Source organism: Trichosurus vulpecula, chromosome 8, assembly GCF_011100635.1.
Source record: "Trichosurus vulpecula isolate mTriVul1 chromosome 8, mTriVul1.pri, whole genome shotgun sequence".
Classification (NCBI taxonomy): Eukaryota; Metazoa; Chordata; class Mammalia; order Diprotodontia; family Phalangeridae; genus Trichosurus; species Trichosurus vulpecula.
Genome location: NC_050580.1, coordinates 212,823,242 through 212,895,330, shown reverse-complemented (window position 1 = coordinate 212,895,330; position 72,089 = coordinate 212,823,242). Strand labels below are relative to the sequence as shown.

The 72,089-nt window shown below is 37.6% G+C and overlaps 1 protein-coding gene across 1 annotated transcript; it reads left to right on the top strand.

The window, feature by feature from the left end:
• Nucleotides 1-14,805: 14,805 nt before the first annotated feature.
• ARMH4 (armadillo like helical domain containing 4) lies at nucleotides 14,806-69,435 on the top strand. Its single transcript, XM_036736704.1, has 6 exons — nucleotides 14,806-14,935; nucleotides 34,984-36,373; nucleotides 40,189-40,428; nucleotides 42,909-43,106; nucleotides 65,906-65,944; nucleotides 69,341-69,435. Exons 2-6 carry the CDS (start codon nucleotides 35,041-35,043, stop codon nucleotides 69,433-69,435), a joined length of 1,905 nt encoding a protein of 634 aa, XP_036592599.1. The 5' UTR covers nucleotides 14,806-14,935; nucleotides 34,984-35,040.
• Nucleotides 69,436-72,089: the final 2,654 nt, after the last annotated feature.

Below are 72,089 nucleotides of genomic sequence, written 5' to 3'. Positions count from 1 at the left end.
ATGAAAAATTAAGTGAGATGTTTGCTGACTAAGATATTTTCCAGGTCTCCTTTTGGTGGTAAGAAATTTATGTTGGTTAAACTTCTGGATAAAATTATTATAATCTATTTCAATGTCATTTTTATGGTCTCATTCCCATTTTTGATTTTCAGTTGCTTGTTCAAATCAGGGTTAAGTCATTTCAATTGTATGTCATATATTTTTCCATTATAATCATTGTTTCTTCTTGTTTTCTTTTAATACTAAATTTGGCCTTGACTTTGGTAAGCTATGATCTGATTACCCACAGATAGCTTGCTCTACATCAACAGCATTTTCCTCTAGCTGTTAAAAATGATTTTTTTGTTCTTTGTGTTATTTGGTGCTCTCCATGTGAAATACATATCAACCTTTTTCTTGAAAAAGGTGTTCATGATATAGAAATATGAGGATTCTGTGTAATCTATGAGTTGTTGGACTCTCATTCCTTTTTTCCTTACATATTCTCTCCATATATTTCTCTCTACCCTCAACTTTTCCTACTTTTGCATGGAAGCTGCTAAATGTAATGAGGACCTCTTCAAAATGGGTTAGCAGCAGGCAGAGCACAATGTGCATTTTTTGAGGATGGAGCGCCATTGGTCAGGTCCTCATTACACAAAAATCAGAATGTTTGTTGATTTAATTTTAGGAGGTTTTATCAAGCTCCTAGTACAATTTCTCTACAAGGTCATCCTCAGCAATTGATGTTAGTTTATAAGTTAAAATTATTTTCATGGTGGATTAAAAATATTTATCATTAGTACCATATCATTGTGACCAAAATCCCATGAAATAATGTTTCTTGTTGCCCTTAGGAATATAATAAGACCCACTTTGTCAGCTCTTTCTTTGGCTCTCCAGGGAATACCTGTGACCTATCCTTCCATTTAGTTTCAATTTCCTTCTTTCTTCTAGTTTTATTTATATAATCACAGAGTTACAGAATTTGAGATTTGAAAGACCTTAACAACCATCTAGAGCAATGTATACTCAAAAGGAATCTCTATTATAATATAGAGTATAAGTGATTGTCTATCCTCATACTACCTCTCAAGGCATCCTATTCCACTTTTAGATACCTCTAATTGTCTTTTTGTCCTAACATGAGGTCTAAATTAGCCTCCTTTGAGCTTCCTCCCAATACCTTTAGTTTTGCCCTTTGGCAAAACTACATTGCCAAACAATAACTCTAATAACTTCATATGACAGCCTTTCAAGTGCTGGAAGACAGCTATCATGACCCCCCTGAGTCTTTTCTTCTTCAGGCTAAATATTCTCAGGTTCTTCAACTGGGCCCTTCACTATCCTCGTTGCCCTCCTCTGGACACTCTCCATTTCAATGATATCCTTCTTAAACCATAATGTCCAGAATTGAAAACAACATTCCAAATCAGAGTCCCATGAGGGCTGATCTCAGTAGCATTACCACTTGTCTATCCCTGGAGGCTCTAACCCTCTTAGTACATCCCAAGATGGCTTAAATCTAAGCATGGTTGGTAAAGCAATAGGCCTGAAGTCAGGTAGAGCTGAGTTCAAATTCAGCTTCAGATACCTAGCTGTGCCACCCTGGGCCGGTCGCTTAACCTCGATTTGTGTCAGTTTCCTCAGTTGTAAAATGGGGATATTAATAGCACCTATTTCACAAGTTTGTTGTGAGGGTCAAATGGGATATTTATAAAATGCTCATCATAGTTCCTGATACACAGTAGTTGCTTAATAAATAATCCCCTTCTGCTTCCTTCTCCTGTTGTTTGTTTTTTTTTGGATATCTCATTACACTGCTGACTCATATGAAGCTTGCAGTCCAACAAAATCTACAAATTTTTTTTCAGAATAACTGCTGCCTAGTCAGACCTCTCCAATTTTATACCCGTTAAATTGATTTTTTGTACATAAATGTAAGACTTTACATTTATCCCTGTTGAATTTCATATTATTGATTCAGCCCAATGCTTTAGCCCATCAAGACTTTTTTGCAGCCTGACACTGTCATCCACTGTGTTATCTATCACTCTCAGCTTTGTATCAGAACACCAGAGATTTAGAATTAGAAGGGAGCTTAATGGACATCTAATTCAACCTCATAACATGCAAATTTAATGAGCATATCATATGTGCCTTTATCCAAATCATTGGTAAACATAGTAAACAGCACAGGGCCAAGCACAGATCCCTATTATTTCTGGTATCAAGATCATTTTCCTTGTGGAGAAAACTGAGGCAAAATAGGAGTTGAGAAGTTCTGCCTTCATCATCCCAACCACCTCAAAGACCTTTGGGTTCGGTCCCTTTTTTGATTTTTCTTTTCTTCTTGAGATAGCCACACATCTGCTTTTGTTGTCTTAGCTCCCCTCGCCAACCTAATTTCGTTCTGAGCCTTAGCTTCCCTTTCTTGCACATTTCTTTTTGAAATCCAGGTTAGTTCATGAGTGTCCTGTGCATTGGCATCAAGCCCTTCAGACGAATCATATTTTTATTCCTTATTGAATTGTTTCCTTTTGTATCTATTTTTAGTAGAAAATAAATACCAACTTAAGAATCTTAGAGAAAGAAAAGGCTATGTAATGATTATAATTTAATAGGCATATTTTGACACAAAATCTCCCACTATTATCATATTTTCCCGCCCCAATAGAAATACTGCATTAATGGAGACCCTGAATGGAATTTCTTCCAACATCATATTACTTACTATGGTAGTGTTAGTGGATTGAGTTTTGTAGAAAACTAAAATGGACTAAAATAAGAAATAGTCAGTCAACAAGGATTTATGGGGTTTATTATGTATCAGGTACTGTGTTAGGTGCTGTGGATACAAACAAAGGCAAACAGAAGTCAGTGGTACAGAAATTACACTCTAGAGTAGAGACCACACCCTTGTTCCTTATACTTAAGGGAAGATGCCAAGAGCCCATTTCTTAATTTTTATTCTTTAAAAATAATATTTTATTTTTTCCTAATTACATGTAAAAACAATTTTTAGCATTTGTTTTAAAAAATTTTTGACTTCCAAATTCTCTCCTTTCTCCTCCTCTCTCCCTGAGACATCAAGCAATGTATGTAGGTTATACATGTGCAATCATGCAAAACATTTCCATGTTAGTCATGTTGTGAGAGAAGACACAGAAAAAAACATGAAAAAATAAGGAAAGTGAAGAATAGTATGCTTTAATCTGCATTCAGACTCCATCAGTTCTTTATTGGAAGTGGATAGCATTTTTCATAATGAATTGTATTGTCTTGGATCATTGTACCACTGAGATTTTCCAACAATTTGAATGCTTTAATTTGTTTTCCATTGGTGTCCAATTTGCTTAAGTCAGGATGTTTTGATCTGAAATGGTGACAGAGATTGTATTCCTTCAGAATGGCCATTATTTCTTGGCAAACAAGACACAGTATTTTGTCTCTCATGTGAGTAAACAAGTATCTCTTTATTCACTCTGGATTAAATACTCTATGTTCTGGTTCAATCTTCCATTTCTTTTTATCATTCATTTAACAAAGTCACCCCAAAAATTTAATGTTAGAACCAAAGAATCTCCACAGCCACTGCTCACATACAAAGAAATGCTAAACTGAGTGTCTGACCTTGGAGAGAGCACCAGACACTCATGTGACTTGGAGAACGGCTGCGCAGTGAGGGAGGGGAAGAAGCCCTTGTGTTGTTGCTGCTCATTGCATACCAGGCATCAGCTGTGTTGGTGTGTGGCTGCACTAACTTTGTTCCTGTTCAACACTAGTAACCACTGAAAACACGGCAAAAAGATGACTCTCTCTCTCCTCAGACTAGATACAGACTGACAATGGTTGGTTGACTTGGGTCATGTGACAAACAGGAGAGCACGTGCAATGGCAACCCACCCACCAAGTTACATGGCGGGCACAATAGTGACTAGCAGAAGGTGGGTTAAGTGGAGCATAGACAAAGCACTTGCTGTGTCTTTACTTTCTTTTACAGCCTTGGCATTTTTCGAGGGCTACCCAAAATACTTTGGTGGGCCATATGTTGTGCAGGCCTGATTTAAGCCTTTCTTGGGTTTTCAGAAAGCATCCTGCTCATCATTTCTTATAGCACAATAGTATTCCATTACAATCATACCACACCTTGTTCAGCCATTCTCCAATTGAGGGGCATCCTCTCAATTTCCAGTTCTTTGGCATCATAAAAAGAGCTATTAGAAATGTCTTTGTATAAATAGGTCCCTTTCCTTTTTTTTTGTTGATCTTTTTGGGATACAGACCTAGTAGTGGTATCACAAATTTGGTGATATTTGGTTTGCCATGATGGTTGGGGCAGGAAGACTGAAGCTAATCACTTCCTGTTAAAGTCATACTTTTTTCATTCACAGAAGAGGCCTGTTTTAGGACTTTTCAAATTGATCTTTGGGCAACCATTGGGGTCTTTCTCTTAGATGGTGTACTCTTTTATAGTAAAAAGTATCAGAAAGATGGAGGGCCCAAAAGCGCTAGTCCTAAGTATGAGCCCTAAGTACACTTGCCATACAACTAGACCAGCATAAAATGATGGACATAAGAGTCATATAGATCACACATTTTTTCCTCCACAGTCACGTTTTTCACATAGCCTCCTGATGGTGGCTCTTTCTTGCTTGTGACAGAAGAACAAATTGGAATGATATTTAGACATCACCTTCCCTCCCTCATATGTCATCAAAACATCATTTTTCAGCATCTCCCATCACAGTCTCAGATGTAGTCATAGAGGAAATAGAAAAACCACTAAGGAAAACAAAGATGTGGAAAATAGCTAGATTGGACCAAGTACATAGGGAAGAGATCTATGGCATCAAAGGATGAATATGCAAAGTATCTAAGGGAGAGGAAGGTACCAAGAGAGTGAAAAAAAATCTCAGGCTTTATTAGTACTAAAACGGATGAATAGGAAACATCAGTTGCCACCTGAATATGTCTACCTCCCTACCTATATAAAATATTTATAAGAAATGGATACATAAATGGAGGGTATCTTCTATACGGTATTCCTGGAAAACAAGTGGGTTTTTAATGGACCACATATTCATGATTTTGTAATTTACCTTAAGGTTTAGAGAATGTAATATTTCATTTTGCTTATTTTTTATTGATTATGAAAAAAGTTTTGACTTGATAGATTAAAGGCTCACATCCAACAAAATGGCTTTCATATGTAAATCAAAATAATTTAATATTTCTAAAAAATAACAGAAATAACACTGTCCAATGGCCCTCTGTTCACAAGCATGTGATAAGGCATATAATGAGGAGCTATATGCTCACCAAGTGTATTTGTGACTGGGATGGAAGAGGTCCAGAAGAAAGTCTAAGTTAAAAATGGATTTTTTGTGTATGGAGATATCCTCCAGGGGTTTCTTTTTGTGAGTAACATTGTGCTTAGTGCATCGAGTCCCAAAACTTTTCAGGGACTCCTGGAAGAGCTTTGTAACCACTCAAAAGAATTTGACCTACCATCAACAGGAAAGACAATTAAAACACATCTGAGATTCCTCCTTAACCCTCAGATTGGCAAAGATAATAAGAGATGGGAATAGTCAATGTTGAAAGTGTTGTGGAAAGACAGGCACACAAAACACTTTTGGTAGAGTTGTGAAGTGGTTTAACCATTCTGGAAGGCAGTTCAGAATCAACCATCAATAAATATAAAGTGATTAAAATATCCAGACTCTTTGGCCAAGATAGTATGTTAATAGATATATACTCCAAGTAAGACAAAAAGAAAAAAATGAAACAATATATATATAAAAATATTTTAGCAGCTCTCTTTGTAGTTGCAAAGAATTGGAAACAAAGTAGATATCCATTAATGGGGGGAAAGGCTGAATAAGTTGCTGTATGTTAAGTTATAGGAATATTATTATGTTATAAGAAACAATGAACTTAATGAATATGGAGGAATATGGAAAGACACGTGAATGGATACAGAGTGAAGGAAGCAGAAGCAGGAAAATATATAAATATGAATATAATAAAATATAAATAATGACTACAAGAATATAAATGGAAAGAACAAAAACAGAACAATCTAACTAAATACTATGAAATTATGACCAGACATGGCCTAAAAGAATAGCTATGAAAATAGCTATCCCTTCTGCCTTCTCTACAGAGTTTGGAAACTATGCATTTAAAACACTGCTTTTAGTATCACAAATTTTCAAGGTATTGCTTAGTTTTGCTGAATTTTGTTTTTCTTTTGTTTTAAGATTAACTTTCTGGGCTTGGTGGAAGGAAGGGTACATTGGGAAATGTAAGTGACATAGAAACTAAATCAATAAAGTTTTATTAAAAAAATAGGACTTTGTTTCAATGTGAAGCTTAGGGTCATCGAAGGAGCTTTGCAGTTTCCCAAAGGCAATCAAACCTGATCTCCTCTTGTGCAATTTTAGGCCCAGTTCATTATCCATCTATATTGCTTGTCCTAGATAAACATACTAATGGACAAGCTATATAGGTCGCCAATCTGATGGTTGTAAAGTGGAGTTTCAAACTTGTTCTAATTTGCATTTCTCTTATTAGCGATTTAGAGCAGTGTTTCATATAGTTTATAATAGTATAAAATTATTACTTTGCGAATTATTTGTTCACATCCCTTGACTTAATTATCTATTTATGAATGGCTTTTGGTTCTATATATGTCTGTTAGTTACCTATATGACTTGGATATTAGATCCTCACTGGGAATATTTGACACAGCTTTCCCCACAATTGACTGCTTCTATTCTTATCCTGGTTATGTTAATTTTGCTCATGGCAAAAGCTTTTCAACTTCATGTTTAATAGGTCATCCCCTGAAGTACTGAGCTGTGCTTTGTGTGTTATCTTATTTGATCATCACCACTATGTGAGATAGGTGCAATTATTGTCTTCATTTTACATAAAACAGCATGGAGGTTAAGTGACTTGCCCAGGGTCACCTATTAAGTATCTGAAGGCTGATTTGAACTCAGATATTTTTGACTCCAAGTCCAGCGTTCTCTTAGCTGTTATAGCCTCTTTGCAATATTTGTACATTGATATTCATTATGGACATTATTCTATAGTTTTATTTCTCTACTTTGTCTGTCTCTGTTTTAGGTTTCAAGACAACATTTGTTTCCTAGATGGTTTTTGGTTAGATACCTTTTTTTCTGGTCCATGTTATAATGGAATTAATTGTTCATAAATAGTGGATAGAATTCACATGTAAATACACCTAGTTCTAGGGATTTTTTTCCTTTTGGGAGTTTCTAGGTTTGTGTTATTTAACATCCCTATCTCTTGTTCTGCTAATTTGGTATTTTATATTTTTGTAGATATTCATTCATTTCATTTATCAGTTTTGTTGGCATATAATTGGGCAAAGTATTTTCTAACAATTCACTTTTCTAACAATTTTCTCTTCCCTTGTTGTGAATTTTCCTTTTTAATTGCTGATATTGAAAATTTCATTTGCATTTCTCATTTGGATTAGATTAACTAGTGGTTTAACTAGTTTACTAATCCCCTTCTGACTCCCCCCCGCCCCCCCAAAAAAGATCTCAGGGCCTAGTTTTATTTGTCAATTCAATGTTTTTTCTTTCAAGTTTGCTTATCTTTTTGATTTTCAGAATTTCTATTTTTGTATTTGGTTTGGTTTTTTGATTGGTTGATTTTCTAGTTCTTTTTAGTTGTATGCCTATTTTGTGGATGAAAGAGTTAAGAGATATAAATTTTCCCTGTGACCTGCTTTGAATATATCTCAAAAATTTTGTTATGTTGACTCATTGTTGTAATTTTCTTTGGAGAAATTATTAATTATTTCTGTGTTTTATGCCTTGACCCAATACTGTAGGGTTCAATTTTTTAGTCTCCATTGAAGTTGGAATCAATTTTTCAAATAAACTTTATTGATTATAATATTTATTATATTGTGGTCAGCAAAGGATGCTTTGAATAATTTTGCTTTCATGCTTTTGTACATGAGGTTTTTATGTCCTATCACATGATCAATTTTTGTAAATATGCCATGTACCTTTGAGAATTGTGCATAGTCTAAGTTCAAATTGCTCCATTTAGTAATTGACAGAGAGCTATTATATGTAATTTTTAAAAAATTCTATTCAGCACCTTAACTTCTTTATTATTTATCTTTTTGTTAGACTTGTCTATATCTTAAGGAGACATAATGAGATCTATTTCTTCCTATCTTCATTAAATTCTCCTTACTTAAAATACTTAAATATTATGCCATTTGATATATATATGTATATATATACACATATACATACATGCATATGCATGGATATATATATATACAAGCAAGTATGTGTGTGTGTATGTACACACACACATCCACATACATATGTATGTATATATAAGCATGTAAGAAATTAAAAACATGGGCCTTGCCCCTACGGACTTATGAAATACTTAAGGAAGCTATGATATGCTGTGTATATAATATTGCTTAGCCTCTCTGTGTCTCAATTTCTGCATCTATATAATGAGGGAATTAAAAAAGATGATCTTTCAAATCTTTTCCTTTTCTAAATTGATGATCACCTATGTATATGTAGCAGAAGGAATAGGCCCTATATGTAGGAGGCCCACCAGTGTGAAAAGGGGTTTGTCATTTTGCAACTTGAAGAGAAGAAAAATAGACCTCTCTAGACTCTTATCCCCCCGACCCCCTTCTCCAAGGGAGATTTTATTCCTTCCAGGAGGGGAAGCAGGAAATTGGGGCCAGAGGCCATTCCACTTTCCTCAGAGAGGGGGTACTGGAATAGAAGTATATCTGTTTGCTCCTTTAAATATTATTAATCTAGAGAATATGATTGGGTTCCATCTAATTTTTGATCACTTTGTCATGTTTGGGGGAAGGAGGACCCCAAGTGCCATGTCCAAGGCTTGGCCCCTTTCCCCGCTAAGTGCCAGTTCCACAATGAACACACATAGCAAATGGCAAAGAAGGCCTTTTATCCAAACTGTAGCAAAACAGAAATCAGAGAAGGTATACAAAAGATAATATATATATATATATGTATATATATATGTATTAGACAATACTGACTGAGGGAACTCTCCCATTGGTAGTAAGATAACTTAGCTCAACTAAGAGGCAGTACCCTGTAACTCACCTAAGGGAAAACTCTCTGAGGTCTCTAGAGTAAAAACATGGGACTAGGAACATGATGGAGATTTCTGGCCCCTCTTGTGTCTTCCCAGAGTCTTTTCTTTCAGCAATCTGGAGTAGGGTTGATGTTTTCTTTCTTTTCCCTTGAAGCTCGAAGCCAGGAGTACTTGGGGTGGCTCATTTGAAGACTCTTGCTTCTCCTGTTTGAAAAGTCCCCCAAAGGGGACTAGAAGGGGACTGATGAAAACTTCAGCTTTCCTCAGCTCTCCCTGGCCCTCATGCAGGACAGGGTATTCATCTCCACCAGTAAGAAGAGAGTCCTATACAAATGGGTTTTGGGACCTGGGTTTTATGCACACACACATATAAATATAAATATACATATATGAAAAAATTAACTAGCAATACAAAGCTTGTTCCTTCCATGGATGTTTTAATCTAGCATTAAAAAAACACTGGCTTTTGAAAACCAAATATTTCTTCTATGTGGTATTATTGTGAGATATATTACCAAGGTAACAAAATGTTTTCATAATTTTTGGTGAAAATTCATTTAGTGAGATGACAGGTACTGTGCTATATGTCTTTATCTTCTTGGTACCTTCAGAACAAAGCAAAGTATGGCAATGATAAAGCAATCTAACATTTACCGTGATTACAATGGCAACAGCTAAAATTTCATATGCAGTTTCTCATTTGGGCTTTATAGATCTCTGCTAAGTAGCTAGCACAAATATAATTTTCTTTTTTTATAGGTAAGGAAATTGAGGCTTGGAGATATGAGTGACTTGTCTAAAAGTCACATTATGAGTTGAGTTTGCAGAGATGGAGTTTAAACCTTAGTCTTCTTGCTCTAAGTTCAGTGATCTTTCCCTTATGTATATGTCATTGGTGTGTAAAAAGTCTTTGGCTTTGACACTTAGCTTTTGCTGTCAAAGAATTGCAGAATAAATATATTCCTCTCTGGCCTAAATTTAGTTTTAACAGTTAGATCACAGTATTTGAAGACATTTGTTAAGAAGCAGATAAACAAAAACTGTGCGAATATATAGCCTTGTCTTGTGCAAATAATCACAGCAAACACGTTTTATATCTTCAACTATGACTCTATTATCATTACCTTGAATGATCAAATGCCATTCCTAGCGTATTCTTAATTCTAGCCAAATTAAATACATCCTGTTTTTAAAGACCCACAGGCAGTTGTATAACCTCTCTGAGTATCCTATTACCATGTTTAACAACCTTTTCAGTAAGAATGGAGTTTCTTTTTTGAGCACTAACCTACATCTTATACTACATCATAAGGTCATTTCTTTTCATTATATCCTTAAAAGAGATAAACAATGGCAAAACCTTGTCTTACATAAGGTAAAATGTAACAGACACATGTTAGCAAAAAATGGTATAAGGAACCATTGCTATATTTGCATAAGTATTAAGATATGTAAATATAGTGGAACCTTTTATGTGAGCAAACAAGCTAATATCCATGTTAATTTTTTTAATTGGATCTGGGATTTCATTGCAACAGGGAGCTCCCAATGGGGACACTCAATCTATCAGTGCAAATCTTTACCTGCTCTGCAAGCCATAGTCTTTTTTTTTGTTATTGTTACAAAGCAATGGGCTTAAGTGACTTGCCCAGGGTCACAGAGCAAGGAAGTGTCAAGTGGCTGAGGCTGGATTTGGACTCAGGTGCCCCTGACTCCAAAGCCAGTGCTCTGTTCATGGAGCCACCTAGCTGCCCCTACAACCTATATTCTTAGAGTTTCCTAGAGCAATGAAAAGTTAAATGACTTGTTCAGTATTACGCAGCCAATTTGTGTCAGAGGTGGAGCTTGACCCTAGATCTTCTTGACTCTAAGGTCGGTTCTCTATTAGACCACACTGAAATGGTGTTAATAATTTCTTACATTTATATAATGATCTATTTCTCTGTATATGTATATGTGTATATATACATACAGACATACCTACATATATTTTACACACATACACACACACACACACAGTGAGAAGCAGCACGATGTGGTGGATAGAATAACAAGCCCGAAGTCAGGAGTTGGGTTAAAATTCCATCTCTGCACTGCTTTCTAGTTGCGTGAGGATGGGCAAGGCACTTCATCTCTGCATTTCAGGCATCTCCCTAAGACCGGTCTACTCAGTTATAGGTGATTGGGACCTTTGTTCCAAACAAAATCACCTATCCTTGATGTACTGGTGTTTATAAGCATTATTCTCATTTGTTCTCATGACAACTCTGTGAATTAGATAGCACAAGTATTATTATCCCCCTTTATAGGTGAAGAAATAGAAGCTCAAAGAGATGAAATGAAGTCACACAATTAGTGATGGTAGGAACTGGAACTTGCCTGAATTCTGGTCTTCTGAATCAAAGTCTAGTGTTGAGTTTGTCATTTTTTTTTTACAGGGATGAGAATAGAAATTGTAAATTATAGGCATCTCATGATTCCAATGATTTCATTGGCTGTCCCCCATGCACGGAACTCTTTCCCTCCTCTCTACCTCCTGGCTTCCCTGGCTTCCTTCAAGTTACTTAATCTCACCCTTTATAAGAAGCCTTTTCCCAGTCCTCCTTAATATTGCCTTTGCTCTGAGATTGTTTTGTTTGTTTTCAGTTGTTTCAGCCATGTCTGACTGAAAACCCCTATTTGGGGTTTTCTTGGCAAAGATACTGGAATGGTTTGCTATTTCCTTCTCAGCTCGTTTTACAGATGAGGAAACTGAGGTGAATGGGATAAGTGACTAGCTCAGGGACACACAGCTTAAGTGTCTGAAGCTAGATGTGAACTCGTGTCTTCCTGACTCCTGGACTAGTACTCTATCCACTGTACCATCTAGCTGCCCTTACTCTGAGATTATCCCCGATTTATCATATACATATATGTATATAGACATATATGTATTTATCTACCTATCATCTGTCTATCTATCTATTTATCTTTTTTTGTGCATAAATGTTTGCATGTTTTCTCCCCCTTAGATTGTGGGCTCCTTGAGAGAAGGGACCTTTTTTTGTACCTTTTTTATACCCTACACTTAGCAAAGTGCTTGGCATATAGTAGGCACTCAATAAATATTAATTTAATGATTGGTGATCACAAAGAGCTAGCATAATTTCATCAGCAGGTCACCAAAGACTATATTCGTTTCCTTTTTTTTTGTCAGCGTTACTAAGCTAGTAGAGGAGAGGGATGCTTTAGGTATAGTTTAATATAGATTTTAGCAAAGCTTTTGAGAAGGCATTCCATACTATTTTTGTGGAGAAAATAGAGCAATGTTGACCAGATGCTAATATAATTAGATGATATCAGAACTGGGTGGATGGCTGGACTCAAAGAATAGTTGTTTATGGTTCACTGTTAACATGACAAGAGGTTTTCAGTGGAGTAGCCCAGGGATCTGTGCTTTGCTCTGCACTATTTCACATTTTTATCAATGTTTTGGATAGACAAATATAGTGTGTACATAAAATTTTCAGATAACATAAAGCTGAAGGGTAACAGCTAGCAAAATGAGCAATAATCAGGATGCAAAAAGTTCTGGATAGGATGCAGAATTGGACTAAATCTAATAAGATGAAATATATGGGGATGTATGTCAAGTGTTACACTTGGATGAAAAAAAAATCAGCCTCACAAGCACAAGAGGGGAGAGGCTTGGTTAGACAATAGTTGTCCTGAAAATGGTCTGGGGGTCTTAGTGAATGTCAAGTTCAGTATAAGTCAGTAGTATGATGTGGCAGTCAAAAAAACCTGAAGTGGTCCTGGGTTGCATTAAGAGCTTCTAGGAATAGAGAGGTGGTAGTCCCAACTGTATTCTGTCCACTGCCACAATTTAAGAAGGACATGAAGCTGGAGAGCGTCTAGACAAAGGCAGTTAGGATGGAGAAAGGCCTCTAGTTTATGTCAAAGGAGGATTTGTTGAAGGAACTGGGGATGTTTAACCTGGAGAAGAGTTAATGGGGACCTGATAGCTGTCTTCAAGTATTTGAAGGATTTTCATTAGGAGGAGTGAGCAGACATGTTCTCTTTGACACCAGAAGGCAGAATCAGGAACAATGGTTGGAAGTTGCCAGAAGACCAATTTAGGATTTTTGTTAGGAAAAACTTCCTAAAATTAGAGCTGCCTAAAAGTGGAATATTCTGCTGCTGGAGGTAATGAGTTTCCCTTCTTGGAAAATTTTCAAGCAGAGGCTGGACAGCCACTTGTTAGGTATATTATAATTGGGGATTCTTTTTGGGTCTGGGTTGGCATAGAAGGATGTTGGGGTCCCTTCTGACTCTTAGATTCTGTAATTCTTTTCTTTTTAGCACCATGCTGTCTTCCTTCTAGTTGGTGATAATTAACACAGTAATTACAATTAAGGCATTATTTAAAGTTTTGAACAATACAGCTAATTTGACTTATTTTGTAACCAACCTATATAATAAAAGACTCTGTGATAATAGGTTCTACTACATCTACTTTTACATCTAAATAAATGGTCTTATAAAGAATCCAGAAATGATATGATTTGGTATCCAGTAATATTTTAGTGATGGTACTTTAAAAAACATACCCTGAAGCTCTGGTGTGCGTTAATACCAACTGAACGGTGTCCATCATCCTCAACCATCATAATTTACCAACATATTTATTGATTATGAAGAGTTTAGAGTTATGCTATTTTAATTTGGAGTCCACTACTGACGATCCCAATATAAAAGAGTGAGCTTCCTATAAAGAGCCATACAGTTAGAAGAGTCTTAGGGGGAGAATGCTGGAGATGCTTCTACAATCCATTTGTTCATGAACTTTCAGGAGAGAGAGGAAAGAAAATGTTTGGGCGTTTATATAAATAAATGCATTACAGTTCATGTTTTCCCATCCAGAAAATGGGGCCAGAAGACTATTGTGTTAATCATTTTTATACGAAGAAACAGGTCTTAGCGTTCATACTGATTCCTGACGCACGTTTCTAGGTTTGAATTCCCCTATCCCATAATCAGCTTGAATGGCCAGAGTTATACTACACCTACTGAGGCTGGATTCTTGGGAGGTCCAAGTTCTATCACCCCCCCTCAACCCTCTTCTGCCTTTGGAGGAAAGTGAGAGCATTTGGGAACAAATATACCCAGGATCCCCTTAGAGTTGGCAGAGTGTTTGGGAGAACAGCGCACACTTAATGCCCGCAAGTAAAAGACTATTGACCTGAAGACCTCGCTCTAGGGAGGGGAACGACCGGAGAAATTGCGGACTTTCAAACTAGTACTGTGTTTTTCTTTACATCGGGTAGTAGGACGTAGCGCGGGTGTGCATAGAGGCGCTGCAGAAGTCTGAGGGTAGTAGGAGGATCTGCGAGGTACCTGAAGCTAGCGGACCTTGAAAGGAGGAGATAGAGGCGATAAGGCTGTACAGGAACCGCCTAGCCAGCGCTCTTTTCTTGGAGTTAGGGTGGGGTGGGAGGAGAAAGTGGTGGTGGGGCGAGGGAGCTGGGGGAGCTTGGAACAGTCTTGTTTGCCAGTCTGCGTCTGTAGGCACAGCGGAGCTGGGGCGGGTCCATCGTCCCCCCAGCCCAATCCCCAGCCTAGAATGAGGCCTTATGAATAGGCAACCAAGCGAGGCGCCCTCCTCCCAATGTCCTAGCGGTGGAGGCAGCCGAGTAAGCAGCAGCAGAAGCAGAAAGCAGCAGCAGCCGCCGCCGCCGCAGGCGCCGAGATAGAATGCATCGCCTTGGCAGCCTTGGCACTGCTTCCTTCCTCAGCGCGCTGCCCCCCTAAAGGGCGCAGCGCTCAGGTAAGGAAGGGGCCAGGGGCACCGCCCCCTCGGGCGCACCGGTCCCTGCATGCAGTCGAGCCCGCCCCATTTAATACTTAGGGTGCGGGGTGGTGGCTGAGGGAATTGGGAGGGGGGTGCAGTGGCTGAGTAGCCATTCAGCCTTTGGCGGCTAGAGGCTTGCCAAGTGATTCTTTGGGAGAAGTGCTGTTCTTCAGGGGATTGAGGGCGGTTGGCTTGGGGGGTGGGGGTGGTACGCCCTCATCCCCTTGGCTTGTATGACTCGGAGTGGTTTAGCTAACCAGGTAGACAGCAGGCCTCAGAGGATTCCCGGGCGTTCCCCAGTTAAAGGCCAGACTCGTTGCTTTCACTCTGGAGAATCCTTTGTGCTAGGGGAACTGGCGAGCCTGGCTTTTGTTTGCCTTTTTCTCTTCGCGTTTAGCTCCTAGTATTATAACAAAGAACAAGTTCAAGAAGACAAGTGCTTGCTTCTGTCAGATGATCACTCACTATTCACCCAGTAGCAATCCCCGCAGATCGGCAAGAACAAATAGGGATATTAGGTGGTGGAAGTCTTTTCTTGTACTTTGGTGAAAAGATGCAGTTGAAATCAGGAATGCCACGATATTTTTTTTTTGACACAGCTTGATGGTTGTACCCAAAAAGGTCACTAAAATTTCTTTAAATTGCCCAAGGTTAGAATTGGGCAAAGTAAGAAAAGCTGAATGTCTTAGTTCTTAGGGAGTGTGTTAGAGGGACAGCATCTCAATGTGTACATAAGCTACATACGCTTCCTTACTCTGGCCAATGATGCTTATAGTCTTCCAGGTGTCAGGCAGGAAAACTAGGCTGACAAGGAGGATACCAGAGTTGAAAATGTGGGATTGGTGTCAAGAGTTTGTGTGCTTTGCTATGTTTGCCTACCTGAAAGTTGATGTCATCCATACTGGGTGATGTACCCTGCTCCTGGTAACTAATTTCAGTGCAGAACTGAAGGGAGTGAGGAGGGAGAGAGAGTAGTTATTTAAAGGGAACTCTCCTCTTTGGAAGTTTCAGCTTGTAACTCAAATAAACAACACCATTGGACTTAGATGAAAAACTTTTCCAAGAAGAAATATTAGTTGTAAGTATTTTCTATTGTCCTCTCTACATTTTATTTTAACAGATGATGCAGTAAGAGGTTTCACTTAGCCTATAGTCAGTAATTCTTGCACACTAAAACTAATAACAGAACCTCATTTAGTTATGTACTTGAACTGAAGATAAAAATGCGGAATTTTATGTTAAAAGACTTTCCTTCTCCCCTTCAGTTATAGGTGCATTTTGCCTTATGCAATAGATGTATTCCTGAGAAGTTGTGTGCAAATTGACAGTTTTTGCATCAGATTTTATGTAAAATAAAGAGTACTGGGATGAATTTCTTTTTAAAATGAAAAAAAATTTCCTAATTTATATTACCTATATTGGGTTTGCTTAAAGTGAAGTATACTTGTATAAAGATTAAAAAAAGGTTTGGTAATCATTCAACTTGCCAAGTGAGGTTAGAAAACTATAGAGTAGTGGCAGGTTAGGTTAGTGAGAATACCTGTGCCATTGATGAATAAGGGCTCATTAATCAAGATTGGTGAATACAAGGTTATGTGAGACCTGAAATTTCATAGATGAGCTTCCTTGCATGGAAAATGCACTGAATCATTGAAGGAGACAGGGGGAAATGGTACTGCATCTCTGACTAATGCAAACTCCTTTATTTAGGTGTAAGAATGTTACATCACTAAATTAGGGATGAGATGATAAATCATAGCCATGGGAAGATTCTTTCACTGTCCTACATTGCTAAGTTACAAGAAGAGAGCTGGAAGTGTGGCATGTCGAATTTAGATATAATTCTTAAAAGTGGAAAGACATTTCACTAATGGCAAATAAAGCAACCAACCTTGATCTTAAACTTCTTTCTCACTCAGTGTCATTTTTACAGTAGATTTTTGTAGTTAATTTTCCTTATTCTCCCCTCCCCCAATTTTCAGAGACCTGCTCTTTGAAAAGTTCATACATCTTTCCAGCTTATTTAAATTGCATAGAGGATGACTGGAGCATGAATCTGGAAGGATGTAGCAGGACAATGACAATTGTCAATTTGCCCAGTAATGCAGGTGTTAAAGGGTGCCAGCAGAAACACTGAAGATAAAACTATGTTGATAGGGCCAGGTTTATGGTGATAAGCTTAGGTGAGTCATTGAGAAGTTATATTGGAAATGGTAGACTTAATGGTTAAAAAAAGTTGAGTTAGATAAGAATGAAGTTGATTGATAGAAAGAGATATGTTGACATGTATTAAAGAAGAGTCATGCACTGGAAGAAAGGATGTGAGATAAAAGCAAACATGGGAAATATTCTCCTTTCTTCTTTTATAAATAATTTGTATTATCTATATACAGACATACATGTATATGAACTATGAGGAGAAATTGAGAAAGAAGCTTGGGAGCAATGATAAGTTGATGAACCTATGATAGAATTGAAACTTTGGGAAGGTCCTGACCAAAAAAAGCCACATTGACAAGACTGATGTATTACTTACTTTCTTTTTAAAACATATATATTTTTATTGATATCTTTTGTTTTAGCATGGTGCACATTCCCCAGAGTATCCTTCCCTTTCAGAGAGCAGTCCCTCATAACAGAGTAAAAAAAGTTCAGCAAAACTAACCAACACATTGAAAAATCCTAACATTATATGCAGTGTTTTTGATCTATTTCTAAAGAAGGAAAGACTAACCAAAACCAAACACACATGGGAAAGTTATTATTATTAGCAGTATTATTTCTTTTGAAAAAAATATTGACCTTTTGTTTTTACATAGCCTTTATTTCTAAGTATATTCCTTCTCTCCCCCCTCTGAAGAGAAGTATCCTATGTATCAAAGATTTTTTTAAAAAGAGAGAAGAGAAAAAGGCAGTTAAATAAAATTATACATCAGGTCAAGTAAATTAGACAATATAGGCAATATTCCACACCTATAGTGGATAGAACTCAGGATTTGGAATCAGGATGACCTGGGTTTGAATCTCGCTTCAGACACTTCTTTGCTGTGTGATCCATTGTAAACCATTTAACCTTGCAACCTCAGTTTTCTCATCTATGACTCTAAGAAAATAATAGAACCTAACTCATAGTGTTGCCTTCCAAATCTCTGCAAACAAGGGCAAGAAGTACATTCTTTCCTCTTTAGGGCCAAGTCAAACATTATAATTACCCAGCATTCAGTTTCTTTCTTTTTTTTGTTACTTACATTTAAATTCTAATAGTAATAATCTTGCTTACTTCATTTTGCATTAGTTCATATCTTCCCATTCTTTTTTTTTACAATACAAAATATTCCATTATCTCCATGTAGTACACTGTTTAGCCATTCCCTGTGTTATGATAAGACTTTGGAGTGGGATTTGAGTAGAGTACTAGTATCAATAATTCATTCATCTATCAGTAAGTGTTTCTTAAGTCTTTGCTATGGGCCAAGTGTTATGTTAAGTGTTAGGAATACAACAAAAGCAAAAACAGTCCTTGGCCTCAAAGAACTTGTATTCTAATGGGGGAGATAGCATGTAAATAACTGTATATATACACATATATACATACATATACATGCATGTATGTATATACATACATACACACACATATATACATATACATACATACACACATATATACATATACACACATATATACATATACATACATACACACATATATACATATACATATACACACACATATATACATATACATACATACATATACATACACACACATATATATACATATATACATATATATATATATATAGAGAGAGAGAGAGAGAGAGAGAAAGAGAGTGAGGGAGAGAGAGGAGATGTAAGGAAACCTTTGAGGGGAAGGCTCTAAGTTGGAAGGATTGGAGAAGGCTTTCTGTAAAAGGTAGCATTCGAGCTGAGTCTTGAAGGAAACCAGGAAGTCTAAAAGGCAGAGAGGAAGAAGGACATTTCCAGATACGTGGCACAGCCAGTGCAAAGGCAAAGATGGAGATGGAGTGTTATGTGTGAGGAATAGCAAACAGGCCAGTATAGCCAGAACCTCATTATGTGAAGGAGAATAAAGTATTAGAAATCTAGAAAGGTAGGAAGGAGCCAGGTTTTTAAGATCTTTAAATTCCAAACTAAAGATTTTATATTCTATCCTGGAGGTAATAGTGCACCACTGGAGTATATTGAGAAGAGATGTGACATGATAAGACCTGTACTTTGGGGAAATTACTTTGACAGCTGTGTGGAGAATGGATTGGAGGAGGGGAGAGATGGGGGAGAGCTAAGCAGAAGACTATTGCCATAGTCTAGACAAGGGATAGTAAGGTCCTGAACTATAGTGGTGGCTGTGTGAGTAGAGGGAAGAGGACCTTTATGAGCCTCATTATTAAGATGGAAGTGTTAAGATTTGGCAACAGATTGGATATGTGGGTGTGTGAGAAGGAAGAGTAAAGGATGATACTGACATGAACCTGAGTGACAAGTAAGATGGTGATACCTTTGAGAGTAATAGGGAAGTTTGGAAGAGGGTAGGGTTTTGGGGAGAAAGATAAAAACATCATGTTTTAGAACATGTTGATTTTGAGATTCCTATGGGATATCCGGTTCAAAATATTTAATTGGCAGTTTGTGAAGTGGGCCTGGAGCTCTAAGAGTTATTTGCGTAGAGATGACAACTGAACTCTTGGGAGCTGATGAGATCACCAAGGAGAGAGAAGGAAAGAGGATTAGGAACAGAGCTTTGGTAAACATCAGGGTTAATGGGAGTGATGTGGCAGAAGATTCCACAAAGGAGATTAAAACTCAGTCAGATAGGTAGAAAGAGAACCAGGAAAGGCAAATGTAATGAAAACTCAGGGAAGAGAGAGCATGCAGGAGGAGGAGGTGATCAATAATGGCAAATGCTGCAGAAAGGTAAAAAAAGGGTAAAGATTGATGAAAGACCAATTTAGAGATTATTGTTAACTTGGATAAAGTAGTTTCGGTCGAATGATAAATTCAGAAGACATTTTGTCATCATAGTGATCTAGATGTTGTGCGTATAATTAGACTTAGAGGAATCCATGAAACAATTATTGTTAGAAATATTATCTTAAATATATGAATCCATAAATGCCTTCTTTCTTCTGCATTCTGCAAATATTATTTATATTTGGGCCAACCTCAAATAATTATTTCATCACTGCTGTACATCTAGAGCTCTATTGGGTATGGTGGTGGGATATAGAAGTGTAAGGTAGTACCTATTTTCTTAGAACCTGTAGTTTTGTTGGGGCAATGAGATATGTAAACGTGAAATAGAATTCATGATCAAAAGTGGTATAGATAGAGGTTAGAATATGTTGGAAAAGGGAGAAATAACTGTGTGCCCAGGTTATTTGGAGAAGGATTTAAGGAAATGGTGCTTTGATTGAACTTTGAAAGATGGGTAGGATATCGAAACGTGAGGGTTAAGGGAAGAAAAAGAAGACATTTCCGTCAACCAATCCATAAACATTTATAAAGTGCCTGCTCTATGCCAGGCATTGTGCTAAGCACTGATACAAAAACAGGTAAAACATAGTCCCTACCCTTAAGGAGACCACAATCTACCGGGAGAGAAAACATGTAAACAAATATATACAAGCAACTCACATACAGGATAAATAGGAACTAATTAACAGAGGGAAGGCATTAGAATTAAGAAGGATTGGGAATGACTCACAGTAATGAGATTTTTAGTTTGTAGGGAACAAAAAGAGCAAAAGTTTGGATGTTGGAATGAGCATGAGAGAGGAATGCTAGCTTTGTTGGGTTGTGTAATTTAGATTAGGGAGTGGTAGACATAAAGTTGGAAATGGTATGAAGAGTTTAGAGCAAGGAAACAGTGTAACAAAAACTGTGCCTCAGGAAGATTTAAAGTGACATGAACATATGGTATGATAGAAGCAAGGAGAAATTATGGGCAGAGGGATAATTTAATTGAAAAGGAGCTTTAATAATTCATTGAAGTGATCTGGGGCTGGACTATGATGGTAGCGATGGGAATAAAGATGAAGGGAAAATACTAAGTCATATTATGAAGGCATAATCAATAGGACTTGATGAATGTCTAGATATAGGGATAAAAGAGGAGGAGGAGAATCCAGCAGGATTCTAATGTTATAAAACTGGGTCGCTGAGAATAGGTAGTGTATTGACACTGACATTGACAGAAATGGAAGATTTAGGAGAGAGATTAGCTAGTGGGAAAATTTGAAGAGCTCAATTTTGGACCTATTGTATTTGAGGTGTTAGGATATCCAAGTAGAAATATTTTTTAGGTAGTAAAAACATGAGATTAGATTAACTTATTTTTTTCCCCCACAGGTTTTTGTTTTTGGAAGGGTGCAACCGTTCCATTAATTTAGGCAGCTAAGTGGTGTAGTAGTAAGAGGGTTGGACTTGAAGTCAGAAAGATCTGAGTTTGAATACTACTTTAAATACTTATAAGCAAGTAAGAACCTCTCTCAGCCTCAGTTTCCTCATGCATAAAAGAGCGCTAAAAGTGGCATCTACTTTGCAGGGTTTTGTGAAGGACCAAATAAATGTAAAACCCTTTGCAAGCTTTAAAACCATGGGTGTGTTGGAGACAGCTAGAAGTAGCTTGTGAGGCAATTGTAAAATTTTCAGTATGAGCATTTACTCCTCAGAAACTGGTGAATGCTACAAATCAGGGTTTGATTTATTGTTTTGTTGATTGTCTAGAATTAAGAAATTTATGGAGAAAATGTTAACAGTACAGATTAAACTTAAAAGTGTGTTGTGGGTACACTTTCTTCCTGGACAGTCAGGAAATGTTTAATGTTTAATAGTAAACGCTATCAGCACACCCCTGCTTAAAGTGGTATATGAATGCTACCTATTGTTATTATTATTGTTAAAAAACTACACAGAATAAAATATGACATATTTTTACTTACTAGTCTCTGAGTTCAGAGAACTCCCACTGCAAATACACCCATGACTTACCCTTATTTGTGTTTGTCTAGAATTCATAGAAGCTGTATCCATAAAACAGTAATGTAATATGTTGGTTTGCCGTCAGATACTTTATTTTAATTAAAAAAACCAAAATAATTTTGAAAAATACAACTGAGATAAAAAAGTGGACTAGCCTTTTATTTAGTAGGGCTGTCTAGCTTAGTTATTCATTTGTAGGTTAGATATTAATGTTTCTTTTGTAATTCATTTGACTTTGAGCTATTTCTATACCTACATCTGTCTTTCCAGAAAAATCTTACCCTAGTGCCTCATCATAACATAGAAGTGACCAAGGGTGGTGGAAGAATATGTTGGGAGAGTGCAGATTTTGGGAGTTTTTGCCATACGGGGAAGACTGAGTGTTGTCTCAGCAACAGACCGAGTCTGCTTTCCAAGATTCGTTACCAGTGGGCTAACTATTTGGGAATGAATTCTTTGGCTATGGTAAGCCAAGGGAAAAAACAAAATGGCCCTTAATTGTGTGCAGGCCCCCTTCTACTTCTGTAGTGACAAGAAAATGGGGCAAAGGTGGCTTCGCAACTTTTAGATTATATATAAACTTAGACCTTCGTACTGTTAACATGAAATCCTTATCCATTGGCCAATAAGTGGACATACTACTTACTGGTGGAACTAAAACCATGTTAGTCTTGACATTGCTGCTATACGTGTGCACACACACACACACACGCACACACACACATATATCTATATATGTACAGGAAGTTGCTACTTAATAGAAGGATGGTTCACAGATTCCCCCTGGAGAAGAAAATTAAGAAATTAATAGAGCTGGCTTCATTTTGAGCCCTAAGGGAACCAGAAACATCATTTCATGTAACATTTGGTCATCTTCTGTTTCGTTGCTCATGCTAAATATTTTTGAAAAGACCATAATGAAAATAATTGCAGCTTATGACTCAATGTCTGTTACAGAGAATGAAGAGGTAGAATATTTTTATAAAGCATGCACTAAGATCATCCAAATCAAGTCAACATATACTTTCATATTTGGAAAACATAGATCAGGATAAGGAAATGAAAAAGGCCAAAGTCTGATAGACTGTATAGAAGCCTTATGCTCCTATATCATGAGACTTTTATCAAGAAAAGAATTGCTGAACATGGTGAACACTGAATAACATCACAAAATATAAAATTGATTATAATTTAACACGCAGAAAAGGACTCATTACCAATGTGGTGGAGGTATACCCAAGTCAGCTGTCTGTGTATAGGCAGAGCACTGACTTGTTAGAACAATGATAAAAATAAATAGAAATCTAGAAGAAAAAAAATGAAAATGAGAAAAATATGGAGAATGCAACTGAAAACTCAATCTTAACTAATTAAACAAGTTATTGATAATTAAACATGGGTTTCCATTTATTATGGAAGAAACAATAGCCATAGACTATAATAATTTCATGCAGAATTTTAATTGATGTTAATAAGTTCCTATAAAAGAGACAAAAAGTGTTCCAAAAGTACCTTTGTCAGCAAACATATGGCTTATTTATGAGGTGGAGAGAGATGACAGCCAAAAGCAATATTAGTTTACAAAATAAACTCTTTTGTAAAATTTTACAGAGAAAGATAATGATATTCTAAGGAATATTTCCTCTTTAAACAGTGGAGGTTAAAATTAGTATAAAGAAAGATTAGTAAGATAAACAATTGGCCATCCCAACGGCTTGGAAGGATGAAAATGGAGGGAGGTCAACAGAAATGCAAAAGATCTGAAAAGATATACAGAACAAAGTTGTGTGTGTGTGTGTGTGTGTGTGTGTGTGTGTGTGTGTGTGTTTGCTACTGGGGCAGTAAAGCAAATGCATGAATTGTCAACATCATGGTTCTGCATACGCTTATAGAGGAAGCTGAAATAGTAGTATAGGGAATAAAAATGGGAAAAGAGGTTGTGTTAGACCAAGTATACACAAAAGAAATATGTGCTAGAAGTGACATAATTTTGATGTCATCAAGGGGTTGATTCATAAGACATTTGAAGGAGAAGATACCAAAAGGTTGGAAAAAATCTTGGACCTAATTAAATACACCCCAAATGATAACAAAGGCTGACAATTATTGACCTACATTCCTACTTTCCCATAACTATAAAAGTTTAATGAAAATAGTCTATGGGCATTCTTGACAAGAGTATTAGTAGCGAATAAATAAACTTAGCTGTTGATATTCCACAGTAGACCATACCTTTACTATCACATAGTTGACTGAAAGATGTAAAGAATACAAGATCCCACTGTGCTTACTGTTGGTAGAATAAGCATTCAATTCAATAGAACAAAACACTCCCTTAAAAGTTCTCTTCTAACAAGGTGCCTCCTATACATAATCAAAACTATTTAAGATTCCTTGAAAGCTGTAACAGAAATAATCATGGTCAAACTTGTGATCATAAACATCAGATGAGGCCATAAAATCAGGAAATGGTCTCAGGAAAGGTCTTTGTAAGTTTGTTGCAGTGATGGAAGAGATCCAGCAAATTTCAAGTTAAAGAGAGATTCCCTGTGGATGATGAAGTCCTCCAGATGCTCCTGATTGTATATGACATCATTCTGATCTAATCAAGCCTGATTTTTACTTGTTCTCTTCATGGAAATGCTTCTGCCTTCTGCAGGCTTTGCCACTATGACTCAGTTTTCTTCCTACCCTGAAATTTCCCTCAGTGCCTAGGACATTCTCATCCTGAAATATCCCTCTGCCATTAAAGTCCTCTTCTCCCAGTGGTGAGTTCCTTCTCTAGGTTTCCATTTTGGAGATGGATCCATACCAGTCACACTTCATTCCCTTATTGGATCTAGCTACCATGTCTTGTGTGGGTACCTCTCTCCTCCCTCACTTTTCAGCTCTCTTGCTTTCTTCCATTATAAATTAAACTCCTCGAGGACAAGGAATATTTTTATTTTGCTTTCATTTGTATTCTGAGCCCATGGCATAGTGCCTGGCACGTGGTAAACACTTAATACAGTGGTTCTAAAAGTATGGTTCAAGGGACCTGGGGGTCCCTGATACCATTTTAAGGAGTATGGGGAGTCAAAACTATTTTCATAATAATACTAAGACATAATTTATCTATTAGAATATAATTCCCTTTTCCTACAACATGTCTGTGTGAGGCCAAATTTCCTTCATATACTTCAACAAAAAAATATATTGAAACAGATTGAAATCAGAAACAATATGAGAATACAATAATCTTTTATTAGGATAGATATTAAAGAGGTTTACAAAAACATGTAAAGCAATGCCACTCTTCTCATTACTTTTTTCTGTTTTGGGAAATATAGTTATTTTTCATGAAATGTAGTTATGTTAACATGCAATGGGTTTTTATTGCTTTTTAAATGAATAAACACATATTTTAAAAATTACCAGTTTAAATTTCTGATATGGTAAATTTTTATTGCTATCATTCAAGTAAGCAAAGGCATTTGGGGGTCCTCAACTATTTTTTAGAGCATAAAGGAGGCCTGAGACAAAAAATCTGAGAACCTCTGGCTTGTTATCTTCCTGCTTGCCATCAAGCCCTAGAACATTATAGAGGCATCCAGGAGATATTTGTAGCCACTCTAAAAATTTGGCCTAATCATCTGCACTAGAAAAACTAAGTGGATAAAGATTACCTGTTGCCCAGATTATAAAGTTAAATGGGCAATCTATAGTGTTTGTCTGTCAATCTATTTATCTATCTGGTAGTTCAAAAAGATGTTAAATTGTGTGCAGAATTAAGCAGGAGTAGACTAGATGATTTTCAGGAAATTGCAAATGACCTTAAGCTCCTCCCAAAAACAAGAACTATCTTTTCAACACCAATATTCTATCAGTATTTTTTGTAACGAAACATGGAACACTACAGTCTCCAATAAATTAAAAATTGATTGTCCCACAAAAAGCAATGAAGAGGCACACGTGGGTGTAAGGTGGCTGCAACATACAGCATTAAGGACCCTTGAAGAAAAACTGGAATAAAGAGTGTCATTGGGGAAAATATAGGAGCAAAAAGAAGATGAGGTGGTTATATATTGAGAAGGTGAGATAGAATAATAGACTGAGTGTTTCACTGATATTTTAAAAATTTATTTATTTTTAGTTTTTAACATTTACTTCCATAAGATTTTGAGTTTCAAATTTTCTCTCAATATCTCACCTCCCCCACCTCAAGACAGCATGTAATTTGATATAGGCTCTATGTATAAATTCATACTGAACCTATTTTCACATTAGTCATGTTACGAGGAAGAATTAGAAGCAGTGGGAAAAACCATGAGAAAGAAGAAACAGTGGAAAGCAGGGACTTGCGTGAGCTCCCTGCCAGGTCCCTCCAAAAACCTATAAAAATGGCTCTGAACAAATTCTAGAACTGCAGAACCCACAAAATGGCAGAGGGAAGCAGGGATCCAGCCCAGGACAGCCTGGATGGTCGCTTTATGAGGTCTATCACGCATGGAGCTGGGAACAGAGTGGAGCAGAGCCCAGCATGGGCTGTGGCAGGACCAACCAGACCAGGAGCCAGTGGAACAGTCCCTAGTGCCCTGAATCAGTGAGCTGTGGCAGTTACCAGACTTCTCAACCCACAAACACCAAAGACAACAGAGAAGGTTAGTGGGAAAAGCTGCAGGGGACAGAGTGAAAAGAGTTCGCGGTTTGGCCACCACCCTGGGGACAGTGGGGGTGGTGCAGCTACAGAACTATAGCTGCAGTTGCTTCTGGCCACCTGGTGGGAGGAATTAAGTGGTGGATCAGAGCAGGAGTGCAGAGCCTGCTTAAGATCTGAGTCAGGTCCAGGCTGGTGGTTCTTGGGGAAGGAGGGGTGCTTGTGTGGCAGAGCTGGCTGTATAGAAATAGCTCTGAAATCAACGGCACATCCCCTCATGCTTGGAACAAAGTGCTCTTTACTCTACAAGCAGTCATACCCCAACAAAAAACTCAAGGGTCAAGTAAGTTGGCTGGAAACATGGCCAGGCAACGAAAATGGACTCAGATTCAGACGCAGACTTTGGAATCTTTCTTTGGTGACAAAGAAGACCAAAACATACAGCCAGAAGAAGTCAACAAAGTCAAAGAGCCTACATCAAATGCCCAGAAAAACATGAACTGGTCTCAGGCCATGGAAGAGCTCAAAAAGGATTTGGAAAAGCAAGTTAGAAAAGTAGAGGAAAAATTGGGAAAAGAAATGAGAATGATGCAAGAAAACCATGAAAAACAAGTCAATGACTTGCTAAAGGAGACTCAAAAAAATACTGAAAAAATATTGAAGAAAACAACACCTTAAAAAATAGACTAACTCAAATGGCAAAAGAGCTCCAAAAAGCCAATGAGGAGAAGAATGCCTTGAAAGGCAGAATTAGACACATGGAAAAGGAGGCCCAAAAGACCACTGAAGAAAATACTACCTTAAAAATGAGATTGGAGCAAGTGGAAGCTAGTGACTTTATGAGAAATCAAGACATTATAAAACAGAACCAAAGGAATGAAAAAGTGGAAGACTATGTGAAATATCTCATTGGAAAACCACTGACCTGGAAAATAGATCCAGGAGAGATAATTTAAAAATTATTGGACTACCTGAAAGCCATGGTCAAAAAAAGAGCCTAGATATCATCTTTCAAGAAATCATCAAGGAGAATTGCCCTGATATCCTAGAGCCACAGGGCAAAATAGAAATTGAAAGAATCCACCAATTGCCTCCTGAAAAAAATCCCAAAAAGAAAGCTCCTAGGAGTATTGTTGCCAAATTCCAGAGGTCCCAGATCAAGGAGGAAGTACTGCAAGCAGCCAGAAAGAAACAATTTGAGCATTGTGGAAAAACAATCAGGATAACACAGGATCTAGCAGCTTCCACATTAAGGGATCTAAGGGCTTGGAATATGATATTCTGGTGGTCAATGGAGCTAGGATTAAAACCAAGAATCACCTACCCAGAAAAACTGAGTATCATGCTCCAAGGCAAAATATGGATTTTCAATAAAATAGAGGACTTTCAAGCTTTCTCAGTGAAAAGACCAGAGCTGAATAGAAAATTTGACTTTCAAACACAAGAATGAAGAGAAGCATGAAAAGGTAATCAAGAAAGAGAAATGACAAGGGACTTAGTAAAGTTGAACTGTTTTGTTTACATTCCTACATGGAAGTATGATGTGTGTGATTCATGAGACCTCACTATTAGGGTAGCTGAAGGGAATACACATACATACATACATATATATACCTATGTATGTGTATATATATATGTACATACACACACACACACACACACACACACACACACACACACACATATATATACACACACACACATATAGACAGAGGGCGCAGGGTGAGTTGAATATGAAGGGATGATATCTAAAAAATAAAATCAAATTAAGGGATGAGAGAGGAATATATTGAGAGAGGGAGAAAGGGAGAGATAGAATGGGGTAAATTATCTCACATAAAAGTCGCAAGAAAAAGCAGTTCTGTTGGAAGGGGAGAGGGGGCAGGTGAGGGGGAATGAATGACTCTTGCTCTCGTCAGATGTGACCTGAGAAGGGAATAACATACACACTCAATTGGGTATTGTTGCAACGATTTGGCTAGCAGCTGCTGTGGGGGTGAAAACCAACACAAGCCCAACAACAAGAACGCTGGAAGCCCAGGTTCTTTTGATCTGCTTTACTAAGGAAAGCAGTATTAAGGGGTTAACAATCTTACTTTAATCCAACATACAAATATCATTCACTCAGCTCAGGGGGAAAAGCCAGCACCCTGAGCTTCAGAGCAAATACAAGCAGAGAAAATAAACACGAATCAACAGACAGATTTCTGTCTGACAAAATCACAATATACAGTTACCAGAGAAGCATCAACATAAAGCCGGGGAGTTAATAACAACGGCTGGCCTAGAGTCACGCACCACTCCTGATGAGGCTGAGAGCTCTGAAAGGGAAAGCCAACCTCTGCATTTATATATCTTGTTCAGGGTCAAAGGTGAGTCACACATGCAACTCACCCACTTGACCTAAAATCGTTACAAAAATGCGACTTAAACCCACGTGGTCTAAAAGCCTCTGATGTCACAAACATGTCACTCAAACCCATGTAAACTAGGCTTTCCCTTGAGGCAAGGAGGTCATCAAGGACTCCTAATTTAATCAAGGAAAGAAAGGCCAAACTCTTCAAGGTCACTTGGTTGAATAAGTGCTAAAAGTCCATGTTGATTCCCAATACAGGTATCTTACCCCACAGGAAAGAAGGAGGGAGGGGATAAAAAAAGGGGGGACGATAGAAGGGAGGGTAGATAGGGGGCGGAGGTAATCAAAAGCAAACACTTTTGAAAAGGGACGGGGTCAAGGGAGAAAACTGAATAAAGGGGGAGAGGATAGGAGGGAGAAAATATAGTTGGTCTTTCACAACATGAGTATTGTGGAAGGGTTTTGCATAATGATACATGTGTGACCTATGTTGAATTGCTTGCCTTTTTAGGGAGGGCTAATGGGGAGGGAATGGGGAGAGAATTTGGAACTCAAAGTTTTAAAAGCAGATGTTCAAAAAAAAAGTTTTTTTGCATGCAACTGGGAAATAAGATATACAGGCAATGGGGCGTAGAAATCTATCTTTCCCTACAAGAAAGTAAGGGAAAAGAGGATGGAGGGGGAGTGGGGTGACAGAAGAGAGGGCTGACTGGGGAACACAGCATCAGAATATATGCCATCTTGGAATGGGGGGAGGGTAGAAATGGGGAGAAAATTTGTAACTCAAACTCTTGTAGAAATCAATGCTGAAAAGTAAAAATATTAAATAAATAATAAAATATAAAATATAAAAAAAGAAAATTTTACTTATTTTCTGGATAACATAGCTAGTGAAACTTTATTTTTCTGAAATTGAGGGATATTCTGAAGGGAGATTTTACAAGAAAACCGAACATCAAAAATATGGTGTGGGAAATATTCCATTTTCTCATGAAATATTGTGACACAGACCAACTTTACAATAACTGTTATGGCATAGATCTCTAATTGATCAACCTTTTCTCCAAACGAGAGAAAAAGGACTTTGAGAAGCTTACCATTATAAAGCTTGATTATGCATGGTTCTATAGGTTTGCATATGTTTTCAGTGAGTTAAACATTTCTCTTTCTTTTATTCTCAAATTTCATGTCCTTCAAAAAGTGGTACATATTTCTTATCTAATTGGGGCTTCCAGATAAATTTGTGCTATGCTCATAAAGATGGAGAAATACACGAAGTCTGAAGGTCATGCAGTGATTTATCTGAAGCTACAGATTTGTCAACCTCAGATATGTTTATAGGTAGTCTTTTTTTGTGTGTGTCTTTAGAGGAGGGGTCTGATACTACTTAGGGGAAAAGGAGCATATGGCAACAATACACAGATAGATAGCTGTCTGCAGCTTATCACTTATTTGTATTTTAAAATTGGATTTCAAAACCAGTGGTCAGCATTTATGAAACCACCAAAGGACAGATAGTATTTAGAGAAATGATAGAGTACCATTTACTCAACGACTATATAGCACAAGGTCTAGAAGAAACATTAGAAAGCTTGCAGGAAAATTTCATTTTAGCAAAAGAGTTTGCATTCATTTAAATCTTTATCTTCATGATCTATTTCTTTCACAACATTTTTTCACACTGAAGTGAATGTACATCTTCATGATGTAAAAACATATGGATGAAAGGTGAAAAAATCATTCCATTTGTCTAAAGTTTGACTCAAGAATGCTAAAAATATGGAAGTGTGGACGCATCTGAGTGTTTTTATGCTATGCAAACTAGAATATTCAGACGGTTGAAATTTTAAGGTTTTATTTTTATGCCTTGGACTTTTGTAAATATAGTTACAAACTGAATAGCTCACTGTCTTCTGAGGTAATCAGCAAGTGATTTAACTGAATAGGCAAAGTATGCATTTGTATAAGGTGGACAACTTTCTGAATGGGCGGAGAATGAAACAGACAGAGACAGACAGGTATCTGATGACTTGTTGCACCCCAGGTTCTTTGGCTCTGAATAGATAACGGCTTTCCATTTTAGCTTTCCTGTATGGAGATCTAAAGAGGCAGCTTATTCCAATCTTCTCCCACAGAGAAAAGTATATGTGATAGTTTCACTGAGCAAAGCACAGTTCACTATGATACAGCTTCTTTACGGTTGTGACATTTGATTTAGTTAAAATTAAAGGCAAATGTCATATAGCTGGCAAACCATATTAACACTCTTATTTGGCTATCTGTTCAGCAGAGTGCTTTTTCAACAGGCACGTGGGTATTTACTAGAATCCTGCTTCAGTGTTTCATTATGCTGTCAAGGTGACCCTTGGGTCTAGAAGGCAATGTTAGGAGAAGAGAGTGTAAGCTCTGGCAAGGTCAGTCAAGGTTAGAAAGATGTGAGGGGTTAGAAGGGACCTTAGTGTCCTTAGTCCAACCCCTTCATTTTTGCAGATGAGGAAACTGAGTCCCAAAGAAGTAAAGTTAACCTGTCAGAGGTGACATTTGAATCCAGGTCCTTTTACTCAAAATCCATTGCTTTTTACATTGTATCAGCTGGATAGCCTTCAATTTTAGGTCTGGGGATAGACTGTTTGTCCATCCGAGAACCAACTTGGGTAAGTTCAAAGAAACTCAATACCAAAAGGTTGATCAATGGATAATGAATTTTTATTTTGGTCACAGAAGCTTATTAAACTTTCTACTAAGACATGAAAAAGCTAAAAACTGTATCATGTAAGGGAGTATATGCATATATGGAAATCATGGATCCTTGGGGTTTTGAAATTGAAGTAGTGATGTGCCTAGAGGTAGCTGTGTGGCAGAGTGAATGGAGTGCTGGTCCTGGAGTCAGGAAGACCTGAGTTCAAATTTAGCCTCAGATACTTACTAATTGTGTGACCCTAGACAAGCCTCTACCTGCCTTCGTTTCCTCATCTGTAAAATAGTAATAATAATAATAGCACCTACCTTCCATGGTTGCTGTGAGGATAAGAGATATTTGTATTGATGAGACAATATTTGTGAAGCACTTTGCAAACCTTGAAGTGCTATATAAAATAAAGCTGAATTATCTTTTATTTTTTCATTCTTTTGAATTTGATTGATTCTTGATATCTCACAGAGTCATTAACTTCCACTTGCCCAATTCTAACTTTTAAGGAATTGTTTTCCTCAATTAGCTTTTGTACTTCCTTTTCTGTTTGGCCAATTGTGCTTTTTAAAAGTTGCTGTCTTTTCCCAAGCTGTTGACTCTTTTTTCCTAACTCTCTTGCTTCATTCTGATTTCTTTTCCCAATTTTTCTTCTGCAGCTCTTATATGATTTTTAAACTCTTTTTCAAGCTCTTCCATGAGCTCTTTCTGGGCTTGAGACCACTTCCCATTTTTCTTTGGGGTTTTGCCCATGGGTGTTTTGACGTTGTTGTCTTCTTCTGAGTTTGTGTTTTGGTCTTCCCTATCACCATAATAACTTTCTATGGTTGGTTCTGTTTTTTTTCTTTTTTGATCACCTTTTTTGCCCTTTTCCCTTTCTTTTAGATTTGAGCTCTGCTCTGGAGTGGAAGGGACACTATCTTAGGCTTTTTGTGCCAGGTGCTGCAGGCCCTGGCTGTTTACCTGGTGCTGCACTGATGTTGCCCTGAAGTCCACAAGGGATCGTTATATCTGGTGCTGTGCTGAGGGGCTAGTGTGGGGGGGGTGGCTGCAGCTGCTGGAGGCTATAGGGGTGGGGAAGCTTATCTGGTGCTGAGCTGGGGTCCTAGTGCTGGTATCTGGCCTGTGCTGGGGCCAGTGTGGTGTTTCTGCATGTCACTGGGGCTACACTGAAGCTTGTGGCCATTTTGTGGCTGGAGGTTGCCTCTTTGTCCCCAGCTAAGCTGATGCAAGTGGCAGCTGCCTGTTTGCTTAGGCAGTGGTAGAGTTGGTGTCTACCTGTTTGCCTGGGGCTACGCTGAAGCACAAGGTGGTTCTCAGAGCTGGAGTCTGCCCATTCCCCTGGTTATACTAAGGCACGCGGGGGATCCTGGTTTGGCATTTGCCTGCTTCACCACACTGAGGCTCAGAATCTACTACTGGTTTGCTGAGGTGGGACTTGGTGGCTTGCTGGGATACTTCCTGTCTATCTCAGTGAGACAGACCTTTCCTGCAGATCTTCCAAGTTTCTTGGGCTCAAAGATTGTTTCACCTTGTTTTTTACTGGTTCTGCTATTCTGGAATTTGTTTTGGAGTACTGTTTTATGGTTGTTTGAAGATGAACATGGGAGAGTTAAGGAGATTTACTGCTCATTCTGCCATCTTGGCTACTGGAAGTCAAGGCCCCTGGATTATCTTTTAAAACAGCCAAAGTTTTTTGTATAATTGTTTTTATGTTTATGTTTGACAGTTGACAATTATGTCAAATAACAATTATGACAACAAATGACAATTATGTTTAAGTGGTAACACTTTAACTATTTAGAATTATATTTAAATATTTACATTTATTATATTATATTTAGAATTTAATTAACTAGAAGACCATATTTTTTAACGAGACCTTTTGCCCCTATCCCGCTTCTTCTCATCCTCCATGCAGGTGCCAGAATTATATTCCTAAAAATCAAATATTTGTAAAGTACTTAGCACAGTTTCTGGCACCTAGTTGGCACTTAATAAATGCTTGTTCCCTTTCTCTCTTGCCCCTTAAAATATAGGGTCTGACCAGGTCACTTCCTTGATGATTTAGCTTCTTCTAGGTTAAAATACAAATGCTTCAGTTTAGAATTTAAGACCCTTGGTAATTAATCTCTAGCCTATCTTTTCATATTGATTTCACACTACCTCACCTTACAATCTTTATGTTCCAGCTAAACTGCCTACTTTCTGTTCTCCATAGAGGAAGTCTGTCTTCTACCTCCGTGACTAGAATGACATCTTGCACTCTCTTTCCTCATTCCTCTTCTTGGGATCCCTAACTTCCTTCAAGAATCATCTCAAGGGTAGATGAGACCTTTTCTGAGCCTCCCCAGTAGTTCTCTCTCTAGCTCCCTGAAACTACTTCGAGTATATTTTATGCTTTTCTGTATATATATTGTTCCCCTAGGAGAGTGTAAGCTCCATGAAGGCAGGGATGTTAATCTTTCTTTATCTCCAAATATGAAAAAGAGAATCAATATATAAAGGTAAAAGTAATGTAACAACTATCAGAGTTATTCTGTGATATATGAAGTGATTGTGGGTCTGTCTGAAATGATGATGGTTGTGAGGTGCAGTTGGATTAGCATTGGTCCCTTGAAGACAGAAGACTGGGGTTCAAATTTTACCTCCACTGCTTATAAGCCATCCGACTTTGGGCAAGTCACTTAACTTCTCTGAATCTCAGTTTGCTTATATGTAAAATAGGGATAATGATACTTATATTGTCTACCTCAAAAGGTAGTTATGAGATCTAATGAGATAACATGTGTAAAACCCTTTGAAACTTTAAGTTGGTATGTTGGTTTAGGCTAGAAGATACTCTTAAAATGGGTACTCTTGATATTTTCTTTTTTTTGTTTTCTAGTTAAAATCATTTTTGTTTTTAGTAATGATAGAAAACAAGCTTAATTTTGATTGGTCTTAAAAAGAAATCAAATCAAAAATTAAGAAGTCCAGAAATGGGATGAATAAATAAGGATATGGTTACACCCAAGGACTTGGTATCATTATGCAGGCCTAATTTTTGGGCAACATTAATCTTGGGCATATCATTTTTACAGAACACACACATATCTGATTTGACCTTTTTAACTGATCTGGCCAACTTTGCTTCCTGGTCTCTTCCTAAGGAGAATCAAATTAAATCAGCTTAGAAATTCAACAGGGAAAAATGAACTGGGTCATCTCTATCTCAGAAGTGAGGAGATTGACTCTGTCTTGTACACTGTCCCCTGAGCATGCTATAGATTTCTTCACTTATGGTTTAATTTAAAGGATCCATCATAAAAAATGACAGTTTGAAATGTTTTGTTTTCCTACAGCATTCAATACCCGGAATCACCAACTTTGCTAATTTATGTACACATTTCTCTTCCACGATGAGCAGACGAATAGAACTTCACATTTTCATGGTTCTTGTTAACATCCTGCTTCTCTCCGTCTCACAATGTCTGGCTTTCCCCAAAATGGGAAGGAGGGAGATAGCACATATTGAAGGTCAAACTGAGAGATGGAATATAGATGACCTTGAAAAACCCGGACCTTCAAAGCAAACAGCTCAAATGGCACTAATAGAAGATTCAAATATAGTTTTAACAGAACTATCTGGAACATCATTGAATAAGGGGTTCACTGTTGGGGGAGAAACACAGCTTACTGAAGTCAGCAGTGTGTTCACACATAGTCAGAGCACTGATGTGTACACCCCTACCAAGTCAATGGCTTCTTCAGATGAAGGAGGGTTTAGTCCTAGTGAACACAATAAAGACTTAGCTGAAAGTAGGTTAACCACAGCTGTTACTACAGTAGTCTCCCTGAATAGTAATGTGAAGGCTGATTTTTTTAGTAGTTCCAGTAGTATGCCCACTGTTGAAAAAGCCACAGAAGCAGGAGGAGGTTTTCCAAGGCCTCTGGGAGATCAATTCTTAGAGACAGAAGGTAAGGCAGATGACAGTCTGGAACATTCAATGACAACCCAGTTGAACACTGAAGAAATGTTAACTACTAACCCAAGAACTGGAAACTTGGAAATAACCATTGAACATACAACGATGTCTTCTTCTGTGACAAATCCCACAGCAGAGATTGGGACTGGTATCCTCACTTCAAGTAGAGAGAGTCCTTCACAGCTGACAGCTCATCAGTCTCAGGCCACTGTCACTGAACACCTACTTGACTCCTCAGAGTACTTCCCAAGCATTGAGTCAGAAACAGACAGTATGCTAGGAGGCACGGGGATGGCAGCCAGTGCTCCAACAGCAGCTTCAGGTATTCCAGCTGTCTCAGCCCTGAATGAGGATTGGGATGATACCAAATTAGCAAGTGCAAGCCAAATAGGAATCTCAGAGCCCAGAGTCAATGCAGGGACTCTTTATGTGGGAGCCAAAGCTCCTCAGACACCACAATCAGACCATGATGATGTGAAAGGAGGGGAACCCTTGACAGATTTTGCAGATGTTTTGGGACAAGTTGGAGAGGGGACACATATTGAGGCATCTCCAGTGACGGTGCATGTGGAAGAAAAATCTGTTGCCTTCACTGACCTGTTTATGAATCCTAAAGAAGACACCAAAGTGACAACTATAAGCTTATTCCAGAATACAAGACAACTAGATGGTAGGGAATATGATGCCTTATTTTTTCCTGTGACTACAGTTCCCATCACAGATTCTCAGTCTGAAGCATTCTATCCTCTGGGAAATACACTAACAGGTAAAGAACACATTTTTGACTACAATTTTGCCTCTGAATTTATATTAAAAAAGAGAGTTAAAAGGCATTATCTATACAATTTATTAAATGAAAAGAAAAATTATACCAATGAAATAAACATGTGACGCAAAATATTATTAAATTGAGGGGCGATGTGACATAGTGGATAGTGGTCTGGCCTTGGGTCAAGTTGTACCTCTGACACAAGTCTCCTTTCTTCTCAATGTCCCAGGGAATTTTCTAACACCATAAATGGTGGATGAGCAACTGACCTGCATCATCAGCTTGGGGATTTTCTGTACCCAGAAGCATGAAATCACAAGTTTGGACTTACCGTCCCTCCCTCTCCAAAATTATTAAAATATTCTTAAATACAGCTCCACACTGTATAACTTGTTTACAATGTCAAGACAAGGTTACAGTAGTGTTATCCAAAGTAACATTTCATTTTATACAAAGTTAAAAGCATTGAATTCCCTGGCATTGCTTATAAAGGAGTTTTAGGTGTGAATATTTATTTATATGAATTTCACAAGTATTCTGAATTTGCTTTCCCCCGAGGACTGTTAGATGGGGATGAAAAAAAAATTAGGGCAGCCATCTGCTGCTGTCTTGTCTCTTTTGTCGATCAGTCAGTCAATAAGCATTTATGAAGGACTCAGTAAGTGCCAGGCCTTGTGTTATGGGCTGGGGAGACAAATACTACTGACTTTGACATGTGTGAACAGAGGGAGCCTCTCCACCTGGCGTTTGCTGCCATAGAAGCAAACACAAAGGAGATTCTAACTTAATAACCAAGTCAATTTTCCTTTTATCATGAGCAGTGTGTCGCATTACTATTTGGAGAAAGAGGGAAAGTGAAGTGTTCTACATGGATGCTTATTCCGTATTGGGCTGTGAAAAAGGACCCTAGAGTTCAAAGATGTCAAGCATTTCCCCCCATTTAAATGGGGAATTTTTAATTTAGATTTTCAGTTCAGTTTCAATTCAATTCAAATATTCAATCTTAATGGAAAACTTCAAGTTTGAAATGACTTTTTAAAAAGTGTGATGAAAATCTGATTTAGATAATGAAGGAAGAATATAACTTTCCTTTTCCTAGTCTGTATTTGGTGACTACAAGGTTTAGGATACTAGCAATTTCTCTAATTGACTCCAGAAATAGCATAATTGTCTTTTAAAGGTTGTTCCTCTAAACGAGATTATTTTTAATACCTGGTTTTAGCTGAAGATCAGGCCTTTCAATTGTTCTGCAGTTACTAAAATTATTCCTGTAGTTATCTGCAGTAGGAAGAGTGGAATATATAGCTTTAACTCCTTTTTCTATAACCGTAAGTCTTCCCAGTTCTCTCTCATGGTCCCTTATTTCTCTTTATTACTAACCATCTGTGTAGTAACCTGCCATTTTAAAGACTTGAAACCCAAATCTGTACTTCTGCTCTGTCCTGGAACCCCAGGCAAAGGCTATTTTATTTTATTTTTCTTTTATTTGTTCACAAAAGTATATGTTATGCTTTGGAAAAATGAGAAAAATTCAAAATTAAATAAGACCTTAGAGGGCTTGTAATAAAATAAGTTTATCTCAATCTGATAACAATAAATGTCCAATGAATTCTTAAAGCATGGAGGGCAGTGTATTAGGTGCTAGTAATTCTGAGAGGTATAACCATAGTTCCTGGTCTCAAGTCCTTTGGTACCGTTGAGGGTGTACTCCTATACATGTAAGGACATATAAAAAGAAAATAATGATGCAAATTTTCATTGTTTCATAGATTTAGACAAGGAAGGTACATCAAAGGTTATTTAGTTCTTCTCCCCCCACCCAGTTTTGTAGATGAGGAAACTGTCCTATAGTAACTTACCCCAAATCATCCAGGTAGTAAGTAGCAGAGCTGAGATTTGAAACTAAACTTCTCCAAATTTAGCTCTCTTTTGTACCATGGTAATAACAATGATATATGGCTTTAGAGTTAGAAAAGTGCTTTATATATGTGATGTGAGCTAGGTGGTGCAGTGGATAGAGTGCTGCACTTGGAGTCAGAGGGACCCGGGTTCACATTTAGCCTTAGACATGATCTGGCTGTGTGACCCTGAACAAGTCATTTAACCTCAGTTTTGTCGTCCGTTGGTAGCTAGGTAGACGCAATGGATAGAGTGCTGGGCCTGAAGTCAGGAAGACTCACCTTCCTGAGTTCAAATCTGGTTTCAGACACTTACTCTCTGGATGACCCTGGGCAAGTCACTTAACCCTGTTTGCCTCAGTTTCCTCATATGTTAAATGAGCTGGAGAAGGAAAGAGCAAGCCCATTCCGGCATCTTTGCCAAGAAAACCCCAAACAGGGTCATGAAGAGTTGGATGTGTCTGGATGTGACAACAATCCTCATTCACAAGGGGGGGAGGGGTAATAATAACACCTGCCTACCAGAGTTGCTATAAAGGTATAATAATATAATACTTGTAAAGTGCTTTGCAATCCTTAAAACATTATATAAGTGCTAGGTATTTTTATTATGGTTTTTATCATTATTATTATTTTCACAGCAACTTTGTGAGTTAGGCACTATTATTATCTGCACTTGACAGATAAGGAAGCTGAGACCAAGGGAAGTCAGATGATTTGACCAGAGTCACAGAACTAGCAAGCACCTGGAGTGAAATTCAAACTCAGGTCTTTCTGACTCTTCGTTCAACACTTGTTCATTACACCACGCTGGAGAACTACATACATATACATGTATGTTTAAGAAATGTATACACATATTATAGAAATAGGAATGATCTTTAAAACCTTTATTCTTATTTACATGAGATATTTTAGCTCCTCAGAAATAAAAAAAAACAGAAAAAGTGGGCATTCCAGTGGACTGATAAGAAAAGGAATTAATTACTATATATTGAAAAATCAAAGCACTCAACACCAGAAAGTAGATGGATTACTTAGACAGTAGACATAGCAATAAAGTTTGAATAAAGCTATTATGCTTTAAAACATGTTTAAATTGATTGATCAACTCTCTAAGGTTTCTATTTTTGTTTTAATTAGTTTTAGAGTTAACCAATATCTCTAATATGTTTTGTAATTGGAAGTAGGATTGAGAAAAAAAAGTTTATAAGCTGTCCTGAAAATTGAGTTTTAGAATGTGAGTCAATCAACATTTATTGAGGACCCCTTTTGTCAGCAAGCACAAAAGAATATACCTTAATCACCACCCTTAATAATAATTTATTTGAGAAGCTTATGGACTATTTATGATCTGTGCAACAAAAACTAAAATGGGTTAGTGGTATCCATATGGCCATTTTCCCTTAGTGAACATATGGGGATATTGAATGGTCACCCATTGGTGAGGTAGTAAATGTTTTTTTTAAAAACTGGCTCTCTTTTCCCTGTCATAGTTGAATTATACATGAAAAATATTGCCTGTGAAAATTTTTGGATGTCACAGAGTTGCATGAAATTTGTTTCCTCTTAGCTGATCATTTTGACATTTTAATATGTCTAAAATGAAACTTTGGGTTAGCTAAAATTGGATTTTTGTTTTGGTCTTTCTTTTTTGTTTTCAGAATTTGTTTCCACACATAAAATCATATCTTTGACTTGGTTTTATAGATTTCTTTTCTCTCTGGGGGGAAAAGACAAAACTTATTTGATGGTTCTTTTCCTCAAAAAAAAATCCTCTATAGCTATTATGACAGCCCGTTTTGCTGAAAGATCTCTTTGTTTTTTCATGCTTTATTGATTATACACTGACTTGGAGAGACAGGGATTTTGTGGAATATTTGAAATAAAAATTTAAAACCTTCTCTTTTTTAGATAATATAGCTCAAGAGATGATACCTAGTCAAGATGGAGAAGCCACTTTATCGTCTGTCACACAAGAGCAGGATTCTTCCCTGGACATCCCCAGAAAATCTGGTGAGACTGAAGAAAGAAACAAGAGCCCATCTCCCATCACAGTGGTTTCTAGTGTGACTCAGCTACCAAGAAAGTCAGAATACTTGGCAACTACTGTCTCAGCTACTGCCATGCCTTTGTCTCTGTCAGTTACTCCAGGTATGGAAATTAAGGTTACAGAGTCTGGATCAATGTTATGGACTGAGTACATTCTGTGAGATGGCATGGAATTTAGAGTGGTGATGCATATACCCATATAAATGAGCTGCAGAAGGAAATGGCAAAACCGCTCCAGTGTCTTTGCCAAGGAAACCCCAAATGGGGTCGTGAGGAGTTGGTCATGACTGAAATGACTCAACAACAACAACAACCTATACACAGATTATCTAGAAGCCAAACTAGGTAGGGGCAAAAGAGATTTGTCATTCTCTGGAATACCTGGAATGGTCCGGCATATCCAGAGGTCAGCATAAGATGTCATTTGTGGGATTTTAAGAGAATATTTGGATTTAACGGCATCTCAAAAAGCCTGGATCAATCACTGAGCTAAACCTAGGTTATGGTTTATCTCATGCTCATTCAAATCAAGTCAAGTTGATAAGTATTTTTAAAGTACTATGTTCCAGGCATTAGGCTAAGCACTGAAGATACAAAAAAAATCAAAAACATTCCCTGCCCTTAAGGAGCTCTTGGTCTAATGTGGGAGATGGCGTGTAAAAACCTATGTGCAAATAAGCTGTATGTAGAATAAATCCAGCCCAGTATAATAACTCTTCAGTCTACCCAGGTCTATCTTAATTTGCAAGATTTAGCTTTGTTTACTGACACGTTTTTTCAGAGATCTTAAGCTTGGAAATGACCTAGGGTCAGGTTTTACCTACTGGGGCTGTTTTGAGCTGGAGAAAAGTCCTGAATGTTTTTTTTGTTTCATTCTTTTTGGTGATGAACTATTGGTTGAGCTTTCTTATATGGCACTTTTATATGGAAGGTAAGATAGGAAAGGACTGGACCTTTGATTTTAATGGCAGAGGGAGCTTCTGTGTCAGGAAACTCTTTTTATCAATGCAGGCCAGCAACTCCTTGTATTAGGCTGTGCTCTAGAGCATGAGGGGTTAAATATTTTTGCCCAGGGTCACACAGCCAAAATGTGTCAGAAGTGAGACTTGAACTCAGGTTTTCCTTGCTTTGAGGACAGCTCTTTAAATGCCATACCTCACTGCCTCTCCATAGTAGATGCTCAATCAGTGTTTGTCGGCTTTTGGAATGTAGCCACCAAAGTTGTAGTGAGTTCATAATCTGGCATGTTGTTTAGCCATTTTTCAGGAGTGTCTGACTCTTCATGACTCTATTGGGTTTTCTTGGCAAAGATACTGGAGTGGTTTGCCATTTTCTTCTTCAGCTCATTTTACAGATGAGGAAACTGAGGCAGACAAGGTTAATTGACTTGCCCAGGGTCACATAGCTATTAAGTGTCTGAGGCCAGATTTGAATTTAGAAAGATGAGTCTTCAGCTTTTCTCGGTAACACAATGATCTAAGACAAGTACAAAAGACTCATGAAAGAAAATGCTATCCATATCTAGATAAAGAACTTTATGGACTCTGAATACAGTGTATCAGTAATTAAGGTGGGACTTTTTTTACTGTCAAGTGTCCTTGATGAGTCTGGCCTTTGTTTCTTTGATTAAATCAGGAGTCTTTGATGACGTGCTTACCTCCAGGGAAAGCTCAGTTTACATGGGTTTGAGTCGTATGTTTGTGATGCCGGAAGCTTTTAGGTCATGTGGGTCTGAGTTGCATGTTGTGACACCCTTTGAACCTGTTTTGCCTTTGGGGGCTCACTCATGGAAGAAGTGTTGAGACTCTGAGCAAGCCATTGTAACTGCCCCCTTTTCCCCTGAACTTTGCTAACCCAGACCCATTGTTTCTTCTCTGGAAGCTATGAATTGTGATTTGGTCTGTTTATATTGTCTCTGTTTGTAATTTGTATTTGCTCTGAAGTTCAGGGTGCTGGCTTTTCCCCCTGAACTAAGTGAATGATATATGTATGTTTGATTAAACTGGGATTGTTAACCTCTTAAAGTTGCTTTCCTTAAAAAAGCAGATCCAAGAACCTGTGCTGGCAGCTCTTGTTGCTTGTCTTGTGTTGGTCTTTTACCCCCACAACAGTTGCTAGCCACATTGTTGCTACATACAGATCGAAGCATATTTTTCCTTTTATTCTTTTTCGTGCTTTTTTTTTCCCAGAAAGATGAGTCTTCCTGACTCTAGGCCTAGCACTCTATCCACTGTGCCACCTAGTTGCCCATAATGGGGCAAACAGACTAATTGAGTGGTGAAAAGAAAAACAATCTTGGTGACTTGTGACAGGTTCTTTTCAGCTCTAATCTATGATCCTATGATAATTCTATGACTTCCTTTCCCAGAAGAGAAACCTCTAATTAAAAATGAATGAATTGACTTAGTTCAGGGAAGCCCCTCCTTATTGCCAAGAATAGTTTATTTTGTGTTTTAGGATATTGGTATTTGACTCTTGCTTGAGAAATTGGGGTTCATATTAATGTTTCTCATTTTCTGTGATAATTTGCTTGTTGTCCTGTCCTAAAAAACATTAAAAACAATTCTTTTTAAAATTGATAGCCTTAACAGTCACTGACTCAAAAGAAGAGACATTACCTCCAGCCTTTGACCCTTCAGTGACCTTTCCAGGAATGATGGAAGAGACAATGGATATTTCCCTGACATCTGCTTCTGTAACTTCCACCATAAGAACTGTTCCATCTATAAGACACATTAGTACTTCTGTGACATATGACCTGGAACAGATGGAATCACAAGGTATCTGTATACTGGAAGGGAGCATTTTTGGGAGGGTGCTGGTGAAGGGTGTTTGAGTGCAAAGTAATTTCTTTTCAGAAGTCTTGATGGGGGTTTCTTCTTTGACTAGATTGGACTAGGTCAGGGGTTGGGAACCTGTGGCCTCGAGGCCACATGTGGCCCTCTAGGTCCTCTCCTCAAGTGTGGTCCTTTGACTGAATCCAAACTTCACGGAACAAATCTCCTTACTAAAAGGATTTATTCTATGAAACTTGGTCTCAGTCAAAAGGCCACACCCGAGGACCTAGAAGGCCACATTTGGCCTTGAGGCTGCAGGTTCCCCACCCCTGGTCTGGGTTGGAAGTTTGAGCTAAGTGTGGTGGGACATGCCTGTAATCACTGCTGCTGGGCTGAGGCTGATCTCTTCAGCTTAGGATTTCTGAGCTGCAGTTTATCTGATCTAAGCAATCTGGTGTCCTCATTAAGTTTAGCACCAATATGGTGTGCTCCTAGAAAGAGGGCAGTGGCTACCAGGCCACAAGGATGGGAGAACTGGCCCACATAAGAGACTGAGCAGGTTAAAATTCCTGTGTCAATCAGGAGTGTGATTTGGCTCGAGAGGGGCCTCTGCACTTCCAACCTGGAAGAGATAATGCAACCTAATCCAAAAAAAGAAAGAAAAAAGGTTTGTGTTATCCTCAACCTGATTACATCTTTTTGCTCTTTACTCACATATCAAAACCATTATTCTAATGACTTTCCTCTATGACTAGAAGGGTGGTACCTGACCTGGTTGGAACAGTTATTTCACTTAAAACTGGTAGCCTAGACAGAAAAATTAACATGCTGTGATATTTGATAATGACTAGAGATGCTGAAACCATAGATGATGTCCTAGGGTCACCAAACTACATAGTTTGAAGGAATATAGAACCCCTTCCCATTAACTCTTACAAAAGTGACTTTCTTCCCTCCTCCCTTCTCTACTTTTTTTCTTCCTTTTTCTATGCCTCTCTTCCCTCCCTCCTTTATTCCTCCCATCCTTCCCTCCCTCTGTTCCTCCTCCCCTTCTTCCATTCTTACCTCTGTTCATTCTTTCCTCCTTTCTTTTTGTCCTTGTTCCCTCTCTCCTCCTTCCCTCTTTTCTTCCTCCACTCCTTCCCTTCTTCCCTCAATTCATCCTTTCCTCCTCTTTCCTTCATCCCTCTTTTCCTCCTTCTTCCTTTCCATCCCTCCTTTCCTACATCCATCTCTTCTTCCCTTTTCTTTCTCCTCCCTTCCTCTGTTCTCCCTTTCCTCCCTCCTTTCCTCCTCTCCTCCTCTCCACCTCTCTTCTTTCCTTCCCTTCCTCCTCTCCTTCCTTCCTCTCCTCTTTCCCTACTCTGGTCCTCCTTCCCTCCTTTCTTTCTTCCCTTTTCCCTCTCTCTCTTCTCTTTTCCTTCCTTCCTTCCTTCCTTCCTTCCTTCCTTCCTTCCTGTTTTATTAATTCTTGCTATTTTCACACCAGCAACATTTCTCAATATAGGAATCTATTTTTTCCCCATTAAGCTTTTCCTTATAACAGAAAATGAAAATTAATTGGATTGATCCAGCAATCACATGTTGCATCATTCCATACTAGTGATGCTCCTCCTTTCTACTGAGAGAAGGAAAGTACATTTCATTATTTGTTCTCCTAGGCCAAGATTAATTATTTGAATTAAAAACCATCTGTCTTATTTTTTTTAGTTTATAGTACTGATAGTACAAAGGATATGTGAGATGTACAAATCTAGATACATCTCTATCCCAAATGTTCAAATGGACAATTTGTGCCTGACCTATGGTAGAGCCTTCCAAGCTTATGTTGGATTGATCAGCCACAACCGAACACCCTGTACCTTGATCCCAACATTGTGATGTCACTGGTCCTCTTCAAGTATGAAGGACAAACAGCAACAAGAATTAATAACATTGTGTACATTGTTCTCCTGCCTCTGCCTATTTTATTAATCTGCATTTGCTCATTTAAGACTTTCAGTTCATCTCAAAATTCTTAATATTCTTTATTTCTTATAGTGAAGTAGTATACCTTTACATTCATGGCATAATTTGCTCAGCTATTCCTCAATCAATGGGTTCGTATTTTGTCTCTAGGTTTTTTCAACTCCAAAAACATTGCTAGAAATATTTGGGCATATGTGGGAGCCTTTCTTTCTATCTTTAATGTCCTTGAGTTATGTGTGTACCTTTAAAAGGGATAATTTAGAGTTGAGTGCAGTCAGAGTTTATCTTCCTCTTCTTTTCACGTTACTTAGCTTTTCTTCAACATGACTTCATTTATTTGAAAGTGCTGAAACACAGTGAGAAACTGAGGGAAAAAGGTCATCTTCTCCCTCTCCTCTCTTCCTCCTTTTTTTTAACCTCACATCTTTTATTTTTCTTAATCATTACGGAGAGAATTATAATGGAATGTCTTGTGTTCATTGGGAATTCAGGACTAAATCTTCCTGTCCCAGTGATTGGGAGAAATAAACCAGACTGAGCTCTTAAATCAAGGCCAAGCTGCTAAGTAGTTAGCTCACTTCCAACATTTGCTGGTGTCAAACATTCTGGGTAATTAATAGAGTGGGTGCACTGTGTATTCAACTGTCAAACATTCAGAACAGTTTCACAAGTAAAATAAATTTGTAATTGGATAATCTTACTACTGGGTCTGCATCTGCTTAGAATTCTTGGTGAAGGCAATTTTATTTAAGAGAACACAAAATTGTACTCCATGGAATAGTATGCCCTTCTATTTGAAGAATGTAATGAAAAGAAATGTACCTTTCTCGCTTTTTGCATGTAACCAACATTTCATTCAGTAAGATTAATTTATATTATTGTAGGGATATTTGAAATTATCTTCATGTGATGTTTTCACAAATTCTTTGTAAGAAAGTAAATTACTGAAGGTTTCAAAAGAGTGTTTCACAGAGAACCAATGAAATGGAGAAAAAATAGAAGATGAATAAAGGAAGAGGGACAGGGCAATTCTGAAGGAAAGTTCATCTTTGGAAAGAGGAAGTCTAAATTAAAGTAACTGATAGAGTTATTAATATTGTAACCACACAAATAACCGTATGTCGTGTCCATGGAGCTGGGGCACTAATCCTCTCTTCCACTAAAGGGCCTCTTTCAGCTCTGGATCTAAGTATGTTGACTAGATTCAGTTCTGAGGGGTGAGGAAGTTCTGTCCTCTGAAGAGTGGGATCACTCTCTTTTTTCCCCCTTGAACTTGTTACTTCTTTATACCTCCTGCTTCAGGACCCTAGGGAAAAATCTCTTAAAGTGTAGATTTGGTTCACGTCTAAGGTTTCCCAAAAAGGAGGAAAGTAGACAGATTCTCAGTGTTCACTGTGAACCAGGTATAGGATAGCTGTTTATTTCCACTATACACACACACACAAAAAACTTGGCTCAAGAGACAGTCAAAGACTTTAACAAGGTGCAGTAATATATAACTACTGTTAGGCTCTCCCTGGAGGCTGAGACTTAAATATCAAAAAGTGAAATTGTTTACTGAATTCTTTCCTGAATCAGCATTAGGTCCATGGCTTCTGGCCAGTCAGTTTAGGGGTTGGACTTATCTTCTTTCTGATGGTCATCTATAAGAAGTAGTGCTGGAGGCCTATCAGCACCAGCTGAGGACCCAGAATCTCCCCAAACTTTCCAACTTATAAGGTTGCCTTCAAGGCATGTCAGGATCACTGCTCAGTTGAATTATTTTTTTTTAAAAATTAAATTAGTTTTTTTACATTTTAAGTTCCTGTTTCTCTTCCTCCCTACCCACTCCCCACTAGAGAAGGCCACCATTTAACACAGATTTATAAATATATGTAAAACCAAACTATACATACTTCTATTTATCAGTTCTTTCTCTGGAGGTGGATAGCATCTTCCTTCCTGGTCCTTTATAGTTGATTTGGGTATTTATAGTACTCAGAATAACTTGGTTGTTCACAATTATTCTTTGAAAAATATTGCTGCTACTATGTAGAACATTCTATTGGTTCTGCTCGTTTCACTTTTCATTATTTCATGCGAGTCTTTCCATTTTTTAATATCAACCTGCTCATCATTTCTTACAGCTCAGTAGTATTCCATCACAATCATATACCACAATTTGTTTAGCCATTCCCCGCTTGATGGGCATCCCCTCAATTTATAGTTCTTTGACACTACGAAGAAAGCTGCTACAAATATTTTAGAACATAAATTCTTTTCCTTTTCCCTTGATCACCTTGGGAAACAGACCTAACAGTGGTATTGCTGGGCCAAAAGGTATCCAGTTTTATAACTCTTGGAACATAATTCCAGATTGCTCTCCAAAATGGTAAGATCAGTTCGCAGTTCCACCAACAATGTATTAATATTCCACTTTTTTCCCACGTGCAACATTTGTCAGTTAACATACTCAAGAAAATAACAAAACAGAAAATGTAGCCAAAGATTGAGGCTCAGTTTAGCCTATGCAGGATGTGAACCCTCCACCATATATTTCCAGCTGCCACAGAAGAGTTTGATATTCTCCGAAGACAGAGACAGAGAGAGATAGAGAGAGAGAGAGAGAGAGAGAAAGTGATAGAGTAGAGAGACAAAGAGAGAGAGAGTGGGAGAGAGAGAGACAGAAAGTTAGGAAGAGAGAGAGAGAGAGAGAGAGAAAGAGAGAGAGAGAGAGAGAGAAAGAGAGAGAGAGAGAGAGAGAGAGAGAGAGAGAGAGAGAGGGGAGTTTATGAGAGAGACAGAGAAAAAAAGCAGAGATAGAAACAGAGAGAGACAGAGGGACAAGGACAAAGACAGAGAAACACAATCGAAGACAGCGACAGACAGACAGAGATGTAGAGGGTGGGGGGAGGCTAGGAATGAAAAAGAGACTTGAAAAATTAATTTCTTTGGTGGCTTGAGGGAAAAGGCTCCAAAACTTTGATATTTAACAAAGCTAAATAAAAAGTATTAAGAAGAAAACAGATCTGATACTTTGAACACTGATACTTGGCGTAGCTAAGTAAATTTTCATTCTCCATTGAAGAAAAAACTAATACCTTTTCTTTTTTACTTAGCTATGCTGAGTGCACTACCGAGCTTATGTAGTCGTCATAGGAGATAGGAAATATATGTATGACTTCATTGATATAGGGGACTTCTGGATGAGGAAGCTTATTCTATCCGTGCAGGTCAGCATCTTCTCTGAAATTTATGAGTCTTAGAGGGTTGCTGGGGCACTGAAAAGTTAAGTGACTTGCCCGCAGCCATATAGGCAATATGTGTCAGAGGAGAAACTTGAACTCATACCATCCTGCCCAGGAGCTCAGTTCTCTATTCTTTTAATGTAATTTTTGAGGAAGGAATATGTGCTTTTCAGCCATTATAGTTAAAATGGAAGAAGTACTTAAATTAATCTATCTGAATTTTCATCTGTCTGAGTTTTCTATTTGAATGAACATTCCTTCTTTTAGAGAGAACTTCTTTTCTATTTGCCAGCTTGTTATGTGACTATTAAATTCATCAGGTAGCTGGAGATGTGATGGTGGAAATGTGAAGAGGATTCAATTACAATTGCATCGGGGGCCACTTCAAAGATCAAAGGATTCATTTGTAAAATACATTTAAATGTTTTGCTTTCAGTGGCTGCTGTTTGGTCCTATAAGATTAACGAACAACAGAATCAAATTGAATAGTTTATTGCTCCTGGGGATTCTGCAGTATTGTGTTAAGGATGTTCGTCACTTCAGTTATACTAAGGATGAATGCAGATTGTGGCTAAGTGTTGTGGAAATGTTTCTAATTCTAATTTGGTCTCAGTGAGCAAGCCACTAAAACATGCATAAATATGGGAAGAGTGAAAGAGAAGAATGCTGTTATGGGATGGAATGATAGAACACTTTCTGTTATTTTGGTGGCAAAATGAGTGACAGATATACACACCCCAATATTGACTGAAATAATGAGTTTTTAAATAGGACTGTGGTTTTATAATCTTATATTACATAGCTTTAAACAAATGAAGCTTCTGCTATGCTAGATTTAGTTGCATGAGGTACAGAGGGGGAAATATGGTTTGTGCTTTTTCATTTTCTTACCTGCTTCAAGATTTTTATTAAAATATCTATCTAAAATAAAAACCTGATTCACAAAGTACAACGATGCTATCATAAGAATCCCAGTTGTTGATTTCCTTTATCTTTATGATTTAATGGATCTTTGATTTCATCAGTGTGGCGATTCCTTTCTACATTGGCAGATCACATCCTATCTATGTACTCTCACCCTGTGTTATCTCTTTTCCATGAATTTCAGAAATCTTTCATAGGAGATTCTTTACATGTGCTGGGGAGTTTTTTCCTGGATCTTTTGACATAGGGAGGAATATATAAATTTTCGGTTGATTTTTCTCTCACACTCATCACATGACTGGCTCACCTCCCTTTCTAGTTACACATTTCTCTGATAACATCCGTTACTTAATTGCTCTTACACAATTCTTTTGTAGCAATTTGCTGTAGTCTTCTCATGCTGTCATGTACCTTTTCATTGGTTTTTGGGTGACTCTCAACTTTAATTCTTCGGAAATTGTGATATTCTATGACTCACAGGTAGGATCACCAAAAGAATACTGTTGTTAAAAAGGAGTCTTTATTTCTAGGAGAAACTTAGACTCATTAAAAGTATTGCAAAATTTCCCAGACAATGCAGCCTGCTCCCTTCCTGCTGTTCAATTATAAGTCCAATTTGTGTCAATGTGTAGTGCTTGTCTAAGATATATGTACTGATGGATTATGCTAAAGAGTTTTCTATCCATCTACCTATTGTTTGGAAAATAGAAATTCTTTATCCATTTGTTTTTTCTTATTTGGATAATTTCGCTTAACTTTTTCAGGGTGATTATGGATCTCAATTCAGGGTTCAGGGATTTGGTGCAATCAGAACAATGTCATTAACAAAGAGGAGTGCTTGGAGATCACTATCTAGAGGAAATCCCTCTTCAATTTGGCTTCTGTTCTGGCTATATGCCATGACAGAAACATCATTATCAAGTCTCTATGTTTTATGTATTTCTTGATATTAATATTCAGTGTCATTGAACAAAATCATCTTTTTTTTTACAACTTTCAGGGAATCTTTTGTAATTTTGACATTTGCATGGGAAAAACTTTTTTGGAGGAAAACTTTTAAGGTGGTCTTTTGATCTGACCAAATCAAAAGATTTTTTTCTTACACCTTTTAGTTGATTGTTTGACTCTATAGATGTGGTTTGCTGTAAAATATCCTAAAAACCTATCTGTTCCTATTTCATACTTTTATCAAAGATGTCCTAGATTTATTCTCATAAAATTTTATAGAGATGGAAAAGTAGGCATATAGGTTCAATAATTATTGATATTTTTGCTCTCTTTCTCCCTCCCTTTTTCTCTCTGTCTTCTCCCCCCCTTCCCCTTTCTCTCTCTTTCACTTTGTCTCTGTCTCTCCCCAGTCCCTTCATCTCATCTTCTTCCCCCACCCCACTCAACCCTTTCTCCGCTTTTCCTCTTTTTCTCCCTTCCCACCCCTTCCTTCTCCCTTCTTGCCTCATCTCACTCCTCCTCCCTCTCTTTCCCTCTCTCTTCTCTCTCTCGAAATAAGGTCTGAGATTTTTTTCTCCCCAAGTCATGGTTTTCTTCCCTCTTTCAGATATCTAAAGAATGGTTTTAAAAATATAGTAAATAATTTTGTTGTCTAGTCCTAGAATCATCATTCTCATGTGTACGGAATTGATGTTATATTTATAGCACTTTATTGCTAGCACAGAGATTTTAAATGCTTATATATTCCTTCTCATGGTTCAGTGAATCTCAGTGCTCAGGGTGGCTGTCATTTTTTGCTGGGCTTTTAGTACTTTAAAACACTGTAAATTCATATTGGTTGCCCTATATTATAATGAAACTTTGTTCACAATCTCTGTTGTCATTGGCGTGCATTTAAATTGATTTTTGTGTTATATTTTCTTTAAAGAATTTACTTTTTTATATAATTATAATTAAGTATTGTCATAGTGTTAATCACTTTTATTCCTTTCTCTGTGCTTTTATTTTTATTTCTTTGCTTTTACTCTTTTCTGTTAGAAGGTTGGAACTACTTAAAAATGCTCCTCTATTTGTTAATAGTACTTTATTATCTTATGAAAACAAAATGCTTAATTTGATATATGTTAATCAGAAGCTTAGAGGGATGCAGCAAGGCACTTTAGAAAGACCATGGTTTTGGAAGTCAAGAAAGCTATGAGTTCTAATCTCAGGCCTAGAGCTAATTAGCTGGATTAAATTGTGAGCTCCTTTTACTTTCTCTGCATCCTTAGTGCTTAGCACAGTGCCTGAAATATAGTAGGTATTTAATAAATGTTTATTGACCTACTGTATGATCTTGGCGAAAGAATGTAATTCTCTAAACCTCAGTCTATCAATAAAATGAGGGATCTGAACTAAGACTTGATTTTTATGAATATTTCTCATTATATCCCAGTGGTCACCCTTTGTATCCCAAAATTACCCTTTATATACCCATTATATCCTAAGCTACTCTTGTGAAAATTAAGTAGGGCTTTTGTTAGGTGATATGGAGATATTGAAGAAAGAGGGGAGTAGGTACTAAAAAACAGTTATAAATCATATTATAAACTGTGAATCAAATGATTCTTGCTTAGTTTCTTGAATGATCTTTTGCTTAAGTGAATTATTCAAGACAACATCAGTTCAGGTCGTTAATCAATAACAGGCATTTAATAAGCACCTACTATATGCCAGATACGGTGCTAGTAGGCACTGGAGACAAAAATACAAAAGTAAGCCAGTCCTTGCCTTTAGAGAGTTTACATTCAATTAGAGAGATAAAAATGCATATTGGGGAATGATATAGCTTTGGTTGAGGCAGTCATAAGGATTTTCAGTGGAGCCATTGGGCAGTAGATTGATATACCTTGTCCAATAGCATTGATAGTCTTGACTTGGTTATTATTCCCAGAGCAAGAGGTAAAAAGTGGAGATGGCGAGGACAATACTTTTTGGAGAGGAGAGTACATACTGGCTAGGCCTTGGTGACCTAATGGGTGGGTAGATGGGATCAAATGATCTGAATGTCTTGGGATGAGAATTGACTTATTCACTCCAATTCATCTAACTCCGTTCTTCAAATCCCCCAAATGTATGGGCTGACTCCTGGGGAAAAGGGGAGGCTGTGGCATATTAACATTTAATGAATTAATTTTAATGCGTAACATACCAAACCACTTTAATTGCTCTCTCTACAGACTCATTGGATTTCTTTGTCCTTTGGTTCTCATTCACTTTTTCTCATATGGTTGTAGTTAGTGTATTTTATAAAGGTCATTCCAGATTTTTTTATATTCCTCTTTCTTTTCAGTTTCGAATTACATTAGGCTGCTTCCAGTTTTTTTCAGTTACATATAATGCTTAATGAATTAGTTTTAAATGTAGCAGGCAGTTCTAGGTGCTCAGCCCTGAGGCTCATAGATTTCTGACTTGTGAGAATTAAATTAATCCTTTGTGAAGGGGGTTGTTCCAATGCTTGGGCCAAAGGCTTTATCCTGGACTATTACTATGGACTCTCACTCTGTGATTTGGGAAGATTACTATGATTATTGTTTTTAGAAAGGCTCACTACCTTTGTGGTTAATGTGATAATGTATAGTTAGCTATTGGAACAAAAGATTCCTTGGAAATGGACAGCAGGTGGCAGAAGCATTAAAGGTACTTTTGATATTTTAGTAGATAGCTACGTCAACAAGAAATCAAATTTCTTTAAAAGGTGAAGTGAGAAATACACGAGAAAAGGGATATTGGTAGAAATGGTATATCACTGGGGCTCTGGAAATAGCTGTGGGACATATAAATAGCTGGCATTTCTATAGTGGTTAAAGGTTCGCAAAACACTTTACATATTCTCTCATTTGATCCTTACAATAACCCTGTGAAGTAGGTGCTATTATTATCATATTTATAAAGATGAAGAAACTGAGCCTGAGAGAAGTTAAGTGACATGTCCATGGTCATTAAACTTGTATCTGAAGGACTGGAATACAGATTATTCTGACTCCAAGTACTATCTATTGCTCCACCTAGCAGTTTGATTTATATATAAAAATAAATAAAAATAGGGGGAACTTGAGGTAGTTAGGTGGCACATGGGATAGAGTGTTGGACCTGGAGTCAGGAAGACTGGAGTTCAAATCTGGCCTCAGACACTGACTAGTTGTGTGACCCTGGGCAAGTCACTTAACCCTGTTTGCCTCAATTTCCTCATCTGTAAATGAAGTGGAGAAGGGAATGGCAAACCATTCTAGTATCTTTGTCAAGAAAACCCCAGATGGAATCATGGAGAGTAGGATATGACTTAAAACAACTCAACAACAAAGGGGAACTTCCGTTTGGGATCCGGGTCCAAGTGTCTCCAAGTGTGAGACTATTTCAGTGTGGTTGTGGTCCCTATATAAGAGAAAAGTTTCTTCTTTTTTCTTGAATTAAAATAAAGCAAGCATTTTATTTGCTCAACTTTTCTGAGTTTAGCCAGCCCCCAGATGACAGACGTTTAGTGCTCCACTGGGCTTGGGAGAGACAGAAGCCTTTCTGTCTACGTAGAATCTGCCAGAGTTTGCACTTCTCTGGAAGTTTCAAAAAACCCAGTATCACCCACACTGTGATGATGTTTCAAATTAGTACCTTAGTGGAGAAATTAATATGGCAATTTTATTTAACATAGGGACTAGGTAAGTTAAAGAGCCAAATAGCAGAAAGATTATTAATATTTCTCCATTTAGTGAAACCCATTTAGTTTTTCAATGGATAAATTTTGTTTTGACCCACATACAAAATCCCAGCATACTGGTACTTGAGTTGAATTATATAATCTACTCCTTAAACAGTTAAATAAAAGATCATTAAAGTGTGACCCTGACTGATAGTATATGTAACTTTATACTATAGTAATTTTCCAGTTGTTAAAAAGAAAGAATCAAGGCAGATATATAAATTAGTGAACTTATTGTCTCTCCTGTCCAAGACCCTTTCATTTCCCAGCTTCTCTATTTCTAGAAGGGGCACCAGTGGTCTTCCAGGCAATCAGGTTTCCAACCTGGTGTTTATCTTTGATTCCTCACTCAATTTTCCTTCACTAATGTCTCTGTCTCTGTCTCTTTATTTCTACTGAGATGGCCCTCTCCGCCTTCCCTCCCATTCAGCTCTTCATCACCTGTTGTCTGGATTACTTCGATAGCCTACTAACTAGTCTCCCTGACTCAAGTTTCTTCTTTTTCAATCTATCCTCCATATAGCTGCCAAAATGAGTTTCCCAAAATTCAAGTTTGAGCATATCACTCTGTTTAGCAACTCTAATGATTTTGTATTACCTATTAATCTCTCTTTAGCTTTTAAAACCTCCCACAGCTTGGCCAGAACCTACCTTTCCAGGCTTGTTATACATTACTCTCTTTCCAACACTCTAGGGTTCAGTCAAACCGAATTTATTGTTGTGTGTGTGTGTGTGTGTGTGTGTATTTTAATAAACTGGAGTGTTGTGAGGATCAAATGAGATAATGGATATAAAGCACTTTGCAAACCTTAAAGTGTAATCCAGATGCCAGTTATCATCATCATCACCATCACCACCATCATCATCGTTACTATTATTATTATGATTAATATACAGTTGATGATGACGTCTCTCCTTGAGTGTCCTACTCAATGTTTATGGAGCAATATGGAGGTGTGCTATTAAATATTTAACAACAAGGCTCTCTTGAAAAGTATACACACTTTCAAATTTAATCTGCCTTGTTAATGTAAGTTAACAGTGAGTTTGTTAGTCTTTCAGTGATATTTTCTATAATAATCAAACAGCACCATGTCTACAGATGTCTTTTTGTGGGTGTTTTTTAGAAGAGGGTCAGGAGTTTTATAAGTACTCTCAGTTATAGCAGTTACAACAAAGGTATTTTCTCACAAAAAGAACAGTCTCAGCAATATGGCACTTATTCCCACTTTCTTAAGTCTAGACAATCAACAAAATAATAAACCAAGTTTTAATTTATAGTGATTGATGATTTCTGAGGTGTAGATATTTACACTCAAGTTTTAACAAGCAGTTCTTCCAAGATGGTTAGAGTTGTCTCTGGCACTCTCCTGTGAGTCACAAATGATGCTCCATCTCTTGCTTCTGCACCTTTGCATTGGATATCCCTCCATGCCTGACATGTCTTACCACCTTACCTTTGCCTCTTAGAATTCTTGTTTCCTTTATAACACTGTTCAAGAACTATCTACACTCTTTCCTGACTCCTTCTCCCCACCAGCAGCTGCCTCCTACCCAAATATTTACCTAATTTATTTTGTATACATTTTGAATATACTTATGTATTCATTTTGTTTCCACCAAAAGGAAATAAGCTTCTTGAGAGCTTGCTGTTTCATTTTTGCCTTTATCTTTTCAGCACCAAATGCCTGACACAGAGTAGATAATTAATATATGATTGAATTTTAATCTGCTATTTAAAGTTGTCTCATTTATGTTATAATAATTGTGCATATTGCTCATTTGGTTCTGTTTGGTTGGCTCTGCACCGTGAAAGACAATGAGCTAAAGAAGGATTTAATTATTCACAGGTATCGAGGGCTTAAATAAATAAAAAAAGAGGGTATACTCATAAGTCTGCAGATAACACAAAGCTATGAGGGATAGCTAACACACTGGACAATAGAGTTAGGCTCTAAGAAAAATCTCTGTAGGGCAGAGAACAGGGCTGAATCTAATAAGATGAAATTCAGTCAGGCTAAATATAAATTATTATACTTGTTTACAAAAAAATCAACTTCACAAGTTCAAGTTGGAGAAAGCATGGTTAGACATCAGTTCTGAAAAAATTGTGGGGGTTTAGTAAATGGTAAGCTCAGGATGAGCTAGTAGTATGATATGATGGCCAAAATTGCTAGTGCTCTCTTAGGTTGCATTAAGAGAGAGACACAGGTTCCAGGAATGGGGAGTAGTCTCACTGTATTCTGTGATATTCAACCTAATCTGGAATATTTTGTTTGGCTTTGGGCTCCACAACATAAAAAGACATTAAGTTGGAGAGTGTCCAAAGGAAGACAACCAGTATGGTGAAGGACTTTAAATTTATGTAACCAGAAGATTAGCTGAAAGAATTGGGCATGGTTAGCCTGAAGAAGAGAAGACTCAAGAGGGATGTGTTAGGTGCCTTTAAATATTTGAAAAGCTATTTCGTGGAGGAGTGATCAGAATTGTTCTCTTTGGCCAACAGAAGAGCATGATCTAGAACAATAGTTGGAAGTTATAAAAAGGCCAACTCAAGCTTGATGTTGGAATGTTGGAGGGGATGTAGGAAAATTGGGACACTGTTGCATTGTTGGTGGAGTTGTGAACTGATCCAGCCATTCTGGAGAGCAATTTGGAGCTATGCCCAAAGGGCTATAAAACTGTGCATACTCTTTGACTCAGCAAGAACACTACTGTTATCCCAAAGAGATTTAAAAAAAAAGTAAAAAGACATATATACAAAAATATTTATAGCAGCTCTTTTTGTGGTGGCAAAAGAATTGGAAATTGAATTTTGCCCATCAACTGGGGACTAACTGAAGAAGTTGTGGTATGTGAATATAATGGGATAATACTATGCTATAATTAATGATGAGCAGGATGGTTTCAGAAAAACCTGGGAAGATTTACATGAACTGATGTAAAGTGAAGTGCAGAAGCAGGAGAACATTGTACACAGTAACAGCAATATTGTACCATGACCAACTGTGAATGACTCAGCTATTTTGATCAACACAGTGATCCAAGACAGTTGTGATAGACTTATGCTAAAAAATGCTATCTACCTCTAGAGAAAGAACTGATGGAGTCTGAATGCAGATCAAAGCATACTTTTGGAATTTTATTTTTCTTGGTTTTTGTCTGTTTTCTTTTGCAATATGGAATTATTTTTCATGATTTCACATGTATAATCTAAATCAAATTGCTTGCCTTCTCAAGGAGTAGAGAGGGGAGGAGGGGAGGAAGAGGATTTGGAACTCAAAATTAAAAAAAAATGAATGTTAATTTTTTACATATAATTGAGAAATATTTAATGAAATAAATAAAAATGTATTGGGAAGGCTAAAAATGATTGATGTCAGGAAAAACTTACTAACAACTAGAACTATCCAAAAGTGGAAGGAGCTACTTTGAGAAATGGCGGACTCTTCCTTCTTAGAAGTCTTCAGTCACAAGGTGGATGACCATTTGTCTGCTATGCGTTATGAGGTATTTCTTTCACGTATGGATTGGACCAAATGGTTGCTAGATCCCTTGCAATCCTGAAATTCTGTGATTCTGGGAAATAAAAACCTAGCTTTGATTCTACTAATGAGTCTTTCAGTTGATATTTGGTTTGAACATATTTCCCAGGTTACAAGTGCTTCTCTGAGTATTTTGTGCCTGCAGAATTATTCCAAAAAGTTAATGAAAACTCAATCCTTACACAACATATAAGCTTTTTCAATACTTTTCTTGCGTTTGGAATTAGTATCTCAAACTTTATCAATGTAATACAAATCTATAGAAGACTAAACAGCTAGATATTTTCATCTTATTTTATTTCAACAAATTAACTATGATGAGGGGATGGCATTTTGTAGTAGTTATTTCAAAAGTTCTTAGGTTAGTGGGTCTTTCCTAATCTCTGAGGGCCATCTGCTGGAGACTCACGTTACATACTCAAGCCTAAAAAATGTTTCTTATTTGACAACTATGCTTATACCAAATATAGAGTTTCTTAGGTGTATTTTCCATGAAGAATGAGCAATTTATAAAACTTACTTTTATCTTCTGACTTCCATGTCTTGTTTATGATTTGATGTCTGATGTCTTGAAATTCCACCTAAGAAGTAAATCCAATGCCATAGTGCTGGGACTGCTGTTTTTGTGAGAAATGACTTTGTTGCAATTGCTTTTCCCTCTTTGAAAAATGCCCCAAAAAGACATGTTTAGAAGAGGTGCTGCTTAATTTGTTGCAGAAAATATCATTGCAAGAAAAGTCACTGAAAGACTAATAAATTCACTTTTAAATATTGACCACCCTACTTTCTTTTTTTCTTCTCCCTCTTGAAAGTTAGCTATGATTTCATTTTAACCTTAGCAAAGAAAAATAAAAAGATTGATGGGAAGAATGACTTTCTTTCTAGAATTGATAGGAATTATTAGGCAGAAGATGTTGGCAAAATAACAACTCATTTTACTAAACGAGTGAGAATATAAAATGATGGTCTGCTGTCAGTCAATCAACAAGCATTTATGAAGTACTTACTATGTTCCTGGCTGTGTGCTAGGTGCTGAGGGTTCAAAGACAAAAGTGAAACAACCCTTGCCTTACGGAGCTTATATGCTCATTGAAGACAATGTGTGCACATATAAGTATAGATATAATATTTACAAAATGATTGCAAAGTAGGTTTGAAAGGAAGTGCACTAATAGCTTTAAAACCAGGAAAACTTCATATACAAGGTGATCCTTGAACTGCATCTTGAAGGAAACCAACAATGCAGATTAAATTTAAGAGTAAAAGGATTGCCTTACTCCAGTGAGGGCCCAGTTGAGATTAGATAATATAAAATTGTAATGATCCCAATTATTCTCATATTACTTGACTTGTTATGGCCTCATAAAGTACTGTGGAGATGTGAGATTATATGTCATGGTGAAGATGAAGAAAGGGTTTGGGAAGAGTAAGGCATAGACAGATATGGAATTATGAGATTGTATTTGGAAAAGGAATTTGATAGTTCTTTCCTTGGAAGCAGAACACTTTTGGGGTATGGCATTTAAAAAAGTTTGAGAGATATAATTTCTGGATAATTTAATCATTTTATTAATAATTTCAGAATTTTAATAAAAGGATGGTCATTTGGCTGGCTCTCTCTTAGACCAAAGACAATCATGGAGGTAAGCTCATAGTTCATATGCCTTTTTGGAAGAGGCATGTTCACCAAGGTGGCAATCATATCTGATTGGCTAACAATTAATGAGAGAATGAATATTACAATGAGGGGCTGGACCTGAACTTTGATTATATCACCTACTTCTTAAGTTAACCCCAGCCTTGTGAAATATATCAGTATGAAATATATCTCATTTATGCCCCCAGCCAAGCCAGAGTAGAACACAATGGCTGCCCTACCTGGGTGGGGTCCAGATAGAGAAAAAGATTAGTTCAGCCTTCAGAGATTGAGGTCTTTGAAATGAGGATTAAGAAAAAGGGGAAATCTGAATCTCCGTAAATCATTGGTTATAATCATTTCTCTCAGGGGTGATGGCAATATAAGGAGTATGTAAATTAGGTTGGATGAAGGAGTAGGTTGTGGGAATCGAGCAGATGGAAAACTGGGAAGTTAGGGCATTTGAGGCAATATTAACATGTTTGTTGAAGTCCCTTAGTATGAATGAGGGCAGGAATTGGGGTAGAGAGGGAGACTGTGAGCCAGACACTGAATTTATTGAGAAAGGAGGAAGAAAGATGCGGGATTGGTAGCTAACAGTCACCAAGATCTTTATTGGATGACAAATTTGGAGAGAGTAAATCTCAAAGGAAGGAAGATTGATGGTTGCTTGTGTCAGAGGGCACTGGAATACCTCTTGTTCTTCATTGCCTCTTCCAGATTGTGACAACGGGAAACAAGGAGTATGAGAAGATCCTTCCAGAGTTTAGTGAGTCATTGAATATGAGAGAAGTTTTCATCATACTGGAGAGAAAGGCATGGGATGCAGTGACATCTGGGAGACACCAGGTTTCAGTGAGAACTAGAAGATAAAAAGAGTATGAGGGAAAGAGGTCTAAAATGAAGGGAAGTTTGTTAACTATAAAATGGGAGTTCCAGAGGGCACAGGGTGTTGGCATGAAGTAGGACAGTGGGGAGGGGACGTACGAGTAAGCAGAAGGTAAAGAGGCAACCTCATCAGAACATGGAATTTTAGGAAACTGCACTTGGGATGACTTCTTTTGTTGGGATGAGTTGTCTTAGATACTTTTCACATATGCTATTAGGAAGAAATCACAGAAAAATATCAGTATTAAGACTGACTACGACAGCAGTTTTTCAAATTTACCAGGATTTTTTTTTACAGTTCTTAGCTGTGGAAAATATGGAAGTAAAAACTGGAAAAGAATTTTAGGGATCTGTGTATAAAGTAAGAAATGGAATTTATAGCTGATTATAGCCTATTTTGGCTGGGTTCAGAGAATGTCCTTCACCTCTCCCCTCCCATGCTGTTTAGTCAGGTATAGATCACTGAGCTTGGAGCGAGGAAGACCTGAGTTCACAAACCAGCCCCAGTCACTTACTAGCTGTATGATCCACTTAACTTCTTTTTACAACTCAATTCTCTCAACTATAAAAATGGAATAATAAGTACAGCTATCTCCCAGGGTTGTTGTGGGGATCAAATGAGATAATATGGGCAAATCACTTAGCACTGTGCCTGGAACATAGTGGGCAGTATATAAATGCTTATCCCTTCCCTTTCCTCCAGTCTAGTGGGACTGAATCTGGTTATCTGTTAAGTAAATTAAGCCTCTTGGATCAATCAGTTCCAGCCAGAAATTTTTGCAATGCATAAAGAAAAGAATCTGATCTATGTAGGGGTTGGCAAAACCACAACCTGAATAAGGGTTTTTGCCAACCTCTTATCAACAGAACACTAGACTAAATGGCAGATAGGCTTTTTTGTTTGTTTGTTTCAGTTTTAGTTCCTGTTGTAATAGATGTGGGTTGAAGTCAGTCATAGAACCTGTTGATTCCATTTCACAAGAAATGAGGATAATAAACCTTGTATCTATCTATCTACCTATGTACCTTATAATGTGACTTAGAAATATTATTTCTACATCATACTTTGTACTCTTTGACAGAAAGATATTGCATAAATATAAAGTATATAAAGCATTATGACAGTAAAACAGCTGCTAAGAGAGGCTGTCAGAAAATGACAAGATAGGGGAGACAGCTTAGAGAGGGAAAGAAAGGAAACAAATATATCTAGACATTTTCCCCTTATCATTTGAAATGGAACATTTCTTTTTTTAAGTGATATATACATCCCTGAGAATTACTGAGCATATCTCTCAATAACAACTTCTGTGACTAGACACATTTAATACTTCATTCATTCTGTCATCACACTGGAAGCATAATATGTCTATGTACCATCTCTTAAGTCTTGTTGCATGTTAGCTATTTGAAATAAAGGGTGCCTCCTTCCTGAGTCACAAAGGCTAGATATTATTAGATTTATTTATTATTTATTTATTTTTAACATCCTTTAAAAATTTTGAGTTCCAAATTCTCTCTCTTGCTCCTAATCTCTCCCCCCCGACACTGAAAAGGCAAACAATATGACATCAGTTTCACATGTGAAATCATACAAAAAATTCCCATATTAGCATCATTGTGAAAAAAGCAAAAAAAAAAACCCAAAGTGAGAAATTATACTTAAATTTGCACTTAGAACTTAGCACTTCTCCCTCTGGAGGTGAATAACAATTTTTTCATCATGAGTCCTTTGGAATTGTCTTGAATCAGCCTTTTGATTGGAGTAGCCAAGTCCTTCACAGTTGCTGTCACTATGCACAACGACTTCCTGGTTCTTATCTCTTCACTTTGTATCCATTCATATAGGTCTTTCTATGTTTTTTTCTGAAACCACACAGTTCATGATTTCTTATAGCACAATAGTACTCCATCATAATCATGTCACAATTTGTTTCACTGTTCCCAATTGATGAACATCCCATCAATTTCTGCTATAAATATTTTTGTACATATAGGTCCTTTTCCTTTTCCATTGATAAATTTGGGATATAGACCTAGTAATAGTTTTGCTGGATCATAGGGTACGAACAGTTTTATAACTCTGAGAACAGCTCCAGATTGTTCTCCACAATGCTTGGACCAGTTCACCTACTCCACCAACAGTTCATTAATGTACCAATTTCCCCTCAAGCATTTGTTATTTCTGATAGTTGTGAGGTGTTACCTCATAGCTATTTTAATTTGCCTTTCTCTAATCAATAGTGATCTAGGGCATATTTTCATATGACTGTAGAAAGCCTTGATTTTTTTTCTGTAACTGACTTCATATCCTTTGACCATTTATTAATTGGAGAATGGCTCTCATAAATTTGACTCAGTTCCCTGCTGTAAAATTTTTTGATATTACTTCATTGTCTACGGTACCTTTTATCAAAATGTAGTTTCCCTTACTATCTCTTTCAATTAGGTCTATTTCTGTTTTGTCTGAGATCACGATTGCTGCCCTTGCCCTCTTCAGTTCAACTGAAGCGTTATAGACTCTGCTCCAGGCCTTCACTTCAACTCTGTGTCTTTCTGTCCCAAGTGTGTCTGTTGTAAACAACACATTGTTGGATTCTGCTTTCCAATCCATCCTGCTATTTCCTTCCATTTTATGAGTTAGCTCATCTCATTCACATTCACAGTTATTACAATTCACTTTGTACATTTCTATCCACACCATTTTCCTGTTTATTCTTCTCTGTCTCTTTTTATCCTGTTCCTTCTCAAAAGTCTGTCTTGCTTCTGACTGCTGCCTTCCGCAATCCACCCTCCCCTTTATCCATATCTCTTATCCCCTTCCCCTATCTTCTTATTGGGTAAGATAGATTTCTATGCCCAAATGAGTATGTTTATATAGTGTTCCCTCTTTGAACCAATTCCAATTCTCCTCCACTATAAATGCTCTTTTTTATGTGCCCCTCTTTTACATGAGAAAATTGTCTCCACTCCACCTCTCTTTTCCCCCTTCTCTCAATTTATCCTTCTTTCTCACCCCTACATTTTTTTGAAGAACATCCCAACATAATTTACTCACACCCATGCCCTCTGTCTATGCAGACTCCTTCTGTCCTAATAATGATAAAGTTCTTTGGAGTTATGTGCATCATCTTCCCATATAGGAATGTAAACAATTTAACTTTATTGAGTACCTTATGATTACTCCTTCACGTTTACCTTTTTATACTTCTCTTGAGTCTTGTGTTTGAATGTCAAATTTTCTATTAAATTCTGATCATTCATTAGGAATGCTTGGATGCCCTCTATTCCATTAAATATCTGTCTGTCTCCCCTGCAAAGGATTATACTCATTTTTGATTGGTAGGTTTTTCTTTTTTGTAATCCTAGCTCCTTTGTCTTCCAAAATATCATATTCCAAGCCCTCTGCTCCTTTAACATGGAAGCTGCTAAATCTTGTGTGATCTTGACTGTGGCTCCCTGCTATTTGAATTGTTTCTTTCTAGCTGTTTCTAAATTTTCTCCGTGACCTGGGAGCTCTGGAATTTGTCTGTAACATTCCAAGAAGTTTTCATTTGGGGACCTCTTTTACTCAGGAAGTGGATTCTTTCAATTTCTATTTTATACTCTGCACTTAAGATATTAAGGCAGTTTTCCTTTATGATTTCTTGAAAAATGATGTCTAAGCTCTTTTTTTAGAATGACTTTTAGGTAGTTCAATAATTCTTAAATTATCTCTCCTTGATCTATTTTCCAGGCCAGTTGTTTTTGCAGTGAGATATTTCACATTTTCTTCTATTTTTTCATTCTTTTGATTTTGTTTATTGTTTCTTGATGTCTTGAGTCAAATAGACAGTATTCAGTCCCCCAAAGTGACAGTGACTTCAGTGTTCTGTACCTAGGATAGGAGTACAGTAGCACCCAGAAGTAGTATTTGGGCCCTAGAACTAGGCTGGGTGCATTGTGTGTAACATTCTGCCTTGGCATGAGGGACAGTGCTAAGGCCCCAGAACAGAAGGGAAGCACTTGGCCCTAGAACAGAGGAACTTTGATAGAACCCACAGTAAGGCAGAGGGCAGCATTTGGCTCCAGGAATGTGGCTAATTGAAAGGAGCAGCAGGCAAGACTCAGTGGGCTACTGATTGGCTATGTGAAATGAGAGTGAGGAGTGGAGGATGACTTTGAGATTGTGAACTTGGATGACTGGAAGGATGATGGTATCTCCTTTTTTTTGCGAATGTTATTTTATTTTTTCCAATTACATGTAAAGATAGTTTTCAACATTCATTTTTTATAAGATTTTGAGTATCAATTTTTTCCCCTTCCCTCTTCTTTCTCCTCCCCAAGATGGCAGGCAATCTAATATAGGTTATACATGTGCATTCATGTTAAGCCTACTTCCACATTAGTCATGTTGTGAAAAAAGAAACAAAACAAAAGGGAAAACCCACAAAAAGTGAAATAGTATGCTTTGATCTACATTCAGACTCTATAGTTTTTTTTCTCTGAATGTGGATAGTATTTTCCATCAGGAGTTTTTGGAATTGTCTTAGATCATTGCATTGCTGAGAAGAGCTAGGTCTATCATAGTTGATCATTGCACAATGTTGTTCTTACTGTGTACAATGTTCTCTTGGTTCTTCTCACGTCACTCAGCATCAGTTCATATAAGTCTTTCCAGGTTTTTCTGAAGTCTGCCTGCTCATCATTTCTTATAGCACAATAGTATGCCATTACATTCATATACCACAACTTGTTTAGCCATTCCCCAGTTGATGGGGGTCTCCTCAATTTCCAATTTTTTTTGCCATCACAAGAAGAGCTGCTATAAATATTTTTGTGCATGTTGGTCCTTTCCCCTTTTTTATGAGATGATGGTATCTTCTAAAAAGAAATTGAAAAGTTCAGAGGAGGAGTGGGTTTTGGGAGAAAGATGAACTCTATTTGAAACGTACTGAGCTTGAGATGCCTATGTATCATCCTGTCGTAAATGTCTAATGGGTAATTGGTATTATATACCTGGAGCTTAGAAAGAGACCAGGCTAGTTACATAGGTCAGTCAGTTAATAAATAGTTATTAAGTTCCTACTATGTGCCAGCCACTGTGGTAAGCACTGGACTTCCAGACATTAGTCTAGAAGTCATCTGCATAGAGATAATAATGGAATTCTTAGAAACTGATGAAGTCACCAAGAAAGACTGTGGAGAAAGGATAGAAGAAGCTTCTACAGAACCTTGGGTACACTCAGAGTTAGGGGGTAGGATATGAATAATGATCCAGGAAAAGTAACACCATTTGTTTTTAATTGTATTTGATCTATGTTTTGCTGCTGTTTACGTATTTATTTGCATTTAACCTATGTTGCTGTTTAAAAAATTTCAACATGTGTATTTTGTTTTTTACTTTATTTCACTTCTTATAAGAAAAAACCTTTTATATTTATCTTTTGTAAGAACCTTAATAAAAACACTTCACACTTGTGCTTTTCTTTCAACAACCCTGTGAGTAGTGACAGTATTACACGCACCATTTTACAAATGAAGAAACTGAGGTTCAGAGAAAACTTACCCAGGAACACACAGGTAGTAAATGTTGTCTTTTGACTCCAATGCAAGTGCTCTTTCCACTGACTATGACATACTGCTTCTTGCCATGTACCTTTCTTAAAAAGTTTTTAATCACACTTCAGATTATCCTGGACACTTATTTCCTTGGAATTTTCATTGTGATAATGAGAATTGATGTGATAATCTATCCTGTAATATGAAAGGATTGAAGTGTAAGATATTTGGTGGACACCAATTCTTCCTTTTCTCCTACCCCACATCATCTGATTTAAACCATGGATAATCTCATTTTAAAAGATGATATACCATTATTTTATAGTAACTGCATAAATAAAACATTCGTATTACTTAACGGTGTTTTGTTTTGACTTTTTCCTTTCTAGAGGGAGAGGAAGATGAAGACGAAGAAGTGGGGGAAGAGGAGGAGGAAGAAGAAGAAGAAGAAGAGGAAGATAAAGATGAAGACTCCTTGGATGAAAGCATGGAGGGTGACACTGAGCTGCCTGGATTTACTCTCCCCGGTATTACTTCCCAGGAACCCAGGTTAGACAGGGGAAACTTGGAACCATTGGAAGGAGTGTCATATCAGGTTCCAGATACTATCGAGTGGGAACAGCAGAATCAAGGCCTTGGTAAGAGCAACTTTTTCTAAATCTTTTCTGTTTGAATGAAATCCTTCCTTTTTATGTTAATCAGAAATGAAAATGCAAATATTTTGATTTCATGTTGTTGAACTGGATTGATGAATAAATCAATCAATAAATCAAAACAACATTGATCGATAAATGACAACACATTTGGGGAAAGCTTAACTATTGCTTTCATTATTCTTAGGTTTTGGGCTCTGAATTAATTTGACACTGCTTTCCTTCTCCTACCAATTGATCTCTTATTATCTGAAATCCAGAGAGGATTCCATTCATCCTTTCTGCACAGAAGGGTTTTAGGAGAAAGAAGCCTCCTGGAAGGGGAGGGGAAACAACTTCTTAATTAATCTGGTATCTATTGAAATCCACTGGTATTTATTTCAAAGGGGGCTGGCGATGAATGGTATTTGATGCATAGCTGTGAGAGAGATTAGGGGTATAGAAAATTGTTGCTCTAATGAAGAGATATTTAGTTAGAACTTTCTGTGGCTTCTTTTCACTGAATCTCCTAAACCATTTTAACTATAGCCTGCTTTTTATGAGCTGAAAGTGAATTTGGTGTTTTTGCCGTGATCATTGGTTAATTCCTTCACTTTGATTATAGAGAGTTTTGTTAGTGAGACTAACTTTATGTTGAAGTGGTTGATGATATTAGGGATGGCTATTCCGTCTTAAAGATACATAATTTCATTGGCGTGGGTATGATTTTGATTGGATCAGATCACAAGCCCTCCACTCCTTAATAGAGAGCTAGTGTTCTTTACAAGTTTAACCCTGCTTCTGCCTCAGCTTGGGGTGGTTTTGCTGCTGGACAGCTTTATAACCTGCATGCTTCCCCCTGCAGCCTACTTGTGGAGAGGGGAAGGCAGTATCAGGGGCTGCCAAAGCTGGGAAGTCTTTCCTCCAGTTTCCAAGAAAGGTATCAGGCTAGACATATATAGATCTGCCATCCCTTAAATAGCTCTTGTCTAGGGGCATGATATGTTCAGAATGAAAGCCACTTTCCTGATTGCTATTAAGGAGGGTAGCCCTTAGTTATAGCTTAGCCCCTTTCCACCAAACTCTGATTAAACAAAAGACCAAAACAGAGAACAAACACTGAGCAAACTAATTTCTCCTAGAAAAATGGCAAACAGAAATCAGGGAAGTTTTACATATCAGCATTCCAAAGAATACAGAAAAGTAAATGAGCCCTTCCCTTTAGCTGACTGAGATAAGATCTCAGCTCAAACCAGGAGAGACAGAAGGATCTCACTCAGAGAAAGGCCACTCTTGGCAATCTCCAGAATTCCAAGCCCTATAGGTTAAGGGGCATGATGGGGCTGGTTTCCCTTATACATCCCGAGACTTGAGGGCTCCAGTCTACCATTCAGAAGTTTATATTTCATTTCTCTTATTCTCTTTCAACTGTTTCCCTGGAGGTTCTCTCTCGAAATGTGTACATAACCAGTTGAAGGAGGTCTATTCTCTCCTTGTGAAGCATCATGGATTAGCACTCTCTCAGCCTTTCAGGAGTCATGCCTTTCTCTGCTTATGCAGCACACAGTCCTTGGGCTTGGGTGGAAGAAGAGTTATATAAAGTTTCCTGAAAAAAATCACCACCTTGTGCTCAATCTTCTCAGGATCAGCCTTTGCAACTTTAGCTGTCTTGTTCCTTGGATGACAGACTGACAGTATCTTGCACCATAAGTCTTGACAGCTTGGTAGGATCTGTGAGACCTTTGCTGATTTGGTTTTTAAGAATCCAAGGGGACCTCCAAACCCAAATGAAGCATAGCAGTAGCACTTTGGTGCTGACTCAGGGCATTTTCATTCGCTGTTCCCTATGCCTGGAACTCTGTCCCTCTTTATCTTTGTCCTCTGTCCCTCTTTATCTTTGTCCTCTGCCTTCTCTGGCTCTGTCAAGTTTCAGCTAAAGTCCCACCTTCTGCAAGAAGGCTTTCCTGGTCCTCCTTAATCTTAGTACCTTTCCTTTGAGATTGACTCTAATTTATCCTATCTATATCTTGTTTGTATGTAGTTGTGTGCATGTTGTCCTCCCCATTAGAACTTGAGCTTCTTGAGAGAAAGAACCATTTTTTCCCCTTTTCTTTGTGCTTAGCACAGTGCCTGAGTAGGAGCCTAATAAATGCTTGTTGACTTGACTCATGGTCTCCTTTGTCAGTCTTGTGGACCCTTTCTCAGAATTATATTTTTAAATGCACAAAACACATAATATTAAAACCAATTATATTAAAATATAGTAATAAAATATTTTAAAAAAGATTCTTGAATGTCAGGAATCCTTCATTTAAATAATACTTTGCCACTTGTGGTTCTCCACTATTTTAGACTGTATTTGTTGGTATTATCTATTCTTTGTGACCCCATATGGGGTTTTCTTGGCAAAGATACTGGAGTGATTTGCTTCTCCAGATCATTTTACAAATGAGGAAACTGAGGCAATCAGGATTAAGTGACTTGCCTAGGGTCACACAATTAGTAAGTGTCTGAGGCCAGTTTTCAACTCAGGAAGTCTTTCTGTTTCCAGGCTTAGTACTAAATCCACTGAGCCACCTAGCAGCCAATAGGTGTTAGTAGCCTGGAAAATTCTAGATTTCCAGACACTCTTCAGTGTGATGAACTGTTAGTGCATTTTGGTTTAAAACATGTTAATATCCAGATCAAAAGTTCCTAAGAGACCTGTCACAGGGGTTAAATACACAGAGGAAGGGAATAAACATTTATATAGCACCTACTGTATGCCAGGCACTGTGCTAAACCCTTTACAGATATCTCATTTAATCCTCACAAGCACCCTCCAGTAGGTTCTATTATTACCCCGATTTCACAGTTGAGGAAATTGAGACAAACAAAGGTTAAGTGACTTGCTCTGGGCCACACAATTAGGAAGTGTCTGAGGCTTGATTTGAACTCAGTTCTTCTTTATCCCAGGTCCAGTAATTTAGTACCCCCCTAACCACTGTATAGAGGAATGAGCAAAGGGCTGTATAACATACTTGATTTATGATTATGCAGCTTCAACCTGAAGACCTTCAGTGATGGTGAGCTCACTACCTCCTAAAGGAAGTCCATTATATTTTATCATTTTGGGATAGCTCTAACTATGAGAACTTTCCCCTACATTGAGTTGTTATCTGCGTCTCTGAAACTTCTACCCATTGTTTCTAGTTCTGTCCTCTGGGAATAGTCAGACCAAATCGGCTAGCTCTTATATCCGACAATCCTTTAAATATTTGCAGGAGGCCTTGTCCCCCTATGCCTGACTCTTCTCCCTTGTTGCTATCTATCCCTAGTTTGATCAAGCCAATCAAGCCAATAGAAATATGGCATGACCACCGCCATGGTCACTCTTCTTTCAGTTTGTTCCTGCTTGCTGACCCCTTCTAAAATATGATGCCTAGAAATGATTACAACAGTCTAGATGTGGTTTGACCGGGAAAGAGTGCCGCTGGATTACTGCCTCCATTGCTTTCATCGCTATGTTTCTGCTAATGCCCCCTAAGACCGTGTTAGGTTTTTTGGCTTCTGTATCATGCTCCTGATTCTTATTAAGTTTGTAATCCAATAAAACCCAGATCTTTTTCACATGAACTGACTTCTAGCTACTCTCCTATCTTCTCCTTGTAAATGATTTTGAATAGAGGAGCTTGATTTGGAATTTAAAAGGGATAAATGTAATCTTCTTAGCTTTCGCCCAGTGTTCCAGTTAAGATCTTTTTGTGTCTCATTTCTTTCAATCCAGGGCTAGTTATCGCTTCTGAAAATTTGGAAAGCATACTATGTCTTTTTACTCATATTTTTGATGAAAATGTTGAACAGAACCAGGCCAAATGCCCCCCAAGCTTCCACTGGTGCTGGTACCAGGAGGCAATATGTTCCGAGGAATGACTCCTATAGGCCAATTTACCCATTTTATAGATCCATAAACAATGAAAGACATCTGTCTTTGTTAACTGAGGAATCTTTAAAATGAATTTTAAGAAATTTCAAATTTCTAAGACCTAAGACTCATTTTTTCTGAGTTCAAATCTGGTTTCAGACACTTACTAGCTGTGTGACCCTGGGCAGGTCACTTAACCCTATTTGCCTCAGTTTCCACATCTGTAAAATGAGCTGGAGAAGGAAACGGCAAACCATTCCAGCATCTTTGCCAAGAAAACCCCAAATGGGGTCACGGAGAGTCAGACATGACTGAAGTTATTGAACAACAACAGCTGTGGCAGCAGCATGACCTAAGAAGAGAATTTAAAATGGAATACTGCCAGCAGTTCCGAAGGCAATTGTGATTTATACTTGCCATAGACAAGTCCTTGCTCAGGGCTGAAATCTTTGGAATGACAGGACTTGAATTTTCCATCTGACTCTTCTTGAGAGAGAATAGTAGCTGATTGTGACTGAGTTTAAGCCCAAAGTAATATAACCTCCAACTGCAGAAGATGAAATTGGTTTATGGCAACCAGGGAGTCACCATCACAAATGTGATAACCTTGTAGTTAGGCGCTGGACTTCCAAACTCCCATCAGTTAAGAAGCAGACAGCTTATGTTGGCTTGTGCATTCATGGGTAAAAGTGACCATTCATTGTCGGCTAGATTTTACTGCTCAGTACTAACCTACAGCAGTGGAGGGCACTGGAGAGATGCAAAGACAATCTAATTATTCAACTTTTCCTTCTCTTTCTACTTAATCAGGGCCATCCTTAGGCAAAACCATTGAAGTAGGCAAAAGTTTATTCTCAACGCTATGTACCTTTTCCCCTCCTACCATTTCATTTTTCTTTTCTTTTTAGTGTCTCCTCTCTCCACTCTTTTTATTTTTATTTTTAAAAGAAATTCTGCCATTTCTTAGTGCTCACGCTGTGCTGTCTGTCTTCCCCAAGACATTCAGTGCCTTAGTGCTGTACTCTGATTGCCCTGAGACTCCCCCAACAGCCCTATTAAGGCATACTAAGGGTGTGCTATAATACACAATTATCTCTTTCTTCTCTACTATGGTTCACTCAGAGCAACTAAGCTTAGCTTGATGTTTAGGAGAAAAGTAACTAATTATAAATTTATGAGTAACTAATAGCTCTAATCCTCTTTGAAGTGTTTGCTTTGAGTAGTTTTTTTTTAACACAAAGAGTTGATAGACTGATTGAAAGAAAGAAAAAAGTATTTGTTAAGTGCTTTCTGTATTCCAGGAATAGTACTAAGTGTATAAATGCAAAAAAAAGCTCTCTAGGAGCTTGCCTTATAAAAAAGAGAATTCAGCACGTGTAAAGGTTGATGAAGGAGGGGTGATTTGATCTGGGGAGCCACTGGGATGCTGAGGAGAGCCATAGAACAATTGACTGACATGTCCTTTCCAGGAATGGACACACTGATCAAAGATTTGATTACTGGCCCGAGAACAATAAGGAAGAGAAGACCGGTCCCATTTGAGTTTTAATCCCCTTTCTTTTAGACCCAAGTGAAGCCAGTCACACTGACCTCCTGCCCCAGTTCTTCTCTTGTCTCTCATCCTTTCATTTTATGGCTGCGCTGAATCAGTATCTCCTACTTTTTGTTAGGGTGAGCAGTATGGGTAGGGTGTTCCAGATAGTCTCTGCAGCCTTTGGGATCCCCTAGTCTTGGGATCACCACAGAGTAAAGTAGCATGCTTTTCCTACCATTTCCCCCAAGTGGATGGGCCGAATTACTCTGCTGCTTGTTGGGGGAGTGAAGCAGGAACCAAGTGCTGACCAAAGATACGTAGCTGGAGAGGAATCCATTGTAGGCCCTAAACAAAAACCTGTGGATTGGTTTGTTCTGGTTTGTGTATCCCTGCTGGAAATTTGGAGGCAAATGGGGGATGAGTTCCAAGACAGCATTGGAAGAATTGGTTTATTCTTGGGTCAATTCAGGGGTTCATTTTTTTTGTCTTGTGGATTCAGCTAT

Excerpts from the sequence above, each read along its gene's own strand:
- ARMH4 (XM_036736704.1), top strand. The coding sequence starts at position 35,041 with ATGAGCAGACGAATAGAACTTCACATTTTCATGGTTCTTGTTAACATC. Across the intron at positions 36,374-40,188 it reads TCTGGGAAATACACTAACAG|ATAATATAGCTCAAGAGATG; the intron begins GTAAAGAACACA and ends TCTCTTTTTTAG. Across the intron at positions 43,107-65,905 it reads GGAACAGATGGAATCACAAG|AGGGAGAGGAAGATGAAGAC; the intron begins GTATCTGTATAC and ends TTTCCTTTCTAG.